General features: G+C 46.7%; 3 protein-coding genes, 1 long non-coding RNA gene and 1 pseudogene across 6 annotated transcripts in view; 2 read left to right on the plus strand and 3 right to left on the minus strand.

Moving 5' to 3' along the window:
- Positions 1-39: 39 nt before the first annotated feature.
- On the minus strand, positions 40-1,963 carry LOC123105836 (probable glycosyltransferase 6; annotated as a pseudogene).
- Positions 1,964-5,489: 3,526 nt separating this feature from the next.
- On the minus strand, positions 5,490-12,055 carry LOC123105837 (uncharacterized). The gene is made up of 2 exons (XR_006451040.1): positions 11,931-12,055; positions 5,490-5,737 (listed from the first exon to the last, which is right to left on the minus strand). It is a non-coding gene; the product is annotated as an uncharacterized lncRNA (long non-coding RNA).
- A 26,378-nt stretch (positions 12,056-38,433) lies between these two features.
- Positions 38,434-40,663, plus strand: LOC123105835 (butanoate--CoA ligase AAE1). Of its 2 annotated transcripts, none has more exons than XM_044527994.1 (2): positions 38,434-39,037; positions 39,140-40,663. In XM_044527994.1, the coding sequence occupies exons 1-2, from the start codon at positions 38,540-38,542 to the stop codon at positions 40,604-40,606; spliced, it is 1,965 nt and encodes a 654-aa protein (XP_044383929.1). In that variant the 5' UTR covers positions 38,434-38,539; the 3' UTR covers positions 40,607-40,663. The 2 variants fall into 2 exon arrangements, with proteins under 2 accessions (XP_044383929.1, XP_044383930.1); XM_044527995.1 differs by having other exon boundaries at positions 38,914-39,045.
- A 2,262-nt stretch (positions 40,664-42,925) lies between these two features.
- Positions 42,926-48,509, minus strand: LOC123105839 (probable serine acetyltransferase 2). Of its 2 annotated transcripts, none has more exons than XR_006451041.1 (10): positions 47,951-48,509; positions 46,736-46,933; positions 46,571-46,630; positions 46,396-46,491; positions 46,296-46,320; positions 45,671-45,765; positions 44,656-44,839; positions 43,671-43,744; positions 43,406-43,465; positions 42,926-43,326 (listed from the first exon to the last, which is right to left on the minus strand). XR_006451041.1 is itself a non-coding variant. In XM_044527996.1 (10 exons), the coding sequence occupies exons 1-10, from the start codon at positions 48,170-48,172 to the stop codon at positions 43,310-43,312; spliced, it is 1,014 nt and encodes a 337-aa protein (XP_044383931.1). In that variant the 5' UTR covers positions 48,173-48,501; the 3' UTR covers positions 42,926-43,309. The 2 variants fall into 2 exon arrangements, 1 of the variants encoding a protein (XP_044383931.1); XM_044527996.1 differs by having other exon boundaries at positions 44,656-44,822; positions 47,951-48,501.
- A 19,110-nt stretch (positions 48,510-67,619) lies between these two features.
- The window catches only part of LOC123105841 (ATP phosphoribosyltransferase, chloroplastic), a gene marked incomplete in the record, with an annotated part of 6,459 nt that continues 3,991 nt past the window's right edge, over positions 67,620-70,087 (plus strand). The window contains 5 exon segments of the mRNA XM_044527998.1: positions 67,620-68,049; positions 68,162-68,221; positions 69,538-69,651; positions 69,801-69,866; positions 69,961-70,068. Of these exon segments, the coding sequence (XP_044383933.1) occupies positions 67,771-68,049; positions 68,162-68,221; positions 69,538-69,651; positions 69,801-69,866; positions 69,961-70,068 (627 nt within the window).

Raw genomic sequence — 70,087 nt, forward strand, 5'->3', positions numbered from 1 at the left:
CTGATTTATTGGTGCTCTCTGTATATATACTTGGATGAAGTATGAAAAAAAAAAAGAGTAGAAAAAAAAGAGGAGAGGTTCACGCAAGGACCCAAACTGTCGGATCTTAAAACAGTGTACAAAATAACAAAATGGTGATTCGATTTTGCTGTCTTTCTGTAACAACGAAACTGCACGCTCAGTTTGACTAGACTAGACTAGAGCGGGCGCACGTCGCCCTTGAGCGGCCCGGCGTGGCGGAAGCCGTAGGCGCGGAGCACCTGGTCGTCGGCGAGGTTGAGCGCGCGGCGCATCCCCTCGGCGCAGCTCTCGTTGGAGTAGATCTCGTTGGGCTTGCCGCCGCAGGGGTTGCAGCCGGTGAAGTGCGTCACGAAGGGCCGGCGCCAGGCGGACGCCTTCTGCCCGCCCCCGTCGGGCCCCGGGACGCCGCCGGCCTTCTTCCTCAGGGCCGCGTTCCTCGCCGCCGCGTACAGCGCGTGCTCCCCCTCGGCGTGCCGCCGCCGGAGCGCGGGCCCGAACCGCCGCGCCGCGACGCCGTCGAGCTTGTCCACGATCTCCGCCTAGTATCCCTGGAAGTAGTACTCGTGCTCCAGGTAGGTCCTGGCGCCCCGTTTTTTGGGGTTCTTGAGCAGCAGGTATGCCAGCGCGGACTGGTCGTCGGGCTTGTCGCTGAGCGTGGCCTTGAGGGTCTTGCCCCATCGCGCGTACTCCGGCGAGGCCGGGCCCATGCTGGCCCATGCGTCCATGAAGTCGAGCGACCACTGGCAGTTGCGGATGAGGAAGACGCCGGCGTTGAGGCCCACCCAGGACCTGGCCTCGTACACCTCCCTCCCTGTCCCAGCCGTGGACGACGAGGCTGTAATCCTTATACCTGGTGGCGAGCGGGGGCGCGAAGTCCATGTCGGTGATGACGGCGTCGGCGTCGAGCCACCAGACCCACTCAGCCTCCGGGTGGGCGAGCATGGCGGCGCGCACCACGGGGATCTTGGCCCAGTAGGCCACCATCCGGGGCTGCAGCAGCGCCGTGTTGTAGAGCAGCTCCATCCCGTGGAGCCGCGCGTAGTCCACCTTGTTCTTGAGGAAGCGGAGCAGCATGTGGTCGCCGCCGTCGCCGGCGCACGGGTAGGACTGGGACCCCGAGAGCATGACGACGCGCTCCCCGGGCCCGCGGGTAGTGCAGCCGCAGCCACTCGGCGCGCTTCGCGTCCCAGCCGGTCACCCGCCGGTCCACGGCGTAGGAGAGCTTCGGGTCGTCGTAGAACGTGCGCGGGCGTACAGGCCGTCCTCGGAGTCGTTATCCTGCTGCGGCTGCGGGAAGGAGGTGGGGAAGGGGAGGGAGGGACTGGCGACGAGGTTGGGCACGGGCGCGGGCGCGAGCAGGGAGGAGAAGCAGAGGAGGACGAGCACGGCCGCCACGGCGCCCGCGGCGAAGACGAGCACGACGCGGCCGTGCGGCCGGTGCGGCGCCCTTGCCCGCCGTCCCCGTGACGCAGAACGGCGCGGTCTCCGACGCCATGGTCAGTCGCCTCGAGGACCGCGCGGGCGTGGCGTGTCTTTAGGCTGGAAAAGCAAGGTCTGGGCTGGCCTCAGTGAGGAGTGAGGAGTGTGGAGTGTGAGCCGACGGGAAACGAGGGTGGCGGCAGGCGGGCAGCGGCGGGAAAGGTGATAGCGTGGGGGCTCGGGTTTGGGGTTGGACCGGGAAATGGCAGGGTGGAACGGGGGCGCAGGGCCGCGGATTCTGGTGTGGGGATCGATCTATTTCTCTCTCTCTCTTCTCCGTGTTGTGTCGGCCGCCGGCGCCGGGCGCGGTGAGCTGCCCGCGTGGGGCTTGCTTGCATGGGCCTTCCGTTCTTTCTTTGGGGTTTGTTTTCTTTCCGTTAATTTTTTTTGGACCACTCCCAACAGTGTATTTTTTGCTATATTCAATGTAGATAGATTGGAATTGCAGAGGCGTGCACACCTCCCCTCGGATCACGCCATTATTTAATGCGCATGCAGATCTGCGCCCTAATTGTAGCTTATGTGTATATTTTGGAGATGCATTTCTGATACGCATATGCCTTATTTATAAAGAGAGATTTTCTGATCTACACTATAAATGAAAACCAGGCATGTGTGACCTATACGATCTGGCAAATATATTAGCCGTCCGGCCAAATGAGCAAAGCTCAGATGGCTAGGTTCCGTGTGGTGGAACCAAACGACCAGGGTTCAAGTTTTAAACTTGACATTCAACAATCATGCATGTCAATTTGTTTCACTAATCTTTGTGTGGGCATAGATGTGACGCTTGGAGCAACTATATGCAGCTTATATTACACATTTTTATGACGCTTGGAGCAACTATTGGCATAATAATGAATACATATATAAAAATCAAGACTATCTTTGTGCTGTTTTTTCCAGTCCTTCATAGATGTAAAATAATTATTATTACAGACATATTGTGACAAAGTCATTCTGCTGGAGAATCCTACAGATGAGTTATTCTTCATCTAACCAGTCCTAAGATCCGACAGGTCATATGAGACCAACTACATATATGATGTGTCACCTTCCAAATTAATCCACAGCTTGTGTAAATAAGAAAAAAGCAGCTTGGTGCACATATCTCCCACATGCGCAGGGTATGGGGAATGGCCCGACCACTTTAGGTCTTTTGTACGTAGCCTTTCATTGCATTTCTTCAAGGGGCTGTTTCCAGGACTCAGAACCGGTAACCTAATGGTTACAAGGCAAGCTTATGAGACCCTTTTTGTAGAGGAGGATGAAACCCCTGTACTCTGCAAGCTTATGAGACCCTGAGATGAAAAATAAGATATGGAATTTTCTCCATATACTTGGAGCGAGAATAAGCGAAGTCACAAAACATATGGACATCACACCATCCCACTCGCGTCGCCTCCCCTCCCCCTCCCCCTCGCGTCGCCTCCCCTCCCCTCATCGCGTCGCCCCCCCTCGGGCGGCGCCAGGGGCCTCCGATCCCGCGCCGCCAGCCCCTCCCCACTCCTACATCCCCAGCTGCCACTGCCGCCGGCAAAGGCCGCGGTGGCGGCGAGCCCTGCACCGCAGATCCAGGGCAGGTGGTTGCCACGACAGATGCCATGAGGTGGAGGCGGCGTCTCACGTGGGGAGGCCGGGGGCGGCAAATAGGGCGGCGCCCCTACTGTGTGACAGCGATGGGAACCTACATGACCAGCGGTGTGGTGGCCGCGAGCGCATGAGTGGCTCCGACGGCTGCGGATATGGCGTCCTGTCCAGATCCGTCTCGGTACGGTCTTGGACGGCCGGTGGCGCGAGGAGGACCGGTGAAGGGTGGCTGGAGGCTCCCTGCCGGCGTGCCAACGGCGGCCCTCGTCTTCACGGCAAGGTTCCGTTCGGTTCCAGCCAGCTGCGAGGTTGGGGGACGCGACTTCCGGTGAACATCGCGCTGACTTCGGTCATGGCGGACGACGGCGGCGTCTATGACGACGTTCCCTTCTCGAGGCATCATTGTTGCAGGTCATGGCACCCCACTCGTGATGCTCTGGGGAAACCCTAGATCTGGATCTACCAGATCGGACGATGATGGTACCTTTGATGTCATTGTCCCTCTTGAGGGCATCATTTCGGAGCAAGTGCTGGTTGGACGGGAGAAGCGGAAGAGCGGTGTCTCATCCACCGCAAGGCTGACGGTGGATCCCAGTGGCATGGTGCCGCGGAGGTTCGACGACGGGCGCGTGTGTGGATGGATACGTGCAGGATGGTGGAGTTGTTTGGCGTTGTGGTGGTTTCGACGACAGGCCAGGTAAGGTCGATGGGTCAGTTTCTGCTCTGAAGATGGACTGGTGGAAGATGGTGGCAACAGCCTCTGGGAGTGCGTCGGTCCGGTATGGGACCCAGTCCTGGTGTGTGGCTGGGCTGGGACATCCGGATTTAGATGTTAGGGTTTGGTGCGATGTCCATGCTTTGAAAAAGAAGTTAGCGGTTCCTCCTGTGAGTGAGCTTCATGAAACGTCCTTTGCCAAGGACAAAGATATCCAGACTCTTAAGCGCAAGTGTGCCTCCTTACCAAATGCAAGCGTAAGCACTTCATTCCCAAGTATATGGACAGCTCATAACAAACTTTTATTTCTGTATATGGACAGCTCATAACAAACACTGTACAAGTTATTTTTCGGCACGCTAGCTTTGCCGAAAAACAGGGGGGCATGTGTTGATACTTGAAAATAGCATGATCGCAAAGAGTGACTTGAGGATGTAGCAAGATGAGATCAAATTCATGATTTCATGTCACCATTGGATGGCTCTCTTCAAGCCGATCAAAATAAATATAGAGATGGTACAAAACAAAGCTCGGATGCAAAAGTTATGCCAATCTTAGAGATGCTCGTATTGACATCAGATGAAAGAATGGCATGAAACCTAATTAAGACAACCTCGGATGGAAACAGTTACAACTGCAAAGTTCTTCGTCTCGTCGACACGGACGATTTTGATATAAGAATCGTCCCCATCCGAGGTCGTATGCAAAAGTTACATGCAACACCGTGCGCTGCAGCAATGTTTGGCCGGATCATCCGGGCCGGGGTCCGGATCATCCGGGAAATTGAAGCACGAAGACAACAGAAGGTTTGTAATGAAGCCGGATGATTTGGGACCAGTCCCGGATGATCCGGGTGGAGGCCGGACAATCCGGGTAGAAGTCCGGACGTCCGGACAACTTTTTCTGCTATAGACTTTAGAAAACAGCCAAAAACACCCTCAAGATGGTTGATTTTCATATCAAAAAGCGTTCAACATGAAAGTTGTGCATCTCGTCGAGACGGTTGATTTTCATATAAATTTCATCCAAATCCGAGGTCATATGTGGATTCTAGAGTCAAAACAGTGAGCTGCTGTCAGAAAACTAGGCTAGGCCGGATCATCCGGGCCTTGAGCCGGACATTCGGGCCGGAGGTCGTGAATAGTCCGTGTTTTGTTAGGTTTTGATAATTTGGACGCATATGCAGGCCCTTTTCTTGTACGGGAAGTACATCCGCCTTTTATATAGACAAGAGGTGACGGCCGATTGAACAACACACAATCGAACAAACACATCTACCACTTTTTATCTTTTATCTTTTATCTTTCTCCCTTGTTTTCTTCTTCCTCGTTTTTTGTCTATTTTTCTTGTTCCAGGGCGGCGAACCTCGAGGCCCTAGGGGCGATCAGGTCGACCTAAAGCAGCCCATAGCCGCCGCGCATCCAGACGGGGTCCCTCCCAGGCGTGTGGGGTTTCGGGTCTACAAAAGCGCCCGCCGAATTGCTTGCGTACCGCGCTTCCGGCGAGTCTCCTTCGATGTGAGTTGCGATGCATCACCCCTGGCATCGAGGATACACGGTGACGTGTTCGTATGCGAACACCACACTTGCAAATAACGTTCACTCTGTGTATAGGTACTGCCGCCCCGAAAGTACTATTCTGAGCTAATTAATAGTAGATCTGAACAAGGCAGAAAAGAGGGATGTAAAAAAAAGAGTTGTATTATTTTCACACCAAACAGGCACAGGTGTATGTGTTGGTTGAATCAGCATTCATGTAATGTACTAATATGTGTTTGTAGTACTTTCTACGAGGCCCTTTCCCCGGCCCCAAGTCATTCATGATCCATGTCTGCATTTCTGGATTCCACCATTTTTCTTCTTACCTTGTTTTCTTCAAACTGCTTCTGCTCCTTTATGTGAGCGGCGTTTCGATGCCCGGGTGCATCTGCACCTGGTCAAAAAAAATTCGTAAAAAATTCAGACAAATTCAAAAAATTCCAAAAAAATATAGGGTGGTAGACAATTTGATGCGTGAGGTACGCTCCAATTTTCAAAACATTTGAACTTCTGTGCAGCTCTCAGCAAAAAAGACAAATCAGACCAGAACAGTATATGAACAGTACACATTTTTACAGACCTCTGATTTGTCTTTTTTGCTGAGAGATGCACAGAAGTCCAAATGTTTTGAAAATTGGAGCGTACCTCACGAATCAAATTGTCTACCATCCTAATTTTTTTTGGAATTTTTTAAATTTTACTAGTATTTTTTTTTTCGTGAGTGCAGGTGCAGATGAGCTCGGGCTCAGATTCGAATTTTCGACTTCTCTCATCCTTTACTACAAGTATATGGAGAAAATTCCTTATCTTATTTTTTTATCGCAGAGTCTCATAAGCTTGCAGAGTCTGGGGGTTTCATCTTCCTCTACAAAAAGGGTCTCATAAGCTTGCTTTGCTTCAGTTTTCTTAGCTCTGCTCGTTAGTCTCTTGCCATGTTGTCCGGATCCTCATTGTTTCGACTAAGCTTTACACAATCTCTAGCTTCATTCGGTTGTACTCCCTCCATTCAGAATTACTCGTCCAAAAAATGAATGTATCTAGATGTATTTTAGTTGTCGATACATCCATTTTTGTTTTTTTAGTGGTAAACCAAAACTTTATTGCGAAGTAGCAGCTCGGTTTACAGGAATAACAAATTGGTCATGGGGTAAACCCAGCCACAAATGGCGACCAACATCTAATGAAGTAGAAAATTTACCTAAATTGTGTGCATCAACATTCATAGAACGACTTTCAAAAATGAAATCACAGCTTATGAGTTCTCTTGCCCGAGCATTAATCTCCTTAATGATTGCACTATACCTTCCTTCAGTTCCATTCTTTATCTCCGCCACCACTAATTTATTATCACATGCAATAACAATTTTGTCGAGGGACAAGTCCAGCGCAAGCGCCAGAGCTTCACGGCAAGCGAGTGCCTCCAATGTTGCCGGGTCTGAAATGTCGGTAAATACCATAGCTGATGAACCCAAGAAGAGGCATGTGTGATCACGGCAAACCGTAGCGGATGCGCTACTATTACCATTTCTTGCAAGACCTCCGTCAACTTGTATCTTCGCCACCTCGGGGCTCGGCGTTGTCCATTTCATTGTACTTCTCACCCGCATCCCATCCGTAATTGGATGCGTTGCTTTGCAAGACTCAGTTTTCAAGGACTCCAATTCGGATATGAAGCTAGTGACGAAGCCATGAGTGGCATGTGGACTCTGAAGGATTCCCTCATGGATCGCTTTTCTTCTTGCTGCCCAAATAGCCCATAGAGTAACAACTAACTTGATCATGCTAGCATGTGGTAAGTCGTCGATAGTTGAAAATAGCCAAAACTTGGCATTTGGCTCAGTCGACCCTTGAACATAGTCGGCCACATCATCATCGACCAGAGCCCAAACGCAGCGGGCAATAGAGCACTCCAAGAGTGAATGGCGCCAACTATCCCGCATCCCGCAAAGCTGACATTTGTCATCGTTGGCCATATTCCTTCCATGCCAAACATCTTCAGTGGGGATGGTGTGCTTAGCTAATCGCCACAAAAAATTACGAATCTTTCCCGGGACTTGGACTGACCAGAGCGAGGTCCAAGATTTAGCTTCAACTTCATAATCAGAAGAACTTGTATTCCCTTCGAGCCAGTCTTCTCTACGCCTTTTTGTATCTGCCAACATACGATAGGCCGATCGCACTGTGAAGATTCCGTTCCTTTCAAAGTTCCAAGCCCAATAATCATCCATTCTCTGAGTACATAAAGGAATACTCAATATGGACTTGGTATCGAAAGCCAAAAATAACTCATCCAGTCTCCTTCTGTTCCAGGTGGCGATAGTACTATCAATAAGATCACTCACCAGGTTTGGTGGGTTAGCCGAGAGACACACTATTGGCCTCATAGTTGCATGTCTAGGGATCCAATTATCTACCCAAATCCTGGTTGTAGAGCCATCACTGATTCGCCTAATAAGGCCTTGACACAGGACGTCGCGGCCTTCCAGAATGGCCCTCCACACCTGAGATGGATGATTCCCCAATTCTGCCGACAAAATTGTTCCAAGGGGGAAATAGACCACCTTTAAAATCTTTGCACACAAAGAGTTAGGATGCTGCAAAATTCTCCATGACTGTCTTGCCAGTAGAGCTAAATTGAACAACTCAAAATCTCGAAAACCAAGACCTCCCATGAATTTAGGCTGAGTCATAACCTTCCATGAAACCCAAGCTGGCTTTCTTTTACCTTCTTTACTTCCCCACCAGAATTGCCGAATGAGTTTATTTATAGATGCTCACATAGTCCCCTTGGCAATTTAAAGCAGGACATAGAATATACTGGTACAGCCTGTGCAACTGATTTAACCAACACCTCCTTTCCAGCTGTAGATAGCGTTTTCTCAATCCATCCCTTCACCTTACTCCATAGCCTATCTTTCAGAAATTTGAATGCCCCAAACTTTGAAGTACCTACATCAGAAGGCATGCCTAGATACTTGGCATTCAGTGTTTCATTGGGCACATTCAAAATACAGTTAATCTCTGTTTTGATGTTTGCTGGACACCCTTTGCTAAAGAAAATTGATGATTTAGCAGTATTAATTCTTTGCCCTGAAGCTTGACAATATGTTTCCAAGAGGTTTGATACCTCGGTTGCCCCTCCACCAGATGCTTTGAAGAACAGCAGGCTATCATCTGCGAATAGAAGGTGATTAACAGGTGGTGCCGTAGGCGCCACTTGGATCCCACCAAGCTGAGATGACTCACTTAGTTTTTTCAAGAGGCCAGAAAGGCCCTCCGCTGCCAACAAAAACAGGTAATGGGAGATTGGATCTCCCTGACGGATACCTCTACTAGGTCTAAATTCCTCCAACTTCTTCCCATTAAGAAACAGAGTAAGAAACTGAGCTAACAAGATCCATAACAATATTTACCCATCTGTGAGAGAAGCCCAGTTTCAGCATAATGGCTCGTAGATAGTCCCATTCCACTCTGTCATACGCTTCCATCATATCCAGCTTTAGAGCGCAATGACGATGTTTGACTGCCCTATTCCTCTTCATAAAGTGCAAGCATTCGTACGCCACAATGATGTTATCTGTAATCAGACGACCAGGTACAAAAGCAGATTGTTCTATTGAAATAATCTCCAGAAGGACCAGTTTCAAACGGTTAGCAATCACTTTGGAAGCTATCTTATAGAACACATTACAAAGACTGATAGGGCCGAATTGTGAGAGCAACGACGGATTCTTTACCTTCGGTATCAGGACCAAGTAAGTCTGATTAATGCTTTCTGCACTCTCATGTCCTTCAATGATTTTAAGAACAGCCGCGGTGACTTCCGCACCGCATACCCCCCAATGCCTTTGAAAAAAATACGCTGGAAACCCATCGGGCCCCGGTGATTTCATTGGAAACATTTGATACAGGGCCGTCTTGACCTCCTCTTCCGTGTACTTAGCGTCCAACATGGCTCGCATGTCATCTGTAACCTTTCGAGGGACTGAATCTAAAACTTCTTCCATGTTTGAAACTCCCTCTGACGTGTATAAGTTTGTATAGAACTGCGTCGTCATAGCTTCCAGCTCGGCTGCATCATCAGTCAATTGCCCGTCGGACCTGGCTAGAGATGTGATCTTGTTCTTCCTCCGTCGCATCGACGCCCGTTGCTGAAAGTATTTTGTATTTTTGTCTCCATGGGTGAGCCAGTCCACCCTCGATCTCTGTCTCTGAAGTATTTCTTCCCTCTTGTACAGTTCAACAAGACGATCTGTGACTTTAATTTCCAAGTGACTTGGCCCCGTCCGTCCCGGTACATTTTTTAGAATCTCCAACTGACGTACTAGTTGCTTGATCTCTTTTTTAACACTACCAAAAGTGTATCTGTCCCAAGTCTGCAGATGTTCGTCCAGATCCTTGAGTTACATCCATTTTTGTGACAAGTAATTCCGAACGGAGGGAGTATGTATCTAGCAGTATTACCGGCCTGGCTGGGCTTACGTCGCCTCCTCTCTGGGATCCCATCGCCACCGCCAACGCCGCGCTTTCCCCCAGTTGGTCTCGACTCTGCGATGGGCTAGGCCGCCATGTACACTTGTCATGTACTTTGGTCTCTCTATATATATAACTAACATACGGGCCTTAACTAAACGGACCAACTTTTCTAAAAAAAAACTAAACGGACCGACTAATGAGCCTTTCGTATGTGTTCTTTTCTCCTCTTTTTTTGAAAGTTTGTATGTGTTCTACGAAACAACTCCATTTTTTCACACACAAAAGAAACGGAAAAACTCCATTTTCCTGATACGATTCTGCATTTAGGGAGAACCCTCGTGATGTGGGCAAAGATTTTGCATACAGAGGTCCCTCAGGGATCTGAACCATCAAGGATACGATGCAGGTATACCTTCATGGATTAGAAAGGAAATGCGAACCTGACGGATACCTCTACTGGGTCTAAATTCCTCCAATTTCTTCCCATTAAATAAAATAGAGTAAGAAACTGAGCTGACAAGATCCATAACAATATTTACCCATCTGTGAGAGAAGCCCAGTTTCAGCATAATGGCTCGTAGATAGTCCCATTCCACTCTGTCATATGCTTCCATCATATCCAGCTTTAGAGCGCAATGACGATGTTTGACTGCCGTATTCCTCTTCATAAAGTGCAAGCATTCGTACGCCACAATGATGTTATCTGTAATCAGACGACCAGGTACAAAAACAGATTGTTCTATTGAAATAATCTCCGGAAGGACCAGTTTCAAACGGTTAGCAATCACTTTGGAAGCTATCTTATAGAACACATTACAAAGACTAATAGGGCGGAATTGTGAGAGCAACGACGGATTCTTTACCTTCGGTATCAGGACCAAGTAAGTCTGATTAATGCTTTCTGCACTCTCATGTCCTTCAATGATTTTAAGAACAGCCGCGGTGACTTCCGCACCGCATACCCCCCAATGCCTTTGAAAAAAATGCGCTGGAAACCCATCGGGCCCCGGTGATTTCATTGGAAACATTTGATACAGGGCCGTCTTGACCTCCTCTTCCGTGTACTTAGCGTCCAACATGGCTCGCATGTCATCTGTAACCTTTCGAGGGACTGAATCTAAAACTTCTTCCATGTTTGAAACTCCCTCTGACGTGTATAAGTTTGTATAGAACTGCGTCGTCATAGCTTCCAGCTCGGCTGCATCATCAGTCAATTGCCCGTCGGACCTGGCTAGAGATGTGATCTTGTTCTTCCTCCGTCGCATCGACGCCCGTTGCTGAAAGTATTTTGTATTTTTGTCTCCATGGGTGAGCCAGTCCACCCTCGATCTCTGTCTCTGAAGTATTTCTTCCCTCTTGTACAGTTCAACAAGACGATCTGTGACTTTAATTTCCAAGTGACTTGGCCCCGTCCGTCCCGGTACATTTTTTAGAATCTCCAACTGACGTACTAGTTGCTTGATCTCTTTTTTAACACTACCAAAAGTGTATCTGTCCCAAGTCTGCAGATGTTCGTCCAGATTCTTGAGTTACATCCATTTTTGTGACAAGTAATTCCGAACGGAGAGAGTATGTATCTAGCAGTATTGCCGGCCTGGCTGGGCTTACGTCGCCTCCTCTCCGGGATCCCATCGCCACCGCCAACGCCGCGCTTTCCGACAACCGGCCAGCCCAGTTGGTCTCGACTCTGCGATGGGCTAGGCCGCCATGTACACTTGTCATGTACTTTGGGCTCTATATATATAACTAACGTACGGGCCTTAACTAAACGGACCAACTTTTCTAAAAAAAACTAAACGGACCGACTAATGGGCCTTTCGTATGTGTTCTTTTCTCCTCTTTTTTTGAAAGTTTGTATGTGTTCTACGAAACAACTCCATTTTTTCACACACAAAAGAAACGGAAAAACTCCATTTTCCTGATACGATTCTGCATTTAGGGAGAACCCTCGTGATGTGGGCAAAGATTTTGCATACAGAGCTCCCTCTGGGATCTGAACCATCAAGGTACGATGCAGGTATACCTTCATGGATTAGAAAGGAAATGCGAACCTGACAGACAAATTGAAGAACGAAACACGCATCTTTAATGCTCTGCGTGTCACAGATTACCTTACCGTCCCATGATCAAAAGGTCATCGGTGGTAAGCAGCGTATCAAAGTTGCCTTCGAATCGAAGAGGGGGATTTTCAATTTCTATCTAGGTAGCTACTCCTGGACCGCGATTGAGTATATATATATATATCTTGCAGCTAATTAGAGAGTAGGAGTGATCAGTGCTTTTATAACTTGCTAGTGGGAATGCATATGCCTAATTTTGGTGAGGAAATCTGTGGCCCTGGATCAGCTTGCGTTTCCTACCATACGTATACTAGCTTAGCTTCATTTATCTGTGCCCTTGTGTTGCCCGCCAAACGTCAGCAACTAATTTTTAGACATAAAACCTTTTCTTAAAGCCATAGTTATTTGTTCGATCCCTTTTTGAAAAAAAAATGTTATTTGTTCGATCAGGCCACCTAAAAAGGATTTTGTACTAATTACAGCGCCAATATAAATAGACAATACAGGTAATGAAGACGGCCATCATCTCATCTCATTAGTTCCAGAAAGATTTTTCTGGAAAGATTGTGTCTGACGCATTGACCTCCAGATTGGAACATACAAGAATCGACCAAAAGGATCATGAAGACTTATGAGACAGCAGCGAGTTCCTTCCTCGACTCAGACAGCGGCTCAGCCCACATCGTCCTCCACCAACAGGGGGGCCGCCACCACGACGACCAGCAGCCTGCATCAATTTTTTTGGCAAGTTCAAATTTGCTACCCAACCCACCTAGTTAGACAACAAAGTAAACAAACTTGCTAGGGGAGGATTAGACATTAAATCAACATCAATGATAGAAGATTGTTGGGCTTTAAATGACACGGACAGCAATGCTCAATGTTCACTCCTCCACTAGCTTAATGATGACATCAACTCCGAATTAGATGTGCACTAGTTAGGTAATAATTATATAAAGATTTAACAATTCATCAGCCTAAATATACTTCCAGACCCACGGCCCAATGGGATACTGTCCTGACATTGACAGGAATTAAAACTGAATGCATGAGATTGATGGATAGTTTATATTTACTTTTCAGATTCAGTGCATAAATAGTATTGCTTTATGATGATTATCGTTTGAGTCAGTGTGAACAGCACATGCCAACAAGTCAGGTGTTTTAACTAGTAAATCCTAGCTACACTAAAATTTTGACAGTATATACTACTCCTATATAGCATCTACAATGTTTTCCACAGAGAAGATTCCTAATTCCCTAGTTCCAGACTGGGTTGAACTGTAAGCACCGTACAGTATTTTCCACAGAGCGATTTCAAGTTCGCTAGTTCCAACTATGGATAAAACGTTACAGGAAATAACCTAGGGTAGTGCTGAACATGGTCTCAGTTTTTGGCTTCTCATACTATGGATCCACATCTAAGGAAAAAGAAGCATGACGAGTTATAGCTACCCACCTAGACAACAAGACATAACGTAAATAGCTAGGGGAAGATTCAGCATCAACTAAACATGGAAGATGGAAGCTTTTCAGCCTTCAAAGTAACACTGAGTATAAGGTACAGTGTTCACAGCAAGAAGAAACAATGTAGAATAGGAGAGGAATACCTCAGAATGCCATCTGCGCGAGGAGTAGCTGGTTGATGGAACCCATCAGATGTGGGATATGCACTTGGAACTGTTGTACGGTCAAGCCGCCACTGGTGGAAAAACAGGCTTCCGTCCAGCCCCATAAGTCGCGAAGCTGTAGGAACCGCGACTAATGGGACCTTTAGTCGCGGTTCTGGAGGTGAACCGCGACCAAAGGCCTGGGCCCAGGGCGCTCGGTGGCTAGCTGGCGCATGTGAGGGTCTTTAGTCGCGGTTGGCCAGGACAACCGCGACTAAAGGCCTTCGGGCACCTTTAGTCACGGTTTGCCAGGCCAACCGCAACTAAAGCCCCTCCCCTATATATACCCATCCCGCAGCCAACACTTAGCCATTTGGAGCCATTCTCTTCACAAGTGGGTGTAGCTAGGTTTGCTTTTGGTTCCTCTTATGCACATAAGGTGTTTGATGAAATGCCCCAAGAGTATGAAACAAACATGACATGAAGTGTTGGAGCCACACTCCTCGATCGCGGTTAGCAACTTGATGAACCTTTGATGTGTCATTGATAAAATATGCATGTGTGCAGTTCATTGTTTAATTTATATTGTTTGTAGCTAGTTAGTTTAACAAATGCATGATGGTTAATTATATATTTTATATTATAATAATGCAGATGAATCGGCAATGGATGTACGGTAACCGACTCTCCGGCGAGTTCACTACGGGTTTGAAAGATTTCCTCGTAGTGGCTAATGCGAACAAGCAGGGGGGTTTTGTTATCTGTCCATGTGTTATCTGTAAGAATCAGAAGGGTTACTCTTCCTCAAGAGATGTTCACATGCATCTGCTTCGGCACGGTTTCATGCCAAGCTATAATTGTTGGACCAAGCATGGAGAAAGAGGGGTTATAATGGAAGAAGATGAAGAAGGGGATGATTTCATCGATGAAAGCTATCTTGCTCATTTCGGTGATACTTTCATGGAGGATGCTGAAGGTGAAGGGGAAGGTGAAGAAGAGGCACGTGATGATCCCGTTGATGATCTTGGTCGGACCATTGCTGATGCACGGAGACGCTGCGAAACTGAAAAGGAGAGGGAGAATTTGGATCGCATGTTAGAGGATCACAGAAAGGCGCTGTACCCCGGATGCGATGATGGTCTGAAAAAGCTGGGCTGCACACTGGATTTGCTGAAATGGAAGGCAGAGGCAGGTGTAGCTGACTCGGCATTTGAAAACTTGCTGAAAATGTTGAAGAATATGTTTCCAAAGGATAACGAGTTGCCCGCCAGTACGTACGAAGCAAAGAAGGTTGTCTGCCCTCTAGGTTTAGAGGTTCTGAAGATACATGCATGCATCAACGACTGCATCCTCTACCGCGGTGAATACGAGAATTTGAATGAATGCCCGGTATGCACTGCATTGCGTTATAAGATCAGAGGCGATGACCCTGGTGACGATGTTGAGGGCCAGAAACCCACGAAGAGGGTTCCCGCCAAGGTGATGTGGTATGCTCCTATAATACCACGGTTGAAACGTCTGTTCAGGAACAAAGAGCATGCCAAGTTGTTGCGATGGCACAAAGAGGACCGTAAGTCGGACGGGGAGTTGAGACACACCGCAGATGGAACGCAATGGAGAAAGATCGACAGATGGTTCAAAGATTTTGCAGCTGACGCAAGGAACATAAGATTTGCTCTAAGTACGGATGGCATGAATCCTTTTGGCAAGCAGAGCTCCAGCCATAGCACCTGGCCCGTGACTCTATGCATCTACAACCTTCCTCCTTGGTTGTGCATGAAGCGGAAGTTCATTATGATGCCAGTGCTCATCCAAGGTCCGAAGCAACCCGGCAACGACATCGATGTGTACCTAAGGCCATTAGTTGATGAACTTTTACAGCTGTGGGGTGGTGTCCGTGTGTGGGGTGAGCACAAACAAGAGGAATTTGACCTACGAGCATTGCTTTTCGTAACCATCAACGATTGGCCTGCTCTTAGTAACCTTTCGGGACTATCAAATAAGGGATACAATGCATGCACGCACTGCTTACATGAGACTGAAAGTGTACATTTGCCAAATTGTAAGAAGAACGTGTACCTTGGGCATCATCGATTTCTTCCGAAAATTCATCCAGTAAGAAAGAAAGGCAAGCATTACAACGGCAAGGCAGATCACCGGCCGAAGCCTGCGGAACGCACTGGTGCTGAGGTATTTGATATGGTCAAGGATTTGAAAGTCATCTTTGGAAAGGGTCCTGGCGGACAATCAGTTCCGAAGGGAGCTGACGGGCACGCAGCCATGTCATAAGATTATAATATGTTTGCTGAAATTCCGCCCTTCAAAGTGAACACCGACCCAAGCATTAAGTTAAATGATGAGGATGCTCCATGGATACGGCACAATCGTAAGCAAGCAGGGACACAAGGGAAGAAATGATGTGTAATAATTTATTGTACCAAACTTTGTTGAATGGATCATGTGAATTATATTACCCGTGATGTGTTTGGTGTCCATTTTCGAATGATACATGAAATTTGGAGTGATGTAGTCCATGACGCTCTGCAGAGTCCGGCCGTACCACCATAGTTTTATTTTTCTGAATTTTTTGATATATTATTTGTATTTTTAACATTTTGAATTGAATTAGTTTTATTTTTCTTAATTTTTTGATATATTATTTGTATTTTTAGAATTTTGAATTGAATTAGTTTTATTTTTCTGAATTTTTTGATATATTATTTGTATTTTTAGAATTTTGAATTGAATTATTTTTATTTTTCTGAATTTTTTGATATATTATTTGTATTTTTAACATTTTGAATTGAATTAGTTTTTTTTTTCTGAATTTTTTGATATATTATTTGTATTTTTAGAATTTTGAATTGAATTAGTTTTATTTTTCTGAATTTTTTGATATATTATTTGTATTTTTAACATTTTGAATTGAATTAGTTTTTTTTCTGAATTTTTTGATATATTATTTGTATTTTTAACATATTGAATTGAATTAGTTCTATTTTTCTTAATTTTTGATATATTATTTGTATTTTTAACATATTGAATTGAATTAGTTTTATTTTTCTTAATTTTTTGATATATTATTTGTATTTTTAGAATTTTGAATTGAATTAGTTTTATTTTTCTGAATTTTTTGATATATTATTTGTATTTTTAAGATTTTGAAAAAGAAAAAGTATTTGGAAAATACCTTTAGTCGCGGTTGGCCTGCCCAACCGCGACTAAAGGTGGTTGCGCGCGGGAACGAAAAACCCGCCAAAAAAGTCCTTTAGTCGCGGGTCGCCTCCCCAACCGCGACTAAAGGTTACCCTTTAGTCGCGGGTCGCCTCCCCGACCGCGACTAAAGGTTCTCCTTTAGTCGCGGGTCGCCTCCCCAACCGCGACTAAAGGCCCTGTAGTCGCGGGTCGCCTCCCCAACCGCGGCTAAAGGGGGGGGGCTATAAATACAACCGCCCGACCTGTCGCCTCCATTTCTCCGCTCGTTCTCTGCCGCGCCGAAGGCCTGCCGCCCTCGCCCTCGACGCCGCCCGCCGTCGACCTCGCCCTCGACGCCGCCCGCCGTCGCCCGCGCCCTCGACGCCGCCCGCCGTCGCCCGCCGCCCCCTCTCGCCCACGTACGGCGCCCGCCGCCCCCTTTCGCCCTAGTACGCCGCCCGCCGGCCTCCCTCGCCCACCACCGCGCCGCCTCGCTGCCCTCAACGCCGGCCCTCGCCGGCGGCCGGCCTCGCCGGCGTTGATCGAGAGAGAGAGAGAGAGCAGAGAGAGAGAGAGAGAGAGAGAGAGAGAGCAGAGAGAGAGAGCAGAGAGAGAGAGAGAGAGAGAGAGCAGAGAGAGAGAGAGAGAGAATTTTTTAACTAGTTAATTAACAAAAAAAATGGTAAAATTTGATAATTAACAAAAACGGTAAATAACTTAGTTTAACAAAAACGGTAAATAACTTAAAACTTGATAATTAACAAAAAAAACCGTAAAATTTGATAATTAACAAAAAAAACGTTTATACGGAGAGGGGCGGCGAGGGGGGCGGCGATGCGCGCGGTGTTTTTTTAGGGATCGAGAGGGGACGGCGAGGGTTATAAATGTGTTGTCCTCGCCTCCCCTCTCCGTGACGCCGTCGTCTGCCCCCCCGTCTCGCGCTCTACCGCGACACCCTCTCCCACCCCTTCCTCGCCCCCTCCTTTTGCCACCGCCCTTTCGCCACCGCCACCGCCACCGCCCCCCTTCTTCACTTAATTAATTTGTTTTTACTACATGTTTTCAGGACTGACATAATGGCGGACGATAGAGCTGACCCGATTATGGACAACTATGATCCGGACGGTGAAGCACATATGTTCGGCATCATAAACGGCGATATTCTATATGTGCCGACCGGAGAAGAAGAAGATGATATCTCTTCTTATCTGAACCTTGACGGTGAAGATGAAGGGCGCCGTCAGCAAGATGATGCCGAACAAACGTCGATAAACGACGATCTTCAAATGGAAGTAGCAACCACCTCCGGCGCCGAGGTATATATATACATTGAGCCTCTGGTGATACAAACTAACTGATTTGAATAAATATGTGTGTACTAACGCGCGCGACTCTTTCTTATTTTAGCCCTCGGCCGGATCGTCGAAACAATCGAGTACGTCGTCAAAGCGTGGCGCAACCAAGACGATGAAACAAGGAGAAACATGCACCATCGAGGTTGTCGACAGTGCAACCGGCAGGCCGCTGGAGCCCCGCAAGAACGCCACCAAGTTTGTCAGCCAATGCGGAGCCATTGTTAGAGACAACGTCTCGATCACCGTCCAGGAGTGGAATGAGCCAAAGAAGGCACGAAATGATGGTTTCACTTTTGTCGATAAGAGAACAAAAAAAGATTGCTTCAAGAAGCTTATGGAACATTTCGTTCTACCTCCGGAATACAACAAATTCGATGAGGAGGGTAACAAGATTGAGGAAAACAAGGAGAGGAGGAGGCTAGTCAAACAGTTCGCTCTTCATAAGATGGCCGACGCATTCCGGAAATTCAAGCAAAATCTAGCCCATGACTTTGTCAAGCAGAACAAGACTCCGGATTTCAAAGGACAATATGAGAAACTGAAACATGATTGGCCAGAATTTGTGAAGCAAAAGAAATCGGAGCAGTTCATTCAAATATCGAAAAAAAATAAGGAAAATGCGGCTAAGAAGGAGTACAATCATGTTATGGGGCCAGGAGGGTATCGCATTTGGGTGCCTAGGTTGGAGAAGATGGAGAACGAGCTGAGGGCGCGAGGAATCCGTCCAGGTACGGAGGGATGGGACCCAAGGGCCAAAAGCTGGTGGTACGGGCATGGGGAACGCTGAACCCGGAGACAGGGGAGTGTGTTTACCGGGGCAAATTAATTAAACCCACCCAAGCCCTTATTAACGCAATGAGGGATGCTCAACAGGGGAAGATCAAGTTCAACAGAGAGAACGACGCGCTGACAAAAGCCCTCGGGAATCCTGAACACGGAGGACGTGTACGAGGCATGGGGCACATTCCGTGGAAAATAGGGTTCCCCCAGAACGATGACCCGTACGGTTACAGAAGCCGTAAGAGAAAGATGGATCGGGAAGCAGATGTTGTGGCGCGGTTGGCATCGGAAATGGATGTGATGAAGAAAACCATGAGTGTACTAGTAGCCGAAAGAGATGCAGCTCGGGTGCAGCATGAAGATCATCCAGCGGATCTCGGAAGCCAGCAGCGGAGAAGCAGCGTGGCTTCCATGGAGGCCCCACCGACTGGTGCAGATGCACCGACGATCGAAATTACTGCACCGGAGCCTCTGGTGGTCGAAATTACTGCACCGGAGCCTCTGGTGGTCGAAATTACTGCACCGGAGCCTTCTCGCTACCCCGTGGACGATATAAAGGAGATGAAAGAATGTCATCTGTATTATCCTATCGGGAACATGTCCATGAAGGTAGCCATCGGCAGTGCTTTACCATGTTTACCTGGAGCACTCCACCACAACAACCCCATTCAAGATGGCTATGCTCGTGTCACGGTGGAGGACATAGTCCAAGGGTTTGAGGACCTGGAGATTGACATTGCTACACCTGAAGGGGAGAAAAGACTTGGAGATGTCAAGCGCCATTTCATTCTATGGCAAAAGAAGTTTATCAAGTTTCCAGGCGAGGCGCCAAGGACAACAAGTCCACCCCCCTACGGTGGTGGTGGTGGCGGTGGCGGTGGTGGTGGTGGTGGTGGTGGTGGAGGTTCACCTACACCTCCGTCACGTCAGCCGACGCCGCCCCCCAGTCCACAACGTCCGGCGGGTGATCAGCCGCCGCCCCCCAGTCCTCGTCCGGCGGGTGATCAGACGCCGCCCCCCAATCCACCTCCGGCAAAGAAGCAGAAGCAGTCCTGGATTATTAACCCGGACCCTTATGTACCTAAGACCACAAAGGTACCGGAGCCATCACTGAAGCCTCTCCCCACAAGGTCTTGGGAACGTAGTGCCGAGGAAGTCGACGCGGCCGCGGCTGCTGATTTGGAGAAATGGAAGGCGGACTGCAAGAAGAAAACAGAGCCCGAGCCCAAGCCAGTATTTTCTGATGAGCAAAAGAAGTGGGCTAAGTCATTTTTGAGCACACCGTCCCAAGCCGCGAAGAATCTGCCTAACGACTATGCACGTGAACTTCGCAGGCAGGCACTCATGTTCAAGGAGAACAAAGAGCGGGAGAAGGCCGAAAGTAAAAAAAGCGGGAAACAAGTTGCCCAGCTCGGGGAACAAAGTAAACAATCGATTGCCCCGCTTATAGTGGAAGCCTTCTGTCCGGATGCCCCCGAGATCATACAAGCTGCGGCAGCACAGGGATTGACTGTAACGAGTGCCAGAGAACAAGCGGCCAACTTAGGTATTACTCTTCGTGAACTGTTAGGCCTTGATGAGGCGCCAGTGAAGGAGGTAGTAATTACATATGTCAAGAATGGGCCTCTCGTCGAGCCTGCGCAGGAAAAGGATCTACCTCCACAAATGAAAGGTCTGCTGAAATGGTACAAGGGTTACATAAAAAATAAAAACACCAAAGAATATATTTATGCGGAAGTTAGACATGAGCATCACTTCAAACATTACTATGTACAAATTGAACTGAGTGAATTGTTCCAGCTTTTCAATCTGCGCGAGCTCGATAAATCTATCATCAGTTGCTACGTTCTGTAAGTGATTTATTAATTTCTACCCCATCTCGTTCATATTGCCTGCACTATATATATGTCCTAACTATATTGTTGTGTCCGCTATTATACATGCAGAATGAAGATTAAGGAATGCAGAGTAAGGAACATCCATGATGTTGGGTTCATTGACCCACACATCGTTAATGGACATGTGTTGGAGCGTTACCCCCGCCGACGTGGAGGCAGACCTGTGGCAGTTTCTTACAAAGCAGGAACTCAAAAGTGATATTCTATTTCCTTACCATTTTGAGTGAGTGTTTTTGTCTTGAGCACATTCTCTTTTGTTTACTCCATGCATGGTATGTGGCCGGCTAATCGATGAGTTATGCATGACGTACTGTGCATGTATCGTGTCCGCAGGTTCCACTGGATTCTGCTAGTAATTAAAGTTAACACCTCAAAATGTCTCGTCCACGACTCTGTGAATATGGATCCAAAGCTTTGGGGCGGCATGAGAAGAATGCTGCAGAAGTAATTATTTTCATTCATTTGCGCTCTATATCGATCGGCCTATTTCGTTCATTTCCTAATATCAAGTAACTAATTAATAACTCTCTTGTTCATTTAATTTTCTTTGCCTCGTAGGGTTTGGAGACGGTTCGTAGATACAAAGGTCGGTGAATTCAAAAAAGAGCTAGAATTCAAAATGTTAAAGGCTAAGAATGCTGGGGATATTCAGCCACCGGAGACCAATCTATGTGGATACTATGTGTGTGAGATGATCCGGAGATACACCTCTGAGCGGGTTCCGAGTGATACCAATGCTCAGAGGAATAACCTCCGGTGGATGCTTAGTCCAGAAGCTCGCTTCCGACCACTTCAAGAGGAACTAGCTGGATGGTTCAGCAGGGAAGTCCTCCATCCTAAAGGAGAACACTATTACGAGGACGTAGAACTTTATATGCATTAAATCATGTATGGAAACTTGTTCAAAATTGTATATGGTCATCCGATGATATTGAATATATATTGTATATTCCTCTTGAATTCTTTTTGGTTCTAATTTCAAATTTATTTGAAATTGTACATTCATATGCATGTATGTAGTACCGTAGAATATATGAAACTCCTTCAAAATTAAAATAAAGCACAAAAGAAATAAAACAATACAAATTAAACAGAAAACAGGTTTAAGGGGGGGGGGCTAAAACCCTAAACCTGCGGCGGCCTTTAGTCGCGGTTGGCCAGAAGAACCGCGACTAAAGGTCCTCCGCCCCGACGACCACCTGGCGCCCACGTGGACGGGCCTTTAGTCGCGGTTCTTAAGCAACCGCGACTAAAGGGGGGGGGCCTTTAGTCGCGCCCGTTCGGTCGCGGTTGCGCAACCGCGACTAATGGCAGTTGCGAACCGCGACCAAAGGCCCTTTTTCCACGAGTGCGCCTCCCAAAACTTTGCCTGCTAAATCAATTAGGATATCGCTGAAACTATTAAGTCGCTCTTGAAGCACATTAGGCCTAAACCCAATGTCCTTTTTTGTATGCCGAAACTGAATTGCTTCATGCATGATGCGGGTAATCATGGGAAGAACACTCTGCTGGCCGTATAACACTGGGTTTGGAATGTGAACAGGCAGTAGCGGTTCAAGAACATCGTCGCGGACGCGTACCAGCCAGCCAGCTTGTAACGCCCCGAGACCGATGTGCCAGGTGTCGTGCAGTTATTCGATGTTGTTGCATTGTCATTGCTTGCGTGTCATGCATTGCATATCATGTCATCATGTGCATTGCTTTTGCATACGTGTTCATCTCATGCATTCGAGCATTTTCCCCATTGTCCGTTTTGCATTCCGGTGCTCCGTTCTCCTCCGGTGGTCATTTCTACCTTTCTTTCATGTGTGGGGATTAAACATTTCTGGATTGGACCGAGATTTGTCAAGCGGCCTTGGTTTACTACCGGTAGACCGCCTGTCAAGTTTCGTACCATTTGGACTTCGTTTGATACTTCAACGGTTAACCGAGGGACCGAAAAGGCCTCGTGTGTGTTGCAGCCCAACACCCCTCCAATTTGGCCCAAAACCTACCAAACTCTGCTCCATGTCCTAGAGCGTTCGATCACGATCACGTGGCCGAAAACCGCACCTCATTTGGACTCTCCTAGCTCCCTCTATGCCTATAAATATCTCCCCCATCCGAAATCACGGGTGAAACCCTAGTCCCCCTCCTCCTCCAGCCGCCGGACAAAATCCGGACGGCCGGACGTGTCCGATTCAGCCACCGTCGCCACGTGGCGCTCTGCGATTCGCGCCGCCACCGCGCCCACTTCGCCGCGTCTGCCCGCGCGCCGGCCCGCCGGGGCCCAGGCGGGGCCCTCCCGGCCCGACTCCTCCCGCCGCCCGCACCGACCGGGCGCGCCTCCCGCGCCGCTCGCCGCCGTCCTTCGGCCTTCGCCGCGCCGCCGCAGATCCTGGCTCTGGGGAACTCCGCCGCGGCCGCCCGGCTCGCCGCGCCGCCCGGAGGCCGGCAGCCACCTCGCCGCCTCGCCGCCGTTCCTCTCCGCCGCCGCGGCGTCGCCGCCCTCGGGTCCCCGCGCCTCCCCGGCCTCCTCTCCTCCCCGGTGAACAGGAGCTCCGGCGAGGATCCGGTCAACCTCGAAGAATGTGCCCCGATCCAGATCTGCTACAGTAAACCCTAATCCGGGGTAGTTTTTTTCACTAAGTCCTCAGGATTTTTAGTTTATATGCTCATGTTCGCGGCTCCGTAACTTTGCATTTGTAGCTTCGATTTGGACATATAGTATATCAAAATGTTCGCCCCGACGAGCACATCATTCCTTTCCATTGCATCATTTTCATTTGAGCACATCTTGATGCCCGAGATGCTGTTAGAAGAGAGCTTCGTGAGTTATTTGTCAGATCTGCTAGTTCATCTTAGACTTTTGTCATTTTTGCCATGATTGTTGTGTGCATGATATGCCTGTGAGTCCTTCATATGTTTTGTTAAGCATCTTGTTATCTTTCCAGAGGCTCAACCCATGCATTTTTAGGATGTGTGTGGTGACTTATGCAAGCTTCCAAAGTGAGCCACCCGGTAAATCTGTTTTCAAGGACTTAGTAGTTTTCACTAAGTCTGGGATTATTTAGTTCATGATGACATATGTTCTTGTTGTTTCCTAGTGATCCGTGCCTCTTTTGAGGATGATCAGTAAAGGAGTTTTGTTAATCTTGTTATGCTCTATCCATCCATGTCTTTGTTTGTAATTATGGAGCACCCTAGCTTGAGTCAATCGAGCTCTACTTTTGCTTTGTTGTGAATCTGGGCAGATCGTCAACTTGTTTGCGATTTTGCCGATGTTATTGTAGTTGATCCGTGCATGCTATGCCATTGTTCTTGCCATGTCTAGCTTGTATTTTGTGCCTTCTTTATGGGTGTATGCTTGTCTTGCCATGACTTGCACCGTAGTGAGTGCATCGAGCTCGTAAACATGCCTTCGTGAGTTATGTTTCAGCAAGTCCCAGTTTTCACTAAGTCTGAAAACTGATTATGTTTTTGCTATGTTCGCGTGCTTGTTAGTATATTTTGTGATCCCTTTTGGCTCAAGTCCACTAAGGGACTTTTGTTAAGCTTGTTGAGTAGCTCAATGCCATGTCTTTCTTTGTCATGTTCAGGTCCTGTAGCATGTTGTTTTGTTGCTCCGAAGAGGGATATATGATCTGAAATTGCAGACAAGTGTTAATTTCACTAAGTCTGAGATCTGTTTGTCGTTTGCGTTTTTGCCATGCTTGTTTGAACCTGTTAATGGATGAATTGGCCATAGCTCAGTGCTAGACTTTTGTTAAGCATCTTGTGTGCATCCCTGCCATGTATTTTGTTGTCATGTTTGGTGGCTGTAGCATGTTCATCTCGTTGCATTTAGATGCCTACTTGCTGTAAATCGCAGACCGGTGTCATTTTTGAATCGCTTGCCATTTCCAAACCGTAACTCCGATTCCGGCGTTCTTTATATCGTTTTCAAGCGATTTCATCTCATCTTTCCAATGGCACCCTTGGAATTCCAAGTTGAGGCCAGGTTCATGCATTTCCTGTCATATCTTGCATTTTGCATCCCGCATCGCATCCCGCATAGCATATCATCTTTGCATCGTGTTGATTGAGTTTGCACGTGGTTGATTGTGTCCTTGTTGCTTGTTTATCTTGTTTGGGTAGAGCCGAGAGACGAGTTCACTACCGAGGAGCCCGTTGAGTTTGCTTTTGAGGATCCAGTCAACTCTGACAACTGTGCAGGCAAGATGATCATGCCCTCGAAATCACTACTATCTTTGTTATGCTAGTTTGCTCGCTCTTTGCTATGCCAATGCTACGATGCCTACCATTTGCTTGTCAGCCTCCCAATTGCCATGTCAAACCTCTAACCCACCTTGGCCTAGCAAACCGTTGATTGGCTATGTTACCGCTTTGCTCAGCCCCTCTTTTAGCGTTGCTAGTTGCAGGTGAAGATTGGAGGCCGTTCCTTGTTGGAACATCTTTTATTTACTTGTTGGGATATCATTATATTGCCGTGTTATCTTAATGCATCTATATACTTGGTAAAGGGTGGAAGGCTCGGCCTCTCGCCTAGTGTTTTGTTCCACTCTTGCCGCCCTAGTTTCCGTCATATCGGTGTTATGTTCCCAGATTTTGCGTTCCTCACGCGGTTGGGTTATAATGGGAACCCCTTGATAGTTCGCCTTGATTAAAGCTTTTCCAGCAATGCCCAACCTTGGTTTTACCATTTGCCACCTAGTCTTTTCTTTCCCTTGGGTTCTGCAAACTCAAGGGTCATCTTATTTTAACCCCCCGGGGCCAGTGCTCCCCTGAGTGTTGGTCCACCTGTCAGCTACCGGTGGCCACCAGGGGCAACTCTGGGCTGGCCTACCCGTACCTACTATAATCTGAGTGTGCCCTGAGAAAGAGATATGTGCAGCTCCTATCGGGATTTGTCGGCACATTCGGGCGGTGTTGCTGGTCTTGTTTTAACCTGTCGAAGTGTCTTGAATTACCGAGATACCGAGTCTGATCGGAACGTCTTGGGAGGAGGTCTATTTCTTCGTTGACCGTGAGAGCTTGTCATGGGCTAAGTTGGGACTCCCCTGCAGGGATTGAACTTTCGAAAGTCGTGCCCGCGGTTATGGGCAGATGGGAATTTGTTAATGTCCGGTTGTAGATAACTTGAACCTTAATTAATTAAAATGAATCAACTGAGTGTGTCACCGTGATGGCCTCTTCTCGGCGGAGTCCGGGAAGTGGACACGGTGTTGGAGTAATGTTTGCGCAGGTTGCTCTCTAGTTTCTCGCTCGCACTTTGCCTCCTCTTCTCGCTCTCATTTGCGAATAAGTTAGCCACCACACTTGCTAGTCGCTTGCTGTAGCTCCACTCATATTTTACCTTGCCTTACCTATAAGCTTAAATAGTCTTGATCGCGAGGGTGCGAGATTGCTGAGTCCCTGTGGCTCACAGATTACTATTACACCAGATGCAGGGCCTGATGATTCCGCTCCAGGAGACGCGTATGAGCTCAAGTGGGAGTTCGACGAAGACTCTCAACGATACTACGTTTCCTTTCCCGACGATCAGTAGTGGTGCCCAGTTGGGGGTGATTGGGACCGTGTCGCATGTTGGGTTCTCTTTTATTTTGGCGCCGTAGTCGGGCCATGAGTGTTTGGATGATGTAATGTTATTTATGTTCTTGATTGACGTGGCGAGTGTAAGCCAACTATGTTCTCCCCTTTATTATTCATATTACATGGGATGTTGTGAAGATTGTCTAACTTGCAACATATGCCTTCAATGCGATTATGTCTCTAAGTCGTGCCTCGACACGTGGGAGCTATAGTCGCATCGAGGGTGTTACAAGTTGGTATCAGAGCCTTCCCCGACCTTAGGAGCCCCATTGCTTGATCGTTTTTAGCGGCCGAGTTGTGTCTAGAAAAATGTTTTGAGTCTTTAGGAATTATATATCGGAGAGATTAGGAATTCTTTTTACTTCCCAGTCTCCTCATCGCTCTGGTAAGGCATCCTGACGTAGAGTTTTGACTCTTGTCTTCTCAAATTTCACTAAAAAAAATTTAGGATCATGCGGGTATCTTAGAATCGTTCCGATGGTTTTATGATGAGAACATTGTCTTGGTGCCTCCTGTCAGGGGTTTAGTGGAAGTGTCCCGGGGAGTTGAGCTCTGAGGTGTTGGCATCATAATTTTATCATTGCAGTTCTGGAATACCTGAGTTTAGTACGCCGACATCGAAAATATCTTGTATGCAGTTCGTTGGTGAGATAACCTCGACGCCACCCAGTACTGGGGCGGGAGTTCGGGAGTATCGCCATAACTTGTATAACGAATGCTTTTCGAAGGTTTCTTGGTTATGTGTTGAAGGATGGATACAGCTGGATGTAGGATTTGCTAGTTTGGGTGAGATATTATGCTTCCCCTGTATCCCCAACACCTGATTGCATAACCGAAAATTTTTCGGGAGTTTCATAGGTGGAAATTCAAGTAGCTCTTAGGATATCTTTCCGACAGATGTATGATATGAAATTGGGGTTCGACGTCTAGTGGTCCGCCTATTCACGGTCGGTTTTACAGTGGTCTCGTTGTGTCTTAAAGAGTCCTTGGCTATGCCGACTCGGGGACGCTTCGTATGTCATGTGCATTGCCTTGTACATGATGGTGTTGTACGATCGAGCCCGTGTAGGCCCCACCACGAAAACTTCGGACGAAATCTCTATCATATGTTTGTTCTGGCTTATTCCGCAAGCCAATCCTTTGTTTTGTTTTTGAGTTGTGGTATTCGAGTTGCTTCGAAGTCAAATGTTGATTCCGTACCTTTTTCCAAGTGGTGTTCTCATACTTCTATGTGAATACTAATCCTTCTCGATCATCGAGTTGGTCATGTCAATCCTTTTAACCGGTGTGCTTCTCTTCAAGTGGATCCGATCAGTTCAACTTCCGCAAGATCAATTATCAATTCTTCTCAATGGTGTTTGTTTCATCCGTCTCCAAGTTGCCTTTGTTTTTCCCGCCCTCCCTCCCTTGTGTTTTCTTTAAGGACTCAGATTTCTTAATCGAGTATCCATCTTATTGATGTGAAGTCTCTCCATTCTTTTCTATCAATATTCTTATCTGGTGGTTCTCATGAAGATTCTAATGGAGCTTCAAGTTCGTCTCTCTTCACTCGTTTTCTTCTCCGGTGGAACCAATTCAAGCTTTCGGTGTTGATCATATTCTTTTTCGTATTTCAATGTTTTTCTCATACCGTTGCACCTCATAATCATCCACCTCTTGCTATTCATTTGTTCCGGAGTGCTGAAGATATTTCGAAGATTTGTGTTTTTTCACTTTGCATCCGTTCAAGCTATTTCTGGGTCCTATCTTATTCAAGCTATTTAATTCAACCGGTGCAACCTCTCTTTTAAATCTTTTCAACAGTGTTTTCTTTTCAGTGGGCCCTAACCCACAGGTCTTTTCCCAGGATCTTACCTGACTCTTCCTATTTTCCCGGAGGTATTCTCATATTCTTTTCGAAGTTTGACGTAAGAATGATTTTTCATCAGTCAAATGCCTTTCTCCAAGATCTTTCATTTCTTTTCATCGTTGGCTCAACCTCTTTGTTTTGATTCTTCCGGAGTGCCTATATAAGTCCTGATGGTATTTCTCGTCGTCATTCTCAGTTTGGAAGATCGAAGAAGATTCTTCTTTCAACCTTGCTCCATTTTCTTCAAGATTCGTCATTCGAGATTGTTGTCATCCTCTCATAATTTTTTTTCGATTGTCAGAATTCTTTCTCACCTATCCGGCGTAATTCTAGAGTCTTCTCAGTTTGTTATCCGGAGTCCATCTATTCAGGTTTATTCATTCTCAGCTGTCAGTTATCATTCTCCTATCTTGCCGGTGCATCAATCAAATATCCTCTAATCAGTTCTTGATCTCTTCGTTCTCATGCATATAGTTTGTCTCAAGCACCTTCGTTCATTTGTTAATTCTTACCGGTGATTCACCCCTACTACGTTCATTTTCAATTCTTACGGTGGTTCGTGCAAGAGTTCTCGTCATTCGTTATCATATCAATTCATGCATTGTTCCAATCCTACCGGTGGTTCGTTGAAGACGTTCTCAAATTTATGATATATCTCTCTTAATCCTTGATACGAGAATAAGTAGTGTTCCAAATCCATTGATTGTCATCAATTTAATTGGTGAAGGATAAGCATAATGTAATTCTTATTCTTGATCATCGAGTTTGTTCAATTCCTGCTTTCCGGAGTGCTTCATCATATCACATTCTCGGTTCGAGATGCTTTATCTTTTCTTTCCCGGAGTTCCTAGCTCTCGCAATTTTATCACCACAGAGTTCCATCTAAATCATTGCGAGGCTTCAATCTTATTCTTTCCACCAGTCAATTATTTTGGATCATTCTTTTATTACCGGAGTTTCTTCATGAAGGTTCTACATGATGGTTCATCAAGGATTTAATTCTTTCTCGAAGTGTTCATCGAGATTCTTCTCAAAGGAGCTCAAGTGTTCTTTATCTTGCATTTTAAAGTGCAATTCGTTCAACCGTATCATTGGAGGTGGTATTATGTCTTTCTTGATAATTTGACCTCATGTTTTCATGATTCACATGCTGTCAAGATTGGGATATTTTAAAGCCATCAACCTATTCGTTGGAATTGTCTTGGGTTTATTTTTCACCTAAAACTTTCCCTAAGGTTTGTTGCTATTATGGGTGATAATATATGATCCAAGTTCTTCAGCTATCCTCCCGGTGAATTAAGCTTCTCACCTCCTTGTTGTTATCAACCTAATATATCGGTTCTTTCTTATTCCTCTTTCTTAACGGAGTGTTTTCAACTTTACTCATATTCGTTGTTTACTTTCTTTCAATTTGTTCAACCTTTTCAAGGTTCTTTGGTTTCACTCGTTTGTCAAAGAAGCAATTAGTTTTACCTCTTCTCTTTCTCTTCTGTTGTCCCTCCGGTGCCATTCTAGATCTCGGGACGAGATCCTCTCGTAGTGGTGGAGTGTTGTAACGCCCCGAGACCGATGTGCCAGGTGTCGTGCAGTTATTCGATGTTGTTGCGTTGTCATTGCTTGCGTGTCATGCATTGCATATCATGTCATCATGCGCATTTCTTTTGCATACGTGTTCATCTCATGCATTCGAGCATTTTCCCCGTTGTCCGTTTTGCATTCCGGTGCTCCGTTCTCCTCCGGTAGTCATTTCTATCTTTCTTCCATGTGTGGGGATTAAACATTTCCGGATTGGACCGAGATTTGTCAAGCGGCCTTGGTTTACTACCGGTAGACCGCCTGTCAAGTTTCGTACCATTTGGACTTCGTTTGATACTCCAACGGTTAACCGAGGGACCGAAAAGGCCTTGTGTGTGTTGCAGCCCAACACCCCTCCAATTTGGTCCAAAACTCACTAAACTCTGCTCCATGTCCTAGAGCGTTCGATCACGATCGCGTGGCCGAAAACCGCACCTCATTTGGACTCTCCTAGCTCCCTCTATGCCTATAAATATCTCCCCCATCCGAAATCACGGGTGAAACCCTAGTCCCCCTCCTCCTCCAGCCGCCGGACAAAATCCGGACGGCCGGACGTGTCCGATTCTGCCGCCGTCGCCACGTGGCGCTCTGCGATTCGCGCCGCCACCGCGCCCACTTCCCCGCGTCTGCCCGCGCGCCGGCCCGCCGGGGCCCAGGCGGGGCCCTCCCGGCCCGACTCCTCCCGCCGCCCGCACCGACCGGGCCCGCCTCCCGCGCCGCTCGCCGCCGTCCTTCGGCCTTCGCCGCGCCGCCGCAGATCCCGGCTCCGGGGAACTCCGCCGCGGCCGCCCGGCTCGCCGCGCCGCCCGGAGGCCGGCAGCCACCTCGCCGCCGTTCCTCTCCGCCGCCGCGCCATCGCCGCCCTCGGGTCCCCGCGCCTCCCCGGCCTCCTCTCCTCCCCGGTGAACAGGAGCTCCGGCGAGGATCCGGTCAACCACGAAGAACGTGCCCCGATCCAGATCTGCTACAGTAAACCCTAATTCGGGGTAGTTTTTTTCACTAAGTCCTCAGGATTTTTAGTTCATATGCCCATGTTCGCGGCTCCGTAACTTTGCATCCGTAGCTCCGATTTGGACATATAGTATATCAAAATGTTCGCCTCGACGAGTACATCATTTCATTCCATTGCATCATTTTCATTTGAGCTCATATTGAAGCCCGAGATGCTGTTAGAAGAGGGCTTCGTGAGTTATTTGTCAGATCTGCTAGTTCATCTTAGACTTTTGTCATTTTTGCCATGATTGTGGTGTGCATGATATGCATGTGAGTCCTTTATATGTTTTGTTAAGTATCTTGTTATCTTTCCAGAGGAGCAACCCATGCATTTTTAGGATGTGTGTGGTGACTTGTGCAAGCTTGCAAAGTGAGCCACCCGGTAAATCTGTTTTCAGGGACTTAGTAGTTTTCACTAAGTCTGGGATTATTTAGTTCATGATGACATATGTTCTTGTTGTTTCCTAGTGATCCGTGCCTCTTTTGAGGATGATCAGTAAAGGAGTTTTGTTAATCTTGTTATGCTCTATCCATCCATGTCTTTGTTTGCAATTATGGAGCACCCTAGCTTGAGTCAATCGAGCTCTACTTTTGCTTCGTTGTGAATCTGGGCAGATCGTCAGCTTGTTTGCGATTTTGCCGATGTTATTGTAGTTGATCCGTGCATGCTATGCCATTGTTCTTGCCATGTCTAGCTTGTATTTTGTGCCCTTTTTATGGGTGTATGCTTGTCTTGCCATGACTTGCACCGTAGTGAGTGCATCGAGCTCGTAAACATGCCTTCGTGAGTTATGTTTCAGCAAGTCCCAGTTTTCACGAAGTCTGAAAACTGATTATATTTTTGCTATGTTCGCGTGCTTGTTAGTATATTTTATGATCCCTTTTGGCTCAAGTCCACTAAGGGACTTTTGTTAAGCTTGTTGAGTAGCTCAATGCCATGTCTTTCTTTGTCATGTTCAGGTCCTGTAGCATGTTGTTTTGTTGCTCCGAAGAGGGCTATATGATCTGAAATTGCAGACAAGTGTTAATTTCACTAAGTCTGAGATCTGTTTGTCATTTGCGTTTTTGCCATGCTTGTTTAAACCTGTTAATGGATGAATTGGCCGTAGCTCAGTGCTAGACTTTTGTTAAGCATCTTGTGTGCATCCCTGCCATGTATTTTGTTGTCATGTTTTGTGGCTGTAGCATGTTCATCTCGTTGCATTTAGATGCCTACTTGCTGTAAATCGCAGACCGGTGTCATTTTTGAATCGCTTGCCATTTCCAAACCGTAATTCCGATTCCGGCGTTCTTTATATCGTTTTTAAGCGATTTCATCTCATCTTTCCAGTGGCACCCTTGGAATTCCAATTTGAGGCCAGGTTGATGCATTTCCTGTCATCTTGCATTTTGCATCCCGCATCGCATCCCGCATAGCATATCATCTTTGCATCGTGTTGATTGAGTTTGCACGTGGTTGATTGTGTCCTTGTTGCCTGTTTGTCTTGTTTGGGTAGAGCCGGGAGACGAGTTCGCTGCCGAGGAGCCCGTTGAGTTTGCTTTTGAGGATCCAGTCAACTCTGACAACTGTGCAGGCAAGATGATCATACCCTCGAAATCACTACTATCTTTGCTATGCTAGTTTGCTCGCTCTTTGCTATGTCAATGCTACGATGCCTACCATTTGCTTGTCAGCCTCCCAATTGCCATGCCAAACCTCTAACCCACCTTGTCCTAGCAAACCGTTGATTGGCTATGTTACCGCTTTGCTCAGCCCCTCTTATAGCGTTGCTAGTTGCAGGTGAAGATTGGAGGTCGTTCCTTGTTGGAACATCTTTTATTTACTTGTTGGAATATCATTATATTGCCGTGTTATCTTAATGCATCTATATACTTGGTAAAGGGTGGAAGGCTCGGCCTCTCGCCTAGTGTTTTGTTCCTCTCTTGCCGCCCTAGTTTCCGTCATATCGGTGTTATGTTCCCGGATTTTGCGTTCCTCACGCGGTTGGGTTATAATGGGAACCCCTTGATAGTTCGCCTTGATTAAAGCTTTTCCAGCAATGCCCAACCTTGGTTTTACCATTTGCCACCTAGCCTTTTCTTTCCCTTGGGTTCTGCAGACTCAAGGGTCATCTTATTTTAACCCCCCCGGGCCAGTGCTCCTCTGAGTGTTGGTCCACCTGTCAGCTACCGGTGGCCACTAGGGGCAACTCTGGGCTGGCCTACCCGTACCTAAGACAATCTGAGTGTGCCCTGAGAAAGAGATATGTGCAGCTCCTATGGGGATTTGTCGGCACATTTGGACGGTGTTGCTGGTCTTATTTTAACCTGTCGAAGTGTCTTGAATTACCGAGATACCGAGTCTGATCGGAACGTCTTGGGAGGAGGTCTATTCCTTCGTTGACCGTGAGAGCTTGTCATGGGCTAAGTTGGGACTCTCCTGCAGGGATTGAACTTCGAAAGCCGTGCCCGCGGTTATGGGCAGATGGGAATTTGTTAATGTCCGGTTGTAGATAACTTGAACCTTAATTAATTAAAATGAATCAACTGAGTGTGTCACCGTGATGGCCTCTTCTCGGCGGAGTCCGGGAAGTGGACACGGTGTTGGAGTAATGTTTGCGCAGGTTGCTCTCTAGTTTCTCGCTCGCGCTTTGCCTCCTCTTCTCGCTCTCCTTTGCGAATAAGTTAGCCACCACACTTGCTAGTCGCTTGCTGCAGCTCTACTCATATTTTACCTTGTCTTACCTATAAGCTTAAATAGTCTTGATCGCGAGGGTGCGAGATTGCTGAGTCCCTGTGGCTCACAGATTACTATTACACTAGATGCAGGGTCTGATGATTCCGCTCCAGGAGACGCGTATGAGCTTAAGTGGGAGTTCGATGAAGACTCTCAACGATACTACGTTTCCTTTCCCGGCGATCAGTAGTGGTGCCCAGTTGGGGGTGATTGGGACCGTGTCGCATGTTGGGTTCTCTTTTATTTTGGCGCCGTAGTCGGGCCATGAGTGTTTGGATGATGTAATGTTATTTATGTTCTTGATTGACGTGGCGAGTGTAAGCCAATTATGTTCTCCCCTTTATTATTCATATTACATGGGATGTTGTGAAGATTGCCTAATTTGCAACATATGCCTTCAATGCAATTATGTCTCTAAGTCGTTTCTCGACATGTGGGAGCTATAGTCGCATCGAGGGTGTTACACAGCTAGCCAGTTGTAGCCTCGCAGAACTTCCATCTGTGGACAGCTCCACTGTCTAGTTGTAGTTAGGAAGTGAAGGTGTTCAAACATATTGGGTGCCGTAGACAGTTCTCCGAGCGAGGACAATATTACGTTCCGTTGATGACCGAGGACAAAGGGTTGTTGATAAAGAGCTTGAAGCTCGCCATTGGTGGCGATGTGGATCGTACCCATGATGACGAGGTGTCGCGTTCACCCTCACGACGTGGTTCTGCAGTAGCCAAGCAAAACCAAGTTAATAAGCTCTCTGAACAACAGTCGAGCACCACACTAGAGAGAAAGATGGAGAGAAACATAGAAACATACCGGGATCCAGGGGTGGATAGGCCGGCGATCGTCTTGGGCCGGGGTCGCTGCTGCAGATGGCGGCGGCGGGGGAATAACTAGCTGAGGTTGCTAGAAAGAGGGAGTACTAACTAGCTGAGGCTGCAAGAACAAAAGAACAATTTTACCACTACCTTCTTCAAAAGATGAAGTGAGTCAGATAATGTCTACAGAGATGCAAGATGTCATAATAATGCCCAGCAGAGAAACGCGGAACAGGCCGCACCTTCGCACATCATTTGCACGCAAAAAGGGACTAAAATGAGCTAGACGGAGAACTTGAATCGCGGATTGCGGACTGTCCTTTTTTACGAAAACAAGGTTAAATTAACAGATGTGTGAGGTGTGGTAAGGTGAGAGCTGGCTGTACAACGACGAGCATGCTCTTTTCCCTATCATCGTATACATTTGTTATACTGAAAGGACCATGTGAGGTAGAATTTGCATCAACAGCATTACGACAACGTCTGCCACTCTAAAAACCACCAACTTTAACAGATCCACTTTGCCAGAACACCACTACTTGAAAAATTTCGCTGTCCAGACAGAACACCCACCAGGCATTATCATGTAAGTAGTACTGACCTACCGGAGAAACAGAAGAAGACGTCTGCCCTTACCTTCTTCAACGGCAGCAGTTGGGGCAGCCGAGCAGCCTGCGGTGGGGAGGCGGAGGGGGGGTGGAGGGGTCGAGCGCCATCGCGCGCCGCTTCCGCGGCTCGCCGGCCCGGTGTTGAAGCGGATTCCGCCCGCCGCCTCGCCTGTCGCCTCACACGGTGGAGCTCGAGCGGAGTGGCGCCGCGGGTTTCTAGGGTTGCTGTCGCTGTGACTAAAGGGACCCAAGTTCAGCCTCGTACTACTCCCTCCGTTCACTGATACAAGGCCACTATATACTTTTATATTTTTAGGTCTAATAATTTGGATCATTAATTTTACCGGAAAAGTGAGTCATATGTCATAAAAAGTATGCCATTGAACGCACATATCAAAGAAATTTTATTAACATATTTTTGATGACATATAATTCATACTTTGTTGACCAAAATTAGAAACCAAAATTTGACAGAAAAAAAACATGTGACCTTATATATAAAAATGGAGCACTACTATAATTTCTATTTTTGCCGAGTTTCAATCTCGGCAAAAACTTCGCCGGGTGCCAAACTCGGTGCACCACACTTGACTGGACGGGCCCGTCAAGTCTTTCTATCACGAACTTAGTGAATGTTTTAAACAATGTTTGTTGATTTTCTACCAGAAAAAACTCGGTGAACCACGCCGTCAGACGGGACGGGTCGTTATCAAGTCTCGTCTGGCCAAAACTCGACAAAGATGTGACCCCTGGAACGAAAAATAGAAAATGTCCGCCGAGTCTCTGTTAGACACAACTCGGCAAACAAAGGTCGTCGTCACGGCTCCGTTGCCTGTTGTACAACAGGGCCCACCTGTCAGACTTTATGGGTTTTTTCTGACCGGAACTTGACGAACTTGAGATTCTACCGAGTTTATTTAATTCGCCAAATTGTTTTTCGTTGGAACCAGGCAAAGCCATAGCTCTGCCGAGTTGCTTATCACTGTCGAGTCCAATTTTGAATCAAACTCGGCAGACAAAAGTTTGCCGAGTTCTCGATAGAATGAACTCAGCGCGGTTCTGGAACTCATGACAAAACTAGATTCTAGTAGTGAAGGGAGTACTACGTTACACTACCACTAATAATCTTGGTCTCTGAACGGTCCGTTTGATGAGCCGCACGTGTCCGTGCATCCCGATCGCGGCACGGGACGAAGCAGACCTTTGGGTTATGTGTGGATTATGGCCAAAGTGCACCCTATAAATTTTTTGGTTATGATTCAAAGATTGATCTTTGTTTGGATGGTTGCCAAAAAAATTCATGTCGATGAAGTAATTCTGGTTGGCCAATGCTATGATAGGAAAACTTTGAGCCACTTTATGATGCGATGATAAATCCCGCATGAAGCCATTCCGCAGACATTTATTTTTCATTATGCATGTCATTATCTTCGTTATCTCTTTATATACATGATGAATTGTCTTCATAAGTTGAAGAGGATCTCCACAAAGTAAAACCTGCCATGTGCATTTGCATTCAAAAGCAAACTGCCTATATGCACATCTTCAGGGGGAGCCCTTTGCTATTTATGAAGACAATATCTCAATCCTTAAACTTTCACATACTTTTATCCGCGTGATCTGAAGACTTGTTACATTTGAGGATTGTGAATCCTCCGGCCGGTTAGGCGTCGCGTTCTGAGAGTCCAAGAGTCATTGTGGATCGCTGGTGAACAAAGTCTGTGAAGGTTTGGGAGTCTACCTTGAAGACTTACCAGAGTGATTGGGCGATGACTGTGTGTCCTTAGCTCAAGGGGAATAAGATGAAGACACGGTCTTCTGAGTTAAATCTCAGTAACACGGTCTCCTTAACCATACGTACAGTTGTCACAGCAACTGGAACTAGTCTGCCAAATCCTTGTCTTCATCAAGCTACTGGTTCTATCCTCCACTTCCTTTTACTTTACAGTTTGTCTTGGTGGAGTCATTGCTTGCCTGTATGATCTGATTGACTTCACTGAGTGAAGACTGTCTACTTTTTGGCTTCATACTATCTTCCATCCTGATCCATACTACCTAGCTACTAATAGTCTTCGTGTTTTCACTTCATTGCTTACTTCACTATGGCTTGTCTGGTGTAGTCTACCTTCCGCTGCATATCAATAGGTTCATTTCTACTGTTTGTCTTCAAAACCCCCGTGTTTTGAAAACTTTCATAAAAATCGCCTATTCACCACCTTCCCCTTAGTCAATAACTAGCACTTTCAATATCACCTACCTCAGTAACCTTTTTTAGTCGCCACCTCAATAACCTTACCCACAAACGTCGCTAGCCCAATAGTCACAGACGAGTGAGTGACAACAACATCCAAACCACCACAGTCAACAGAGGCGGGCGGTTGGCTGGGCTCCAACAGTAATGGTGAGGGTGTCATGGGCACCGCCGAGGCCCCTAGTTAGCCCATCTCACTCAGAAGCGTCATCGAGAGAGGCAAAGTGAGCTCTCTAGCTCTTGCAACGCATGCATAATTTGCGGTATTGGAGCCACAACCTGAACGATGACTTAACTCTTGGAAGAAGTTGGCATCACAGGCAGGGTCCAGCATAAGGAAGGGACCTCCATAGAATGTTGCCCCCCCCCCCCCCCTCATCTGTATAACCAATGAAACTTGGGCAGCGGAGACACAACCGGCACGACCTGGAGTTCACCCAGAGTAGCCTCTGCTCTTGCGAAAACACTTCCAACATGCCTAAGGCAGTACCGAAGCTCAGTGTGACAACCTCCTTCGCGAGGACAAGATGCAAAGGCACGCCAACTAGGGTAGCATTGTCGTTGGGTGCAGGCGGTGGGGGAGGTGATGAACTAGCTCGCCAAGGTGTCATAGTCTTGTCGGTACATGATTCTGCCCGACAGAATTGAGCGATATGACCGAACTAGAGGCAACACTTACACCGGATTGGTTGCATGCAATGGCATGGTGACCTTTGGAGAGTTAACGAAAGCAACGATCCCGCAGCCACCCCCGGGACGATCTGGTGACTTGAACTTTGATTTGTCTGGAACGGCGAGGTCTTGCATCCTTGGTGGTTTGAATTAGTGTAATCACGCCAATGCGAGCTGCATTTTCTCGTCTTCAAACAGTTATGTATTGATCGGCTCACAGACATGTTACCCCGAATATACCAAATCACTATGTTCTCTAGAACTAGGGTTCAAAAGAGAAGTAACCAGGCGACGGCGAAGTAACTTTTGGATTTTGCTAACCACCGAACATCGGATTTTTAAGCAATCCAAGAGAACACTCTTAGGATCGTCAAATCCGAATCAAACGCGTGACAATTTTTCTACGCAATGTTTTCTGCAATTTTTTTATAATACACGGCAATTGTCGCTTTAGGGCATGGTAAACCCTTACGAACAACATGACAATTTTTTTTATCTATTTTCGCATGTCAATTCTGTGCGTCCGCTGGGAAATTTTTAAAATCCGACGTCAGTTTTGAAACATTTCTCCTAAATTTTTTCTTGATGTGCGTACCTCCGTAGCAAGCACGCAAGTAATCCAACAACCGATCCCATCCCATCCCATCAGTGCCTGTTGTTGTTATCCAGAGGGCAGCTTGAAGATGCAAGTTGGTTGTCTGCATCCCACACAGCCGCGTGGCCTGCGTGATCCTCCTCCTGACACCATCACTGTCACTCTCAGAGCAGGCCCCCGCCATGAGCAGCAGCAGAGCCGCGCTGCTCCGTAGACTAATAGCCCATCGCCGCCGCAGCATCGTCAGCGTCAGCGACGGCATCGGGTCAGTCCAGCGCCAGCTGATCCGCCACCATTATTCTAATCCCCACCATGGTTATTCTAATCCCGTCCCCGATCTCGCCGGGGCGCGCGCGTTTACTTCTTTATCCACGCCATGGCCATGCCGCCCGCCCGCGCCGTTCGCCTCCCTGTCACCGTCGTCCTTCTTCTCGAGCCTGCTTGGAAGGGGTGCGGAGGCGGAGGTGCTGGACATGGACGCCGGCACGGTGCGGTGCGCGGCCAACTACGCGCCGCTCACGCCGCTCAGCTTCATCGAGCGCGCCGCGGCGGTGTACGGCGACCGCGCCGCGGTGGTGTACGGGGAGGCCCGGCGGCGCACGTGGAGGGAGGTGCGGGAGCGCTGCGTCCGCGTGGCCGCCGCGCTCGCCGCACGTTTCGGCGTCGCCCGCGGTGACGTGGTGAGTATGTATGGAACTGCCGTCACGCTCCCTCTGCTTTTTGCTTTGCTTGCTCTCTGCCAGTAAGAACTTGTCTGTTTTTTCACTATTCGGAATGTGCAGGTGGCTGTCCTCAGCCCCAACGTGCCGGCGATGTACGAGCTACACTTCGCCGTGCCCATGGCCGGCGCCGTCCTCTGCACGCTCAACACGCGCCACGACGCGCCCATGGTGTCCGCCCTGCTCAAGCACTCCGGCGCCAAGGTGTTCCTCGTCGAGTCCAGCCTCCTCGACGTCGGGAGAGCCGCCCTCAAGCGCCTCGCCGACTCAGAGCCCGGCGCCGCCAGCATTCCGGTCCTCGTAACCATCTCGGACGACGCCGGCCAAGACTCCGGCCGGGCGGCGGACTACGACTACGAGGGTCTCATAAAGAGCGCTCCGTCTGAGTTTGACATCCGGTGGCCCGCGGACGAGCTGGACCCGATCACGCTCAACTACACGTCCGGCACGACGTCGCGGCCCAAGGGCGTGGTGTACAACCACCGCGGCGCCTACCTCAACACCATCGGCACCGTCCTCGCCTACGACATCACCCCGATGCCGACCTACCTGTGGACGGTGCCCATGTTCCACTGCAACGGCTGGCACCTGCCGTGGGGCGTGGCCATGCAGGTCGGCACCAACGTCTGCCTCCGCCACTTCACCGCCGCCCTCATCTTCGACAGCATCGCGCGCCACGGGGTGACGCACATGGGCGGCGCGCCCACGGTGCTCAACATGATCGTCAACGCGCCGGCCGCGGACCGGAGGCCGCTGCCGGGCACGGTGCGCGTCATGACGGGCGGCGCGCCGCCGCCGCCCCGCGTGCTTGCCGGGATGGAGGAGCTCGGCTTCGCGGTGTACCACATCTACGGCCTCACGGAGACGTACGGCCCGGCCACCGTGTGCACGTGGATGCCGGAGTGGGACGCGCTGCCGGCGGAGGAGCGCGCGCGGCTCAAGGCGCGGCAGGGGTTCCAGCACGTCGCGATGGAGGAGGTCGACGTCAAGGACCCGACGACCATGGAGAGCGTGCCGCGCGACGGCGAGGCGGTGGGCGAGGTGATGTTCCGCGGCAACACCGTCATGAGCGGATACTACAAGGACATCACCGCCACCAAGGAGTCCATGGCCGGCGGGTGGCTGCACACGGGGGACCTCGCCGTGCGGCACCGGGACGGGTACATCCAGCTCAAGGACCGGGCCAAGGACATCATCATATCAGGCGGCGAGAACATCAGCTCCATCGAGGTGGAGTCGGTGATCTTCAGCCACCCGGCGGTGCTGGAGGCAGCGGTCGTGGCGAGGCCCGACGACCACTGGGGGGAGACGCCATGCGCTTTCGTCAAGCTGAAGGACGGTACTATTGCCACGGAGGCAGAGATCATCGGCTTCTGCCGGGAGAGGCTGCCGCACTTCATGGCGCCCAAGACGGTGGTGTTTGAGGATCTGCCCAAGACTTCGACGGGGAAGACGCAGAAGTTTGTTCTCCGGGAGAAGGCCCGGGCAATGGGCAGCCTTACCAAGATAGGAAACAGCAGCAAACTGTAATATTTGTTTGAAAATGATGTGACATGTCGATTAGAATTGAAGCCATTCAGTTGTTAACTAGCACCCCGTTTTAGTAAGACCATGTCGACTAAAACCCAAGTCATTCTACTTGATCGAGTTGAAGCAAATTCTAAATTGTGATGAACTTATACACGATAGCTAAATGTCAATAGACTGACTTTAGCTATTGTGGTCAGTCGATTTCGAATGAAGGGAGGAGAAGGAAGGAGAAGGGGCTCGCCGGAGGGCTACCCCATTATCTATCTTAGGGTTTAGAGTGAGGGCGGTGGTGGGGCGGTGGTAGGGCTTCACGGGAGAAAAAAATTGAACGTGGGCGGGGTTAGAGGGATGGCCGGGGCGGCGGCAATTCCCGCGGTGGGGGTGGTTCAGGGGAGGGCGGTGCGACGAGGCGGTCACGGGAGCGGTGCTGGGTGCGGGCGGATGGCCGGCGGTTCGGCCGGTGGTATGTTTGGCACGTCTAAGAAGAAGAAGAAGTCTGGAGATAGAAGAAGCAATCTGCACCGTTTATTTTTCATCCAACGGCTGAAATGAAATCAACTGACCCGTATTCATTTTTCAGGCGACTTACGTCAAGCCATTCCCTTATTGCACATCTAAATGACTCATCAAACTAGAAAGAACAAGAAAAAAGACCAAAAAAATGCTTGCACTAATCTTAATGTAAAATCAATGACAAAGGAATTAGATGTACAATACTTGGAGCATATCTAGATGTTCTTTAGCAAAATTGAAAAAATATTGTAGAAAAATTGTCACGCTGCGCGGTTGTATTTGGGGAGCTGTTTCACCACCTCCGCCCACCGTCTGCACCCACCAACGATGCTACCCCAACTGACGTGCCTTGCAGCTTGTCCTCACGAAGGAGGTTGAGGTGTTTCGCACTGAGCTTCGATAGTGCCTTTGGAGTGTTTTTGCGAGAGTAGAGGTTGCTCTCGGCGAACTCCAGGTCGTGTTGATTGTGTCTCTGATGCCTGGGCTTCAAGTTGGTTTTACAGATGGGGTGGGGGCAACCCTCTATGAAGGTTTCTTTCCTCGTGCTAGACCCTGCCTGTGTTGCCAACCACTTGTAGGAGTGGAGTCACCGCTGAGGTTGTGGCTCCAATATTGCCGTTTATGCCTGAGCTGCAAAAGCTATGTAGGGAGCCCATTTGCCTCTATCGATGGTGCTTCCGAGTGAGATGGGCTCGCTAGGGGCCTCTGCGGTGCCCACGACACCCTCACCACCATCGTTGGAGCCCAGACAGTCACTCACCTTTGTGGACCATGGTGGTTCTATGACCATTTGGCAGGCGGTGTTTGTGTGTGACAATATTACTGAGGTAGGTAAGTTGGCACAAAATTCCAAGGATCTATTCACGGAAGAGCTTTGTGACTTGTTCATCCGGCTTTAAATGTGGTAGGTCTTGTAGGAGTATTTGTCAAGTCGATTGCTTGCCTACTGACGAGAAAGGGGGCAAAATCAAGAAGGTTGAGGTCTTTCAGGAGCCAGAAGTGTGGCGTCATTGTGTAGGCGTTTGTGGTTGTTTAATGGATAGTCCTCAGTTTCTTTGCTTAATGGATAGTCCTCGGTTTCTTCGATCATCCTCATGGTTTGGCTTGTCATTGTGGATTTAGTGATGTTCGTTCTCTTCAACCGAGGTACTTTTGTTGGGGTTTATTTTGAGATGTACTCCATCCGTTTCTAAATATAAGCCTTTTTAGATATTGCGATACAAACTGCATACAGATGCATATAAATATATTTTAATCACTCATTTTGCTCTGTATGTAGTACGTATTGGAATATTTTTAGGCTTATATTTAGGAACGGAGGGAGAACAAGTGTGGAGGCTTGTGGTCGATAGTTGGGTGTTGAGAATGTTTGTCAGACTAACCTTTCAATCATGGGGCTTTATACTTTGTGAGTAGTCCACATGTGATCTACATGTAAGAGTTTTCATCCAGTTTTTCATCAATTAACCGGGAAACTATCTTCTGCTTAATCAACGAGACAAAAAATTTGCCTCCGTTCCAGGAAAAAATTTGGCTTGACTTGGCCTGTTTACTTGGGGATCTGATCAAGGCCCAGTTCTTTTGACCGAATCTCCCATAGTCATGAGAATCAAACCTCCACCCAGCTTCTCCTAGAATCTTGAATGCATATTATTTTGACAATCCTAGTTGTTTTGAACTATCTAGGATTGTAAAAAAAATATGAATTCAAGATTCTAGAAGAAGCTAAGGGAGGTCCGATTCTCAAGATTCTAGGAGAATCGGCCGAAAGAACTAGGCCCGAGTACGCCAACATATCGCAAAATAGAAATTTAAATGCAGAGACGACCAGGCCACGCATAACTACTTTCTTTTGATGCTGATCCAGAAAAGTGTAGCTGGCTCACATAGTTGAGGCCACACGCACTGATCTGAGGTATCTACAGCTTGCTGCTGGAGATCTCTACAGATTATATCTGTACCATTCCTTCCAGTTTTTACAGAAAACATCTTCACATTATTGCATCAGTAAGGGCACATGATAAATACATCTGGGGAGCTTTCGGAGACCCTTGGCGGGCTCGCCTGCATGGTCTCACAAGAGGGTTGCTGGGCAGGGGGAAGCACCACTCATGCGTCGCCAAATATCCAGCGCCCTATGTCCTCCAGGATGTAGAAATGTCCAAAATTCCATTCATCCTTGCAAGTTTTTTACTTCACGACACTCCCTGCGAATCACGGGTATGTTGTCGTAAAAGAAACGCATAGCTGAAGTGTACACTTGTTACAGATATATCGGTAACTCACCATTGGATCTACCGTCTGGAAAACTACCGGCAACATGCTCGAAATAATCTCTCCTTGCATCTGCATTGAAAAAAAAAATGAATGAGGAAACACAGCTCATAAAAATATATGCACAAGGAACGAGCGCCCACCGGCTGGCACCACAGGCTAGTCGGCCTGGGATTGAATCCTTACACTGCTATATTATTAGGCTGGCTAGTTACTCCTAGCCACCCATTCATTGAACTCGTTTGAAAATAAAAGCAACAACTATGCACACACTTACCATGCTTCATAGTTAACGAAGGGTCTTCTTTCTCTGTATAGCCAACTACCTTCGCAGGATTTCCTACCGCCATGCTTTCAAACACAAAACAAGTGTCAAAACAATGATGATCAACATAAAGCAGATAATAATCACGGTGCAAGACTAGTTATGAAAGACATAGGGAAATGAAAACTTAACAAACAATAACAATGGAGGCAAATGTTAAGAAACTAAATGTTCACAAAAACAGACTGAGCCATTATTAGTATATCTAAAGGTGTACTGGATCGCAGGCTTTAAGCTTCAGTGTATGTGTATCCATTCAAAAATTAATGCATATATTCCTTCCTACTTTAAAACCACTAGTGAACTTCTTTAACTCAGAGAATATTATAGACCCTTGTCAGGCCCACCAGGCTACAAGTGAATATGTTCAAATTGAAAAGGGAATAAAATCGACTATTTACTAATGATGAGCATAATTAGACCTCTCTATCCTACTTGAGGGGAAACCGGACGACCATGAAAAAACAGTATCCTAAAGGGCGCTCCTTTAAAAACTACAAATACTTATAATGCCGCATTCGTTGGAAATATTCAAGGCGTAGCATTCAGTAGCTCAATTAGTAAAGCAAATACAGTATTCTACACTAAGCAACAGTATTCAGATTGTTAGAGTACGTAATGGGCCTAATGGGGGGAGTCAAGTAAACCTCTCTATATAAGGGGAGGAGATGTATCAATCTAATCAAGTAAGAATTAAGAAGGAAATCCCTTCCCTCTTGCCCGGCCGTGGGCAAAAAGGCCCCCGGCCGGCCTTCTCGCGCCCTCCTAGCAGCCACATAACACAGATCATGTATTCTTCTTGTTTTCTGTCTTTCTAAGGAAATCGCATTGCAAGAACGAGAATATATATCATATCTACTGATGCTCATTACTAACAAAATTTGGCATTGCAGCATCATTACTTAAGAATTTAAATTAAGTCCAACTTCTTTCTAACCTGTGAGGCGGTACATGCTTTAAAACAAGGGAACCAGCGGCAATCATGGCACCTTCGCCTACAGTTATGTTGCCAAGGATAGTAGCACCAGCTCCAAGAAGAGCTCCCTGACCGATCTTGGGGTGCCTATCTCCGTGTTCCTTTCCAGTACCTCCAAGTGTAACACCCTGTAGCAAAGGCCTACCTGGTAAGCTGGTGAACAATTAGGAACCTTCTATAATTAAATTTTGACCAAAAAGGAAACACCACGGGAACACACATATGAAGGCCATACTTAGGCTATATATTTAGTTCGAACCAAGGGAGGACTACATTCGTCACAAAAGATTTTACAAAACTGAAAATAAGCATGCATGGTAAGAAAGCGCAAAACAAGCACCCCTTATGTTTTGCTACCTTCTCTTATATTATCTCATACAGCAAAAATTGAAATATTTCCTCAAGCCTAGCATTTGGTTCCGCTCGGGTATCATTTCTCCTGAATATGTGTTTGTTTGGTCTGGGACGCGAACGAATACGGAACAGAGGGGATTCCGTATCAGGTCGGGAACGGACGTTTTTGGGGATGTGATGTGTTGTATCCGATAGCATCGTAACAAAAACAGAATGGACGAACTAAACGGCTGCTACTGTTTCCTAAAGCATTGCAATCAAAGTGGGATTTTTCAGCCCTTCCAAACACGTCGTAAGATATTCACCTGATGTGAATTGAATGATTCATAGTTGTACAAAAACAAAAATATTCAACAAAAGAATTTAAATTGATGTGCACGTAGATATTTCGTTATCTGAATCATATTATCCATTTTTTATAGTATGATAAAAGCAAATGAAAGAAATATTTAATTATTTGCACAAGGACAATTTAAAACTATAGGAAACAAGATATGTGACAGAGCTAACAACCAGAGAAGAAGAAAAATAAGTTAAATTCTGGATGGAATTAAAAATTATATTGAAAAGTAATGCTTTATGTTAAAATCAGAAATAGCAAGAACAGGGTGATGCATGTCACCTGCATTAATGAAACCCAGTTGCCAACAACAGCAGTTTCACCAATGACTAGACCTGTTCCATGATCCAACAATATTCCTTCTCCAATTTTGGCAGCTGCAGATTTAGCATTAAAGAATGTTAAGAGAACAGACTAAAATACCATATCATACCACAATAGAACAAAGACACCAGTTAAGATCACAGGTTTACTTTTAAAAACTCAAAAGCAAATATCATCCGAGTATGAGGATATATTTAAGGATTTGATGCTTATAAATTCATAAATTGGTAAATAACTGCAGACTCATACATAAGCAAGCTTTAGAAAATGATTAAAACATGAGCAATGCTTCTATGCTCCCAAAAAGTGAACACAATTACAAAGACAAACCTTGGTTCAGGTTAAGATATTTACTAGGATAACATAAACATACATACATATTCCCAAGCAGCAGATCCATATGCACTAGTAAAGGCAACAAAACACATTTCCGCGAAGGTAATAGAAAAAGCTAAACATCAAGTAGCTATTTTTTGAGTGGAAAAGCCAAACATCATATAGCTCAAGAGCAACCCCAGTATTAAACACATAGCAGGAAATATAAGACAATTTTGTACAGATATATGATACACCAATGATATACCTGGGTGTATATCCACTGCAAAAACCTGAAAAGAGAAGGATAGCACATGTTAAACATAAATGTATGCTAAAAACCTGCTTCTTAAGAAATCAAGGTTCACCTCACTGATACGGCTTTGCAGCGCCAACGCCAGAACCTTACGCCCTTGATTCCATAAAACATGAGCTATCCTATAGGACTGCAAGGAATGGTAACCCTGTAGCAGTTTGCAAGCAACATGAGTCTTGTTACCTTTTCCGGATATGAACGATATGATAGCATGATTTTGTAGTCACCTTTAGGTATAATAGGGCCCAGCTATATTGTGCACAGGAAGGATCTCTTCCTTTGAAGGCCTAAATTTAGACAAGGAGACCATTAATGCAACGATAGCGTGATACAGAACAAATTAACATGCACACACAAAACACGACACCTCAATAGGACAATGATACACTCACCTGAGCATCAAGGCGAATGGAACGGCGTATATCTACGTCATTCATCATGACGTCATTGAAAATGTCGATTAGCTGAGTCGCAAGTAAGGTTGGATCTTCAAGCCTGTTTGCAAGGACGAAGCTCAACGCCCGCTCCAGACAGTCGTGAGATAATACGCTCGCATATAAGAAGCTACTTAAAATAGGCTCCTTCTCTGCCTGCGAAATGCGGATACTGCCGTCAGTCATCATGTAAAACTAACAGTAAACATGATGCAAAGTTTTGCAATAAGACAAGAAGAGTATAAGAGTCAACGACACTCAAAAGCATAGCTTCGCGACAATAAAGCTCGGATGTCGGACGTGAGTCATGCATGCCTAAGGCTTGATTGGGCACAAAATGTTTCCGGTTCCTGCATCTTATTGGCATTGGCACTTCACACACCTTTACAAGACAGTCAGATTTCAGCATCATCAGATGTGAGTTGCCTGAAATGTTTTCCTTTCCCAGAGTTGACCTCTGAGCAGTGACAACATATAAACGCACTGAGGCTTCTAGCTCACACCGCATAGTTTGAATTGATTGCACTTTTGCCTCCATAAATTACTTTGGCTGAACTGAACTATCAACTAGTACTATTACACAATATCTAGTTCAGAAGAACAATAAGTCCAAGCACTAAAGAGGAAGTAGCACTTTTACCACATCAACTAGCTATATTTAAACAATAAAATTATCAAGACCATATGTGTAAATGTAATACACCACTATCGAACTGAACTTCACTCACTCAGTCACTCGATATATATGTGCAAGCAAATTCGAAGGCTAGAAAAAGCTAGCTCAAGAGAGAAAGAAAATCCAGTTGCAGTTGTTCATTAAATTCGAAGTCTAGAAATAGCTAATGACGCAGAAGAAGAGATAAAATTAAGTCCAGTTGCAGTATTTTGACCATTAAATTCGAAGGCTGGAAAAAATATAGTAGTGACTTGAAAGAACTGGATTCTTGCCGCCTGGGATCAAAATTCAGTCAACTGAACCTCGGGAAACACGAGAAAGGTCACGAGACCAGGAAATCGCCGCCCAAAAAACGCAGCTTTTCCTCGTCGCTCCAGCCCCAAATTCACCACCAGGGTGCAACCAGAGAAAAAATTACAGCGATCGAATAAAAATAAGAACGGCGCAACGCGAGCGAATCTGCGATGGAGCGGCGGGATGGCATGGACGGCGCTCACCTCGGACCTGGCCTCGGCCTTGACGGCCTCCCATATGGGGTCCCCGGCGGCGGAGGGGTCGAGGAGCACGGCCCGCGCCCGCGAGCTCCCCATGACGTAGATGGGGAACATGGCCTCGGAGCGCGGGGCCCGGCCGCCGCCCCGCCGCTCCCCCGTCGCCTCGCCGCCGCCGGCGTGGTCCTCCGACACCTTCTCGACCACGAGGCACTCGCACGACGACATGGGCGCGCCGGGCGCCGGCGCTCCCGACGGCGGGGTACGTATCTAGGTTTTCGCCGCCGGCGGTCCGACGCCGGGGCCGGGCGGGGAGGCGCGGGGGTGTGGGGCGAGCGGCAAAAGGAAGGAAAGGAGCGGTTGGGAGCAGAGGAGAGCGGCGAGGCGGGACCGGCAGCAAGGGACGGTGGTGGAGAGGTGAGGGCCGGGCGTGCGCGCGTGGGTGGCTGGGCGGTGTGGCGCGGCGCGGCGGGGCGGGCGTTTGTAGGCTTGCGCTTTTGGTCGGGGTCCGTCGTGGGAATTTTGCGGCGCGTGGGGGAGAGGATGGGATCACGGGGCCCGCCCGACCCCCGGACCTGTGCCGGAACGGCGGCCGCGAGCCCGCTGGGGTTTGGCTGGCGTGTGGGACCGTGGATGCGCACCGCGCCGCACAACCAACGGTGGAAAATAGCAGAACGGTGGCGTTGTGGGTGTGCAACGCCCGCGGCGCCTCTCTCCTGCTCGGCTCGGGCGTGCCGTTGCAGCTCGTTTGGAGGTGTTTCATTCTATTTTCAAACTTTCGATCTATCCATCAACTAACATCAGGAGTAAAAATTACATCCAGACGACTACAAGTACTACGGCGAGCCTAAGCCACGCCGGCATCATCGCCCCTCCCTCATCAGAGCCGGGAACAAATTGTTGCAGTAGACAGTCGAAAAGTCATCTTGCTAATGACTCGTAAGACCAAGGCGTCAGAACAACAGCCGCCGTCAATGAAGAAAAGCGTGGATCGAAAGGATCCAACCCGCAGACACACTTACGTAGGTGAATGAGGACCGGATCCCAGCGGATCCACCGAAGACAAACGCCGACCAGATCTCACGAGATCCGCCAGAGACACAGCTCCGCACGTCTTCCGACGAAGCTAGAAGCACCGCCGGGACGGACGCTGGGCGAGGGCAATCTTATTCCATCTTTAGAAAACGGGTCATACGAGACGAGGCGGACTGGCCAGAGGCAGGGAAACCCTAGCGAAGAGCCTTGGTCGGAGGAGGCACGAGCGAAGGGGTCTTCACTCCGCCCCTTGTAAGTTGGTTTTCCCTCTACAACCTTCTTGGTTTGGAATATTCCAAACCAAATTGATACTTTTTTTCTTATCTTTATGAAAACCAAGCAATGCATTAACTCAATCAAATCTTACCAAAACAATATCCTGCATCAACTCAATCAAATCAAATCTTACAAAAACTCAATTAAATCATAACTTTCCTTGCATTCCCCTATATATGCACATAACAAATTAAACCTTACTAAAACTCAACTAATCAAAACTTTCATCGCCTTTCTCTACACATACTCGATTCAAATCTTATCAAAACCTAGAATATGGTGGGCGTAAGGTATATGTCAAACACGATTAGTACTGAACCACTAGAATATATATGTCCCCGCTACAACGCACCAGCAATTAGCTACTTACAGTAGTTGTTCGATCATAAACCCACACACAGACAAAAAAAAGATTAAATGGCTTTAGATTTTGAGGTGAGTTCAATTCAAATTGACCATGGTACGGTTTCCAAAAAAATATGTATGTCACATGCTATAAAGGAGGAGAGATGCTCCACTCTGAATCGAATATAATAACATAGCCATAATTTCCAAGTATGTCTTAGTTTTGGCACCACTAATTTTAAGATGTAGTGCACAAAATTCCATTTCAAGCAAAAAGAATCACCATGTGATGAGGTGTTTCTAACATTATGGCTCCGCTCGCCACGGTGATGTGGCGCTTGCTCAACACATCACATGCTAACGCAAGCATTCAATACATGAGAATACTCCTAATATATTTTTATAGGAGCCATTGGGAGGAATATATATAGAGAGAGAAATGTTTGCTTGGATATGATCTCAATTCAAAATAGATTGAATTGGTTTACAATGATGGAGTGAAAACATTAACTATCTGAGGGTAATAGGTCTTGCCTAGGCAAATACACAAAAAAACAAGTGCAAGATTACAAACCCATACAAAATAAACATAACACACGAGGACGAACGCCGCAAGACAACATGAGAGCTCCAACAATGGCAACGTTGAGACAACTGGTGGGGAATAACCACATGTAGTTACCAATAGGAAGTTGTGCCATTATCGACCCCACGTCATCCATCACTCGCATGAAGGGTGGTCATTGGTTAGGGCAGAGGGTAAAATGACATGGGAAAGACTTTTCCTTGTTAAGCATGCAAAAATAAGGCTGCGAGAAATCTCCACTGAAGGAGTCGCTGTAGAGCGTGTCATCTAATGTTGCGGGGGCTACTTGGAGGTCGTCCAACACATTAGTATCCCAATCATCACTTCCTTGGAAGGAAGCTACTCACCGTTAGATAGGTGGATGCTATCACGAAAGCTCACCCTATTCTCCCTTTGAGACAACACCACGAAGGCATTTCTCAACCACTATAGGTAGACCCTGAGGCGGCCTCCAAACCTTCACAAACTTTCCAGGGGCAAATCACAAGTTGATTCCTCACCAGAGCACTCCTACCGTCTAGGAGTCTCCAACCTCCAAGAGTAACAAGATCAAGGGGGAAATGCTCAAGACTTGTTCAAATCACAAATTTCTTTGGTCACAAGAGGTAGAGGGAGTGGATCACTTACTTGATTGAAAAATTGATGTCTACTACACAACCTCTTCTTGTAGACGTTGTTGGGCCTCCAAGTGCAGAGGTTTGTAGGACAGCAGCAAATTTCCCTCAAATGGATGACCTAAGGTTTATCAATCCGTGGGAGGCGTAGGATGAAGATGGTCTCTCTCAAGCAACCCCGCAACCAAATAACAAAGAGTCTCTTGTGTCCCCAACACACCCAATACAATGGTAAATTGTATAGGTGCACTAGTTTGGCGAAGAGATGGTGATACAAGTGCAATATGGATGGTAGATATAGGTTTTTGTAATCCGAAAATGTAAAAATCGCAAGGTAGCAAGTGGTAAAAGTGAGCGTAAACAGCATTGCAATGCTAGGAAACAAGGCCTGGGGTTCATACTTTCACTAGTGCAAGGTCTCTCAACAATAATAACATAATTGGATCATATAACAATCCCTCAACATGCAACAAAGAGTCACTCCAAAGTCATTAATATCGGAGAACAAACGAAGAGATTATTGTAGGGTACGAAACCACCTCAAAGTTATTCTTTCTGATCGATCTATTCAAGAGTCTGTAGTAAAATAATACGAAGCTATTCTTTTCGTTCAATCTATCCTAGAGTTCGTACTAGAATAACACCTTAAAACACAAAACAACCAAAACCCTAATGTCACCTAGATACTCCAATGTCACCTCAAGTATCCGTGGGTATGATTATACGATATGCATCACACAATCTCAGATTCATCTATTCAACCAACACAAAGAACTTCAAAGAGTGCCCCAAAGTTTCTACCGGAGAGTCAAGACGAAAACGTGTGCCAACCCCTATGCATAAGTTCACAAGGTCACTGAACCCGCAAGTTGATCACCAAAACATACATCAAGTAGATCATGTGATATCCCATTGTCACCACAGATAAGCACATGCAAGACATACATCAAGTGTTCTCAAATCCTTAAAGACTCAATCTGATAAGATAACCTCAAAGGGAAAACTCAATCCATTACAAGAGAGTAGAGGGGGAGAAACATCATAAGATCCAACTATAATAGCAAAGCTCGCTATACATCAAGATCGTGCTGATCAAGAACACGAGAGAGAGAGAGAGAGAGAGAGAGATCAAACACATAGCTATTGGTACATACCCTCAGCCCCGAGGGTGAACTACTCCCTCCTCATCATGGAGAGCACCGAGATGATGAAGATGGCCACCGGAGAGGGACTCCCCTCTCCGGCAGGGTGCCGGAATGGGTCTAGGTTGGTTTTCGGTAGTTATGGAGGCTTGCAGCGGCGGAACTCCCGATCTAGGTTATGCTCTGGAAGTTTGGGTATATATAAGAGGTGTTGGCATCGGGAACAAGTCAGGGGGGTCTCCGAGGCGGCCATGAGGTAGGGGGGGTGTAACACCCCGGATGTAACTTTCCCTATTTGTACTCCAACTCTTGTCGTTTCCGGCGTTAAGTTATATTTATTTCTCGGGTTCGGGTCTTTGTCTCCGTGTGTTGTTTTCGTTGTCATGCATCTCATATCATGTCATCATGTGCATTGCATTTGCATACGTGTTCGTCTCATGCATTCGAGCATTTTCCCCGTTGTCCGTTTTGCATTTCGGCGCTTCGTTCTCCTCCGGTGGTCATTTCTAGCTTTCTGTCGTGTGTGGGGATTAAACATTTCCGGATTGGACCGAGACTTGCCAAGCGGCCTTGGTTTACTACCGGTAGACCGCCTGTCAAGTTTCGTATCAATTGGACTTCGTTTGATACTCCAACGGTTAACCGAGGGACCGAAAAGGCCTCGTGTGTGTTGCAGCCCAACACCCCTCCAATTTGGCCCAAAACCCACCAAACTTTGCTCCATGTCCTAGAGCGTTCGATCACGATCGCGTGGCCGAAAACCGCACCTCATTTGGACTCTCCTAGCTCCACTTATGCCTATAAATAGCCCCCCTGTTTTCGGATCTCGGATCTCTCCCCGTCCAACCCTAGTCTAAAAAAAACAGATCCCCGCACCGACGGACATGTCCACGCCAGGCCGGACAACGTCCACCGCTCGCCTCCACCAACTCGCCGCCGCCACGTGGCACCGCCGCCTCGCCGCCGCCGCGGGCCGGGAGGCCCGGAGTCGCCGCCGCCAGCCTCGCCTACCCCGCCGCCTTGCCGCCCGCCGCGCCGCCCCGCCGTCCGCCGGAGCTCCACGCCGGAGTCGGGCGCCGCGCCGCCTGCCGCCACGACGGTCGAGCCGGCCCCGCCGCCCCTCGCCGCGGACGCCGCCGCCGCCGCCCTTCACCGGCCTACCTCGACGCCGGCCAAGCCCCGGCCTCCTCTTCTTCCTCCCCGGCAAGTCTCCAGCGGTGAACAGTAGAATCCGGCGAGCCTCGGGAACCGTGCAAATCTGGATCTGAAATATCCCGGTTGACTTTCTCCTCCGAAACCTAATTTTTTTATGCCAACTTTGACCTGCCGTAACTTTGCATCCGTAGCTCCGATTTGGGCATATAGCATATCAAAATGTTCGCCTCGACGAATACATCGTTTCATTCTATTGCATCATTTTCATTTGAGTTCATGTTGATGCCCAAAATGCTGTTAGAAGAGGGCTTCGTGAGTTAATTGTCAGATCTGCTAGTTCATCTTAGATTTTTGTCATTTTTGCCATGATTATTGTGTGCATGATATGCCTGTGAGTCCTGCATATGTTTTGTTAAGCATTTTGTCTTCTTTCCAGAGGTGCAACCCATGCATTTTTAGGATGTGTGTGGTGACTTGTGTAAGCTTTCAAAGTGAGGCACCCGGTAATCTGTTTTCAAGGACTTAGTTGTTTTCACTAAGTCTGGGATATTTTAGTTCATGATGCCATATGTTCAGCTTGTTTCCTAGTGATCCGTGCCTCTTTTGAGGATGATCAGTAAAGGAGTTTTGTTAATCATGTTATGGTCTATCCATCCATGTCTTTACTTGCAATCATGGAGCACCATAACTTGAGTCAATCGAGCTCTACTTTTGCTTCGTGGTAAATCTGGGCAGATCGTCAACTCGTTTGCGATTTTGCCGGCGTTGTTATAGTTGATCCATGCATGCTATGTCATTGTTCTTGCCATGTCTAGCTAGCATTTTTTACCTTCGTAATGGATGTATTCTTGCCTTGCCATGACTTGCACCGTAGTGAGTGCATCGAGCTTGTTTACATGCCTTCGTGAGTTATATTTCAGCATGTCTCAGTTTTCACTAAGTCTGGAAACTGATTGTGTTTTAGCTATGTTCGTGTGCCCGTTAGTATATTTTGTGATCCCTTTTGGCCCCAGGTCACTTTGGGACTTTTGTTAAGCTTGTTGAGTAGCTCCATTCCATGTTCTTGCTTGTCCTAATCAGGTCATGTATCATGTTGTTTTGCTGCTCCGAAGAGGGGTTCGTGATCTAAAATTTCAGACAAGTGTTAATTTCACTAAGTCTGAGATCTTTTTTGCATTTGCGTTTTTGACATGCTTGTTTGAACCTCCTAATGGATGAATTGGCCATGGCTCAGTGCTAGTATTTTGTGAAGCAACTTGTGTGCATCCCTGCCATGTATTTTGTTGTCATGTTTGGTGGCTGTAGCATGTTCATCTCATTGCATTTAGATGCCTACTTGCTGTAAATCGCAGACCGGTGTCATACCTTAAAACGCTTGCCATTTCCAAACCGTAACTCCGATTCCAATGATATTTATATCGTTTTCAAGCGACTTCATCCCCTCTATCCAGTGGCACACTTGGTATTCCAAGTTGGGGCCAGGTTCATGCATTTCCTGTCATATCTTGCATTTTGCATCCCGCATCGCATCCCGCATAGCATATCATCATTTCATCATATTGCTTTGTCTTGCACGTGGTTGATTGCATCCTTGTTGCTTGTTTGTCTTGTTTGGGTAGAGCCGGGAGACGAGTTCGCTACCGAGGAGCCCGTTGAGTTTGCTTTTGAGAATCCAGTCAACTCTGACAACTGTGCAGGCAAGATGATCATACCCTCGAAATCACTACTATCTTTGCTATGCTAGTTTGCTCGCTCTTGCTATGCTAATGCTATGATGCCTACCTTTTGCTTGTCAGCCTCCCAATTGCCATGTCAAACCTCTAACCCACCTTGTCCTAGCAAACCGTTGATTGGCTATGTTACCGCTTCGCTCAGCCCCTCTTATAGCGTTGCTAGTTGTAGGTGAAGATTGAAGCCGTTCCTTGTTGGAACATTTATTTACTTGTTGGGATATCATTATATCGCTATGTTATCTTAATGCATCTATATACTTGGTAAAGGATGGAAGGCTCGGCCTCTCGCCTAGTGTTTTGTTCCATTCTTGCCGCCCTAGTTTCCGTCATATCGGTGTTATGTTCCCGGATTTTTGCGTTCCTTGCGCGGTTGGGTTATAATGGGAACCCCTTGATAGTTCGCCTTGATTAAAGCTTTTCCAGCAATGCCCAACCTTGGTCTTACCATTTGCCACCTAGCCTCTTTTTCCCTCGGGTTTCCGGAGCCCGCGGGTCATCTTATTTTACCCCCCCCCCCTGGGCCAGTGCTCCTCTGAGTGTTGGTCCACCTGTCAGCTGTCGGTGGCCACCAGGGGCAACTCTAGGCTGGCCTACCCGTACCTAAGACAATCTGAGTGTGCCTTGAGAAAGAGATATGTGCAGCTCCTATCGGGATTTGTTGGCACATTCGGGCGGTGTTGCTGGTCTTGTTTTAACCTGTCGAAGTGTCTTGAGTTACCGAGATACCGAGTCTGATCGGAACGTCTTGGGAGGAGGTCGATTCCTTCGTTGACCGTGAGAGCTTGTCGTGGGCTAAGTTGGGACTCCCCTGCAGGGATTGAACTTTTGAAAGTCGTGCCCGTGGTTATGGGCAGATGGGAATTTGTTAATGTCCGGTTGTAGATAACTTGAACCTTAATTAATTAAAATGAATCAACCGTGTGTGTTACCGTGATGGCCTCTTCTCGGCGGGGTCCGGGAAGTGGACACGGTGTTGGAGTAATGCGTGCGCAGGTTGTTCCTCTAGCTTCTCGCTCATGCTTTGCCTCCTCTTCTCGCTCTCTTTTGCGAATAAGTTAGCCACCATATATGCTAGACGCTTGCTGCAGCTCCACTTATATTTTGCCTTACCCAATCCTATAAGCTTAAATAGTCTTGATCGCGAGGGTGCGAGATTGCTGAGTCCCTGTGGCTCACAGATACTATGACTCCAGATGCGGGTCCAGGTGATTCCGCTCCAGGTGACGATTACGAGCTCAAGTGGGAGTTCGACGAAGACTCTCAGCGATACTACGTGTCTTTTCCTGACGATCAGTAGTGGTGCCTAGTTGGGGTTTGATTGGGACCTTGTCGTATGTTGGGTTCTTTTCCATTTTGGCGCCGTAGTCGGGACATGAGTGTTTGTATGATGGATGTTATTTATGTACTTTGATGTGACATGGCGAGTGTAAGCCAACTATGTTTCTCCCCCTTTTATTATGCTTTACATGGGATGTTGTAATGATTGCCTAACTTGCGACATTGCTTTCAATGCGGTTATGCCTCTAAGTCGTGCCTCGACACGTGGGAGCTATAGACGCATCGAGGGCGTTACAAGTTGGTAATCAGAGCCTTCCCCGACCTTAGGAGCCCCATTGCTTGATTGTTTTAGCAGCCGAGTTGTGTCTAGAAAAAAATGTTTTGAGTCATTTAGGAATTATATAACGGAGAGCTTAGGAATTCTTTTACTTCCCAGTCTCCTCATCGCTCTGGTAAGGCATCCTGACATAGAGTTTTGGCTCTTCTCTTCTCAAATTTCACTAAAAAAAATTTAGAATCACACGAGTATCTTGGAATCGTTCTGATGGCTTATGATGAGAACACTATCTTGGTGCCTCCTGTCAGAGGTTTAGTGGAAGTGTCCCGGGGAGTTGAGCTCTAAGGTGTTGTCATCATAATTTTATCGTTGCAATTCTGGAATACTTGAGATATGTTCGCCGACATTGAAAATCTTTTTTATGCAGTTTGTTGGTGAGATAACCTCGACGCCACCCAGTACTGGGGCGGGAGTTCGGGAGTATCGCCATAACTTGTATAACGGATGCTTTTCGAAGGTTGAGGTAGATGGTTTCCGAAGGTTTCTTGGTTATGTGTTGAAGGATGGATACAGCTGGATGTAGGATTTGCTAGTTTGGGTGAGATATTATGCTTCCCCTGTATCCCCAACACCTGATTGCATAACCGGAAAGGTTCGGGAGTTTCATAGGTGGGAATTCTAGTAGCTCTAGTTCTTCTTCCATGGATATTGGTTTGAGATTGGGATTTCTTACCGATTATTCGTTCTTGATCCGTACCTTGTTGATTTATTTCTCTACCTTAATTCTACGTGGCTTCTCAATTTATGGATATGTGACCATTTGAAGAGGAATGCATTCGTTCATTTTGTGCGGATGTGAAGACTATATGTTGCAATTTTCATTTCGTTGGATTCAGCTTCAATAATTATCTGTCTATGTGCTAACGATGGTCAACCTCTTCAGGATGGCTCCCGCTAAGAGCACCAGTCAGAACCAGAATCAAGATCCGCCACCACCTCCACCTCCTCCAGAGGCATGGCAAGCTGTGATGGCCGCAACCAATGCAAACACACAGCTGATCATGCAAATTCTTCAAGAGCGCAATCAAGGCAGTCAAGGGAATCAAGGCAGCAACCAGAGTCACTTTGCTACACTCAACCAGTTCCTTGCTAACGGGCCAAAGACTTTCAGCAATTGTGTTGAGGCAACCGATGCTGACGATTGGCTTGTAGATTTGTGTAAGCATTTCGAGTGCAGTAACGTCAGGCCTGAGGACTTTGTCAAGTTCGCTTCCTTCCAACTCAAAGATCAAGCTGCAGAATGGTTCCAGCAGTACGAGGATTCCAGAGGTGGACGTGTTATCACTTGGGATGATTTTCGTCGAGATTTCCGAGCTCATCATATTCCGCAGAGCGTGGTTGAAAGCAAGCGTGAGGAATTCCGCAATCTGAAGCAAGGCTCTTTGTCTGTCTATGACTACAACAAGTTGTTCCAGAAGCTTGCCCGCTTTGCCAAGCAGGACGTGTCTGATGAGAAGAGCATGATATATCAGTTCAGGGGTGGTATCAGAGAAGATATTCAGCTCGCTCTTGTTCTCTTCGAGCTCTTGAGATACGATGAGTTCTACAACATGGCACTGAAGCAAGAGGCTGCTCAGTTGAGGTGTGATGCTTCCAGGAAGCGAGTCAGAGATGTTACTCCTTCTTCCTCTACTCAAGTGGCCAAGCAGCAGAAGTTTTGGCTTCCTCCTCCTCCGTTCCGTCAGCCGTTTCAGCAGAAGAGCAAAGGTGGCAGTGGTTCTTCCCACCCACCCAACCCTGGCTTTCAGAACAAGACTTCGTCTCAAGCTCTAAGATCGAGTGCTCCGTATCACCGTCCGCTTTCAGAGGTCACGTGCAACAAGTGCCAACAGAAGGGTCACTATGCCAACAAGTGTTTCAACTAGAGGCGTCTTCCTCCTCCTCCTCCTGTGAGATCGGCAAGTACAGCTGTGGTCAAGCATAACCCCAAGCATGCCAAGGTCAATTTGATGAATGCAGCTCAGGCAGAGGACTCGTCAGATGTGATCATGGGTAACCTTCCTGTTAATGATATTCCAGCTAAAGTTCTTTTTGACACGGGTGCATCGCATTGTTTCATCTCGAGACCGTTTTCATCTAAGCATGGTTTGCCTTTGCAAATTTTGCCTAGTCCTTTAGCAGTTGTCTCTCCCGGTAAGCGCATGCATGCTAACTCCATTTTGATTGGGACCTTGTCGTATGTTGGGTTCTTTTCCATTTTGGCGCCGTAGTCGGGCCATGAGTGTTTGTATGATGGATGTTATTTATGTACTTTGATGTGACGTGGCGAGTGTAAGCCAACTATGTTTCTCCCCCTTTTATTATGCTTTACATGGGATGTTGTAATGATTGCCTAACTTGCAATATTGCTTTCAATGCGGTTATGCCTCTAAGTCGTGCCTCGACACGTGGGAGCTATAGCCGCATCGAGGGCGTTACAGGGGGCGCCCAGGGGGGTAGGGCGCGCCCCCACCCTCGTGGGTGCCTCGGGACTCTTCTGGCCCATATTCGATACTCCGTGGGCTTCTTCTGGTCCAAAAATAATCTACGTGAAATTTCAGGTCAATTGGATTCCGTTTGGTTTTTCTTTTCTGCGATACTCAAAAATAAGGAAAAAACAGAAACTGGCACCGGGCTCTAGGTTAATAGGTTAGTCCCAAAAATCATATAAAATAGCATATGAAACATCCTAAATGGATAATATAATAGCATGGAACAATAAAAAATTATAGATACGTTGGAGACGTATCAAAAATCTCTAAAGAACTATCATGAATCTCTCCGGGATCTAAGATTTGGTGTAGGAGAAGTGAGAGGGAGCCACTTGGGTGTTCTAGGGTTCTTTTGGATGAAGTGATAAACCCTCTACCGGATTAGTAAAGGGGTATATATAGTAGGCCTGGAAAACTAGCCGGTTTTTAGTATCTAGCTGTGACGGGCCGGACATATCTAGGCGGTGGCTAGACATCCGACGACTGTCAAGTGTGCACACAAACACATAAAAGGGGCAATGTACAGGGCCCAGACATCTGGCCAATCTTGGGGCCCCAGACATCCGGCCAAGTGGACATCCAGCGGGCATAACCAGCATTCTCAACATGGTTTCCGGGCATATACGGTCAGATTCCGGGAGGATTCTGTGTTGGAAATATGCCCTAGAGGCAATAATAAATTAGTTATTATTATATTTCCTTGTTCATGATAATCGTTTATTATCCATGCTAGAATTGTATTGATAGGAAACTCAGATACATGTGTGGATACATAGACAACACCATGTCCCTAGTAAGCCTCTAGTTGACTAGCTCGTTGATCAATAGATGGTTACGGTTTCCTGACCATGGACATTGGATGTCGTTGATAACGGGATCACATCATTAGGAGAATGATGTGATGGACAAGACCCAATCCTAAGCCTAGCACAAGATCGTGTAGTTCGTTTTGCTAGAGCTTTTCCAAATGTCAAGTATCATTTCCTTAGACCATGAGATTGTGCAACTCCCGGATACCGTAGGAATACTTTGGGTGTGCCAAACGTCACAACGTAACTGGGTGGCTATAAAGGTACACTACAGGTATCTCCGAAAGTGTATGTTGGGTTGGCACGAATCGAGACTGGGATTTGTCACTCCGTGTGACGGAGAGGTATCTCTGGGCCCACTCAGTAGGACATCATCATAATGTGCACAATGTGACCAAGGAGTTGATCACGGGATGATGTGTTACGGAACGAGTAAAGAGACTTGCCGGTAACGAGATTGAACAAAGTATCGGGATACCGACGATGGAATCTCGGGCAAGTACAATACCGCTAGACAAAGGGAATTGTATACGGGATTGATCGAATCCTCGACATCGTGGTTCATCCGATGAGATCATCGTGGAACATGTGGGAGCCAACATGGGTATCCAGATCCCGCTGTTGGTTATTGTCCGGAGAACATCTCGGTCATGTCTGCATGCTTCCCGAACCCGTAGGGTCTACACACTTAAGGTTCGATGACGCTAGGGTTATAAAGGAAGTTTGTATGTGGTTACCGAATGTTGTTCGGAGTCCCGGATGAGATCCCGGACGTCACAGGGAGTTCCGGAATGATCCGTAGGTAAAGATTTATATATAGGAAGTCATCATACGGTCACCGGAATAATTCGGGGGTTTGCCGGTATTGTACCGGGACCACCGGAGGGGTTCTGGGGGTCCACCGGGAGGGTCCACCTGCCACGAAGGGCCCTATGGGCTGTATGTGGAGAGGCACCAGTCCCTTAGTGGGCTGGGCGCCTCCCCCCCAAGGCCCATGCGCCTAGGGTTTGGGGGAACCCTAAAGGGGGGGCGCCCCCTTGCCTTGGGGGGCAAGGCAACCCCCCTTGGCCGCCGCCCCCTCCTCAGATGGGATCTGAGGGGGCCGGCCCCCCTCTCCCTTGCCCCTATATATATGTGGGGGGTGGGAGGGCAGCCGCACCAATGTTCTGGCGCAGCCCTCCCCCTCGCCCAAGTCCTTCTCCTCTCCCGCGGTGCTTGGCGAAGCCCTGCAGGATTGCCACGCTCCTCCACCACCACCACGCTGTCGTGCTGCTGCTGGATGGAGTCTTCCCCAACCTCTCCCTCTCTCCTTGCTGGATCAAGGCATGGGAGACGTCACCGGGCTGCATGTGTGTTGAACGCGGAGGTGCCGTCCGTTCGACACTAGGATCTCCGGTGATTTGGATCACGACGAGTACGACTCCTTCAACCCCGTTCTCTTGAACGCTTCTGCTTAGCGATCTACAAGGATATGTAGATGCACTCTCCTTCCCCTCGTTGCTGGTTTCTCCATAGATTGATCTTGGTGATGCGTAGAAAATTTCGAATTTCTGCTACGTTCCCCAACATTCTGGACATGCGGGGCGTCGGGGGAGCCTGGCCATCCGGCCATCACAAAAACTACAGGCGCCCCAATAGCAAAGCATGCATAACTTTCTCATACGAAATCCGATTTTAATGATCTTTGGCTCGTTTTGAAGCTACTAAAAATCCAGGCCCTCCCATAGAGAACCGCCCAAGATCAACCAAAATGGAGGATGCAAAATGTGCAAAGGTTTAATCATAGAATTTGGGGGACCCTTTTGGCTTTGGAGATATATACACACATGATCAGAGGAATTGTGTGTAGGAAATATTAACTTGAGCAAGCCCATCATGGAACCCTTTGATCTCCTCTTAATAGTGTGGGATCCCTATAACTCAAGTCATTAAATAGCTACACTAGATAGTCTCTGGAGATCCATTCTTTGGTATATATCTTTTTGGACGGTCGTTGACGCGTGCAACTTCAACCAAATGAACTAATACCTTTGACTTGAGCATTCCCTTGAGCTTGATGTCCACATTTATTTTTGGCTCAAGATGAAAGCATAACCTTGATCACGACATTTGGTGAAGACTTTAAATAGCTCCCCCCCACAAGTCATGCGAGGATCACTCCATTGCATTATATATTCACATGTCCATCATGTGATCATCCACAAGCATCAAACATGTAATCCTTCGAGATGCTTATCTTGAGCTTTCCCTTGTAAACCATGATCATCATCACTTGATGTCATACTCTTATAGACACTTGGAATCTTTCTATTGTTGCAAACCCATGAAAATCACCTAACCCATGTAGATATAGAAAACACATAGTATTGCATTATATACCAGAAGATCCCATATGTGCTACATCATTTGCGCTTGTTTGATGACCATATTTGAGTTCAATCTTTGATTTTCATCTTGGTCACATTTATCTTTGCTCCATGATCAATCTTGATGTCTTGAAGGCCCCTATCGATATCTTCCCTATGCTTTATTGCTTCAAGACATGATCACACCATGACCATATCAAGTTTTTCCATGAATCTCAAATTGGCCATAACTTGCTCGTTTTCATGCTCCAACATAGTCTCTTGAGAGGCACAACGTATTCTTCACTTGACTTACTTATTTCAAGACATAATCATCCATAACTCAACATATGAGCTCATCATGATCCTATCTTCAAGCCATATGTAGAATTCTTCTCTTTAATCATTCTCTCAAGATCTTGACCCATCATGGTTCAGCCCATAAGCCTAAGCATGAGAACATTTGAGATCCTCAACGAACTCCATATAGATCACATCTTGTTCATCAAATGGAATTCATCTTGGTCATATTTGATTCAATCATTGAGCTCAACCGTGATGCACAACAATATGTATATGGCATTCATTCCAAATCCATTCGATCTCCTTCTTACATCGCCATGGAACGAACATCCTTCAATTCATCCAATCTTCTTCATGCATTGCAAATGAAACTTTCCTTCAATTGTATTAATCAATGCAAACATTAGTCCATTTGGATTGCCATTAATTATCAAAACCACACATGGTAAGTACATGTACTTTTAGTTGTACACTCCAACCTATTAAGGATCGAACCCCAAGTTTGAAGTCGTGTATGAAAACACGGAAGGAAAAAACTAACATCTGCATGATTGACCACAAGGTATGAGTATGTTTTGAAGTGCATTGTTTATACTCCACCGCTTGTTGTAATTGCATATTTTGAATTGATGTTTTTGACAATGATGCTCTTGACAGTGCTTGTCATTGAGATGGCTATAGTTGAATGGACAATAATGTTGTCAAACTAGTGCGGTTGACAAATAATGCAATATGAAATGTTGCAAACGACAATGGTGGAGTTGATAGCGATGCAGTTAACAAACATGTTTGAACTGCATCATGGGCGTCAAATGCCTAGTCTCAACTGCATCACGGGGCCTAGATATAACGTTTCCACGACATCGGGTGTTTCAGTTGCTTTGTTTCTACGGTACCTTTTTCACTCTTATAGTGTATTTACTAATTGAGATATTGGTACTGTTTACTCTAGAGCCCCAATATTTTTCAAATGGGCCAAAATTTTGTTGAGAGCAAGGTACATACAGTGATATCATGGATTTTGCAACCCCATGTCTCCGATCTTCAACGTCATCGGAGTACATTTGTGTGCCCATGAGCATGAGTATGTGTGTCATGTGGCTATGTTCTACTCAGTGTTAACAAGGTGGTGATTTACCTTGTGGTGTATCTTCGAGGTTTGAGTCTGCTCATCTTCAGCCCATGAAAACTTTAAAAATGTGTATTTTTAAAGGGCATTTCAAGTTTTATGCATAATGCAGCATAAGTGTATCTCCCCAATGCTATCAACCGTGAACTCACCTTAGTAGAGCACGTTGTTGCCACACGCATGTTGAATGCATGCTTCATGCTTGATCATACCCTCTTCGTTCTATAATGTAGAGCATATATATTTTTATCAGGTTTAATTATACAAACTTTGACCAGGTTTGTAAAAAGCAATATCTACATCTAGAATACCAAATACACATGATTAGATATTTGCTATCATACGGCATACTTTCATATTGTATATATTTGCTACCATAAATATAAATAGTTTTATCTACAAGCTTTGTCAAAGTTCATTAAATTTGACTTTATAAGATATTTATATGCATTACATAATTGAATGGAGGTTTCGTGCGTCCGGTTTCTATTATTTGGTTCATACGTTTTTTATATTTATATGGTAAATATGTTATGGAATTAAAATACAGCATGGTTTCGGTATAATCAAATTATTTCGGTATGGTTTCGATATTTACCATAATAATCAAAGTCAATTCAAATTTGAAAATGAGATAATAACATTTTACAAATTTATGACTCAAAACACATAATTTTTATACATACATAGTATAACTATATGTGCATACATGGATTCATGCCTTGATGGTTGGTCGTGCATGCAAATGTGCAATGCATACTTTGCTTTTGTTTATGGACGTGGTTAGCATTTCTTTTTTTTAGAAAAAAAGACTACATTGCAAGAAAAATGAATGTGCTCAGTAGGAAATCTGGCTCATGTACAAGAAAAATGAGAATGTTACAAAATCTTTTGAGTCTCAGTATACTTGTTTGCTCAACAATATAAATATATATTTTACTTCGGTTAATTTGGCAGAACGTAAGGAAATTTCGTATTGTATCGGAAATAAAAAATCTTAAAAATAGTTTGGCTGGTTTATTGTTTGTATATGATATTTCGGTTTGGTTCAAAAATGTGGAGAGTGAGGTTGGCATACCCAAAGTTAGGGAGAATATCAGGTGACACCATCACTTAGGTGCTATCATGATACCAAATTTGAAAAGAAATATTTTAGATGGGTCAAAAAAATCCGATTTTTTTGTGAATGTTACTCACATATATGTGTACACCACTAAAAAAATTCAGATCAAAATTCAAAATACACAAAGAGAAACAAAAAAGAGAAATCCAGATCTGAATAGTGTCGTTTTGACACTATTCATCCTTTTGTCTTTATTGACACTTTTCATGTTGGATTTCTCTTTGTGTATTTCGAATTTTGATCTAATTTTTTTAGAGATTGTAGACACATACGTGATGAACATTAAAAAAAATCATTTTTTTGACACATCCAAAATTAAATTTTTCTAACTGATGTATGTATCCGATGCCGCGGCCCGCGGGGATGCATGTTCAACTAGAGTCTCACCCACGCACGCTATTTTGGATGTACTATGCGCGTGGGGATAATGTGCAGCCGCCAGCATAGCTGAGTCACAAGTCACTGTAGCAACGTGTCCAGGTGCAGTGAACCCAGTGCTACAACACTCCATGCCGCACACTGCAATCATCCTACTCCTACCTGCGTGTATGGTTTTTATAAATAACGCACATGCGTCCAGCAAGCCAGCCAACTAGCGTCTGAAAAATGATCACGACAAACGAAGGCAAACTAGTACTACTAAAAAAAGACATTTGATTTGCGGCGAACATGCACATTTTTCCCCCCATTTCCCAGATAAAAAAGAATCAACATGCTTGTCTGCACAGCTGAGGTTGGCTTCCTTATCACAGGATTTTCTAACAAAACCTGCCATTTTCATGCTGTCTTCCGTGCACGGATCTGATGATTGTTTTTCTAGCACACGATTATTCTAATCTCCTCTTACAAAAAGGTACATGTCGCCCCCACTCGTCAGTAGCCACATCTACCATTTCCTTAGCCGGTATCCGTGCAGGCGTCTGACGATGGCTATTTGGTCCCGTCATGCAGATTTTCTTTTTTCGAAAATTTTACCATTTTATTTTATTATTCAGCTCAAGCTCACATGAGCTCGAGCTCAGTTTGACACTGTCCCTATTTTGTGCACTAGTACATGGTCATGCTTATTTCCGTCTTCGCCCTAATAAAAGAGAAAATGCTCGTATTGAGATCATGAAGTACAACCTCGGTAACTTAATGTAAGACAATTTTACAGCTTACACTAAGTTACAGAGGGAGTATCTAATAACGAGGTAATGTTTATAGCTTTTCTATACGAAGAAAAAAGACATATATGCAACCATGTTTCTATTTCTGCCATGAATGCATCAGTATCACAAAAAAACGTAATTCTGTATTTCATTAAAAAAGATCAATTCTGTTACAACATGCTATTTTTACCTTTGAGGACCAACCGTGGGCTTTCTACACTCGGTTGTCATATTTTTAACTGTAAAACAAAAGCAATTTTTCGGGTAACCACGTGTATCATTAATCACAAATAAAGAAGAATACAAAGCATGCATACGGAACCGACCAGAAGGGCTGAGAGTAAACATGTGCCCGAAGAATTTTGCAAAAGATCACTACAAGAGAAGAAAAATACAACAGAGTCTTTAGGTAATCCTGCAATCACCATCGTCTTCGCTAACCATTGTGGGACTTGGACTTAGAGGAGAGCCATAACACAAAAGGGTGTTGTGAGTTCGCGAAGAAGCCTGCTGCCGGCAAGGCCTTTGTCACTGTGGTGTGTCAACCGAGGATCACCCCCACTCACCTCGAGTCCCAAAGCCACCGTCAGCCACCGACGTCGTCGAGGGTTCAAGGCCGAGCACCAGATCTGGCACCATCAATCCTCAAGTCCAAATCTGCAACCACCATTCGCTCTCGCCCACCAGTGATGTCGCTAGGTACGACAACCACCGGTCAAAGACACCGAATTGAAGAGTCAATGAAAGACATAACCCATCAACTCCTCAATGCTGCCATGGATGTCGTTGAGGCATTGAGACGCTACTGGAGCCTGGGCATTGTTTTTGGGTATGATATCATCATCATGGTCAAAAGCACCGCCCCACAAACGAAGCCTACCCTAACTATGCGTCGGGTCCGAATTGCCGGGGTCCCCACCCCTCCAGTCATCGGAGAAGATTACGTTGAAGACAGAGGTTGGGAGCGGCAACTCGCCTATCCAATCACCTCTCTCAGGCGGTTGTTGGAGTGAAGCAGTATGAGAAGATGTAAGCGCAAGGCCATTAGCCATCGCACATGCATGTGATATGCATGCTACAACTTTGGACAAAGCAAATCCAGGTCAAGTTGCTTGACCTGATGAACCACCCGTGTGGCTTGATCCCCTAACCCTCTTTAGGCCAAAATCAGTATTTTGATCGGATTTTTTTAGCATGATTTGAACCCTTTCAGATTTTTTTAGCACGATCTGATCCTATTGGTAACACCATGGCTTGTGGCGTTTCTGCTCGACCTAGACACGCCAAACTAAACAGAGTTTTTTCTGAGAATGGATAAGTTGCCACGGACACACATTGCTGGAAACGCCACTGTCCATGGTGTTTCTTCTCGGCCACTGCCCATGGTGTTTCCAGTAACGCCATATGGTTTAGCGTTTCTGCCCTGCCACGTAGGTGGTCAACTGCTACTCGACCACATCGTGGCCAGGCCAGAAACGGCAGGCGGTTTGGCATTTCTATGTGGGCTAGGAGCACCGGTGTTGCTGAAAAGGGTCAAATCGTGTTCAAAATTTGGGAGGAAGTTATTTTGTGCTAAAGTTTCCTGACAAGGTAAAAACAGATTTTGGCCCTTTTACTTTTAGGGACCTTTCTTTATACGTACGAAATACTAATAACCGATAAAAAATTAAACATGAAAGTTTGGGCCGGGCCGACATCGGTCCATTCCATCTTGGTTCCGAAGCAACAAAAAGAAAAAAAACGTTCGCGAATATCCATCCTCCGTGTCGTGATCGATCGCGCTCCACGGAACGGACGGTCATCCTGCCGCGTCAGACCGCCAAGCCCCACCCCACCCCACCACTCCCGTCCAAAACCCCACCCCGCCTACCTACCCACTCCCTTCCCTCTCGCCGCCGCAGCCGCAGCCCGACGCTTCGCCGCAGCCAGGAGGCCATTCTCCGTCCCCCACTCCGCCCCAGAGAGCAGGCCTCGACCCCGAGAGCGACACCGGAATGTCGGCGATGATGGGGGCGCGGCTGGACCTGGCGCCCTTCCTCCTCTCCCCGTCGCCCTCGCCCTCGCGGCCGTCCCCCGCCCTCCGCCTCCGGACCTCGTCGCCGGCCGCGGCGGCGGCGAGGACCCGCTCGCTCGCCCCGAGGGCTGCCGCGGCGGCGACCGCCGTCTCCGCCAAGCCGGCGGCGGCCGCGCCGCTGTCCGCCGACCGCTCCGTCGTCCGTCTCGGCCTCCCCAGCAAGGGCCGCATGGCCGAGCTAACCCTAAGCCTCCTCAAGGTCCCGTCCCCGTGCGCAGTCTCGTCCCCATGCTTCCATTTCTGGGACTGAATTTTTCTGTTGGTTTTTGCTGATTTTGTTGCTGCTGTTCTTGTGGTGGCGTTTGGTGCAGAGTTGCCAGTTGTCGGTGAGGCAGATCAACCCGCGGCAGTACACCGCCGACATTCCGCAGGTGAGTTCTCATCCCCGTCTCGTCTCCTCGGCGTTACCGCGCACCGTATCTAGGCAGGAGAAGTGGCTGTTTGCTGTGAGCAGGGACTGAACCAGTACGCCTTCAGGCCCTGACTGGCTCATTGATAGGACGGCACAGTTTAGAAACACCGTGATTCGGCAGTTTCTCGGAATTTATCAATGTATTATACTGCTCGTAGCGTCTGTTTCATGCTTAAACACGGTACCTCGACATGTCCTGCATTTGTTTTATGTGCTATGGACATAAGCATGGGGATTAATTCCACAATTGAAACATTCTCTATTTGGGCATATCAATGAGGTGGCCTTCTAATTTTCTGATTATTTTAGAATAGTTGGAGGAGCCTCGGTTTATTGCATCAGCCAAGATGCGAGACACTAGGAGATTTATTCCATGTCTTAATATTTTTTTCCAACAGTTCTCTCGAGATGAGATCTATCCATTGTCCATAAATGTTGCAGAATAATAATGTGTCCTGTATTTGACATAAATAATAAATTGGAAGATGTTCAGAGATTTAGACCAACTGGAACGTTAACAATCTAAAATATTTATTAGGTTCAGCTGTGTTGTGTTGCTTTGTGCTGCAGTTTCACTCTATGGAAAATATATCCTTACTGGTTCATGTAAAACTTACCCTTCCGATTAACAATTTGCATCAGCAAAGCTCTGCAAAGAGAACTTATGCAACCAGTTGTTCATAGAGTCAACAAAATTGTACCTGTAAATCTAATTTGTTGGGTAATGGGTGTTCGTCAGCTGTTCATACAGTCAGGTTTGAAGTTTGTTCAGAACAACACCCAACCCATAAATCTAATTTGTTGGGTAATTGGTATTTGTCTGTTATTCATAGAGTTAGGTTTGGAGTTTGTTCAAAACAACTAATTTGTTGGGTAATGCGTATTTGGTTGCACCATTGCCGTGTACATAATACTGATAAAATCAAGGAAGCAAAATAAGAATGTGGAACCTGCATCTTCATGTCTGTTGAGTATCTAAAAATTTCAGTGTGGGATATTAAACATTTTGTTTTGTCTGACTTATTTCCATTTACAAATTACAATATACCTTCCAGCGACTCCCTGCTAATCCTGTTCTGTTGCATGGCGGGCAGCTAAAATCTATAAGTTGTATGCATACACTTTCATGCCTAGATATAGTGTTACATTCGTTGCGCCTGTAAATCCGCCTATATGTAATTAATCTACAGGAATATTTGTGGTGGTTTGAAGTACTGTGAAACAGAGGGAATAATAGATGGTTATGGTAAAGTTCTAATACATTTTTGTATGTAGGTTCCAAATTTGGAGGTTTGGTTTCAGAGGCCCACGGATATTGTTCGTAAACTATGTTCAGGGGATCTTGATCTTGGTATTGTGGGTTATGACATAATCAGTGAATATGCGCAGGTAAAATTTTGAGGAATAATGTTAAATCTTTTGGCCCAGTGTACGCCTACCTTTAGTTTTAGAAGTTTCTGCTGGATTAATTTCTACTGATTGATTGTTTTCAGTTCCTTTGATATATGCTGATATGTATTTAAGATTTTCTGTGACAGGGCAATGATGATCTAGTTATTATTCATGATGCTCTCGATTTCGGACATTGTCGCTTGTCCCTTGCGGTATGGTATATCCAAGTGCATTTACTACTAACAGCCTCACTATACCTTGATTGAAGCTCATATCTGAATAAGTCTAATTGTGTTCTATGATCAGGTGCCGAAGGAAGGTATTTTCGATAGCGTCAATACTCTAGAGGATTTGTTAAATATGCCTCAATGGAGTGAAGAAAGACCAATGCGGGTCGTTACAGGATTTGGTTATGTATGGTCATGAATAAACT

The sequence above is a fragment of the Triticum aestivum genome, chromosome 5A (assembly GCF_018294505.1).
Source record: "Triticum aestivum cultivar Chinese Spring chromosome 5A, IWGSC CS RefSeq v2.1, whole genome shotgun sequence".
NCBI classification, from domain to species: Eukaryota; Viridiplantae; Streptophyta; class Magnoliopsida; order Poales; family Poaceae; genus Triticum; species Triticum aestivum.

Excerpts from the sequence above, each read along its gene's own strand:
- LOC123105839 (XM_044527996.1), bottom strand. The coding sequence starts at position 48,172 with ATGTCGTCGTGCGAGTGCCTCGTGGTCGAGAAGGTGTCGGAGGACCAC. Across the intron at positions 46,321-46,395 it reads TGCAAAGCCGTATCAGTGAG|GTTTTTGCAGTGGATATACA; the intron begins GTGAACCTTGAT and ends TTCTCTTTTCAG. Across the intron at positions 43,745-44,655 it reads AAGCATGTACCGCCTCACAG|CATGGCGGTAGGAAATCCTG; the intron begins GTTAGAAAGAAG and ends TGTGTTTGAAAG.
- LOC123105835 (XM_044527994.1), top strand. The coding sequence starts at position 38,540 with ATGAGCAGCAGCAGAGCCGCGCTGCTCCGTAGACTAATAGCCCATCGC. Across the intron at positions 39,038-39,139 it reads GCGTCGCCCGCGGTGACGTG|GTGGCTGTCCTCAGCCCCAA; the intron begins GTGAGTATGTAT and ends CGGAATGTGCAG.